Genomic DNA, 71606 nt, shown 5'->3' on the forward strand with positions numbered 1-71606 from the left:
CCCATAGCCCCCCCATAGCCCCCCCATATCTCCCCCATATCTCCCCCATATATCCCCCATATCTCCCCCATATCCCCCCCCATAGCCCCCCCATAGCCCCCATATGCCCCCCAGTCCCCCCCATATCCCCATATCCCCCCCCATAGTCCCCCCATCCGCCCCATATCCCCCCCCATAGTCCCCATATCTCCCCCCAACCCCATATCCCCCCCCATACCCCCCATATCCCCTCCCATAGCCCCCATATCCCCCCCATATCCCCTCCCTATTGCCCTTATCCACCCCATATCCCCTCCCCATTGCCCTGAACCACCCCATAGCCCCCGTATCCCCCCCATAGCCCCCATATCCCCATATCCCCTCCCCATATCCCCCCCATCTCCCCCATATCCCCATATCCCCCCCATATCCCCATATCCCCCCCCATAGCCCTCTTATCCCCCCCATAGTCCCCATATCCCCCCCATATCCCCATATCCCCCCCCATCCCCCCCATATCCCCCCCATAGCCCCCATATCCCCCCCATTGCCCCCATATCCCCCCAATAGCCCCCATATCCCCCTCATATCCACCCATTGCCCCCATATGCCCCCCCAACCCCCAATCCCCCCATATCCCCCCACATCCCCCCAGTTCCCCCCATTTCCCCCCATATTCTCCCAATATCCCCCCCAATAGCCCCCATATGCCCCCTCAATCCCCCCCATAGCCCCCATATCCCCCCCATATCCCCATATCCCCCCCCATCCCCCCCATATCCCCCCCATAGCCCCCATATCCCCCCCATTGCCCCCATATCCCCCCCATTGCCCCCATATCCCCCTCATATCCACCCATTGCCCCCATATGCCCCCCCAATCCCCCCCATATCCCCCCCATATCCTCCCAATATCCCCCCCAATAGCCCCCATATGCCCCCCCAATCCCCCCCATAGCCCCCATATCCCCCCCATTGCCCCCATATCCCCCCCATTGCCCCATATCCCCCCCATAGCCCCCATATCCCCCCCATTGCCCCCATATCCCCCCAATAGCCCCCATATCCCCCTCATATCCACCCATTGCCCCCATATGCCCCCCCCAATCCCCCCCATATCCCCCCACATCCCCCCCAGTTCCCCCCATATCCCCCCCATATCCTCCCAATATCCCCCCCAATAGCCCCCATATGCCCCCCCAATCCCCCCCATAGCCCCCATATCCCCCCCATTGCCCCCATATACCCCCCATACCCCCCATATTCCCTCCCCATTGCCTCCATATCCCCCCATATCCCCCCCCATAGCCCCCATATCCCCCCCATAACCCCCCCATCCCCCCAATATCCCCTCCCATAGCCCCCATATCCCCCCCATCCCCCCCATATCCCCATATCCCCTTCCCATTGCCCCCATATCCCCCCCATATCCCCCAATCCCCCCATATCCCCCCCATATTCCCCATTACCCCCCCATAGCCCCCCCATAGCCCCCATATGCCCCCCCAGTCCCCCCCATATCCCCCCCATATCCCCATATCCCCCCCCATAGTCCCCCCATCCGCCCCATATCCCCCCCCATAGTCCCCATATCTCCCCCCAACCCCATATCCCCCCCCATACCCCCCATATCCCCTCCCTTAGCCCCCATGTCCCCCCCATATCCCCTCCCTATTGCCCTTATCCACCCCATATCCCCTCCCCATTGCCCTGAACCACCCCATAGCCCCCATATCCCCCCATATCCCCCAATCCCCCCCATATCCCCCCCATATCCCCTCCCATTGCCCCCATATCCCCCCCATATCCCCCAATCCCCCCCCATATCCCCATATCCCCTCCCATTGCCCTTAACCACCCCATATCTCCCCCATTGCCCCCCCATTGCCCCCCCATAGCCCTCAATTCTCCCCTATCCCCCCCATATCCCCTCTCCATTGCCCCCATATCCCCCCATAGCCCCCCCATAGCCCTCAATTCCCCCCCATAGCCCTCAATTCCCCCCCATAGCCCTCAATTCCCCCCCATATCCCCCCCATATCCCCATATCCCCCCCATAGCCCCCATATCCCCCCCCTAGCCCCTCCCATAGCCCCCATATCCCCCCCATATTTTCCAGTCCCTCCTGACCCTATATCCCCCCCCATAGCCCTCAATTTACCCCCCCCTGACCCCATATTTCCCCCCCATATCCCCCAATCCCCCCCATATCCCCCCATATCCCCCCTTAACCCCGTTTATCCCCGCAGGTTGGACTCATTGCCTGCAGTTCCAGCTGCCGGCAACACCCCAGAATCATCAATGGCGGCATCAGCATCAATGGCGGCTTCATCCTCAATGGCGGCTTCATCAATGGCGGCATCATCAATGGCGGCATCATCAATGGCGGCTTCATCAATGGCGGCTTCCTCCTCCTCCATGGCGGCCATGACACCATCAGGCTCGGAGCGCGAAGGCCGCCCCACCCGCCGCAAGAAACGCACGCGCAGCTCTTCCTCCTCCTCCTCCTCCTCCTCGTCCTCCTCCTCCTCATCCTCGTCTTCATCCTCATCCTCCTCCTCATCCTCCTCTTCCTCCTCCAGCTCCTCGTCCTCCTCGTCCTCCTCCTCCTCTTCCTCTTCCTCTTCCTCCTCGTCCCCCAACATGGCCGCCGCCGCCGCGCCCGCTTCCTCCTCAAGCCCCGCCCCTTCCTCCTCCCAAGCCCCGCCCACTTCCTCCTCCCCTCCCCCCACTTCCTCCTCAAGCCCTGCCCCTTCCTCTCTGCAAGCCCCGCCCACTTCCTGTTCAGACCCCATCCCCACTTCCTGTCCAGACCCCGCCCCTTCCGCTCCCACTTCCTGTCCAGACCCCGCCTCTTCCGCTCCCACTTCCTCCTCAAGCCCCGCCCCTTCCGTCCCCACTTCCTGCCCAAGCCCCGCCCCTTCCTCCACCTCAGCCCCGCCCACCACCACCACCGCGGCCACGCCCACCGTAAGCCCCGCCCCCCGCGCCCCCGGCTCTTTGCTCTCATTGGCTCCCACCCGCCCCTCCCCGGCCACGCCCCGCGCTCCCGGCTCCCTATTGGCTCTCACCCCGACCCGCCCCCTTCGCGGCCCCACCCGCTCTCCCGGCTCCCTATTGGCTCTCACCCCGACCCGAGGGGGCGTGGCCTCGTTAAGCTCCTCCCCCCGCGGCCCATTCCCTCTATTAAGGGGCGGAGCCTCGTTCCCGCGTGGCCCCGCCTCCCCCTTCTTGGCCACGCCCCGAGGGGGCGGAGCCTGTTTGTCACGTGGCCCCGCCTCCCCCTTTTTAGCCACTCCCTGCAGGGCGGGGGGCGGGGCTTGTTTCACCCAGCGAATGGCGTTAGGGGGCGGGGCTTGCGCTCACCGCATCCAATCGGCAGCCGGCTCCCCGCGCTTAAGCTCCACCTCCTGCCTCCACCGCATCCAATCGGGCGCTGCGTGTAACCGCTTAAGCTCCGCCTCCTGCTTGCACCGATTGGGCTGCGGCGCCGTCAGTAACACGAGATTAACCAATCCCTGCTGCCACCGCATGGTGGGCGGGGCTTCCCCGGCCACGCCCCCTCGTTCTCCATCCCCATTCGCCGCCACCCCGGTGGGCGTGGCCTCGTCCCGCCTCTACCAATACACCCAATATGGCCACCAATACTCGGCCTCCTCCGGCTCCCAGTATTACCAGTACGCCCAGTACTCCCAATTCGCCTCCCAATACTCAGCATCCTCCTCATCCTCATCATCCTCATCCTCATCTTCATCCCAATACCAATATGGCGCCAACCATTACAGCGCCATGGCTGCCGCCGCCGCTCAATACGCCGCCGCCGTCCAACAACAGCAGGCGGCCATTGCTGGATCCGTATCCGCTTCCGGTTCCACTTCCGGTTCCGGGTCAGACAGCAGCCAATATGGCGCCGCGCACTACGCCACCGATGGGACTCAATATGGCGGCACCGACGGCTCGACCCAATACGCGACGTGGAGCACGGATGGGAGCAGCACCAACAGCGCTAATACGGCCGGCACGGCAGCAGCGGCTACGTGGGCACAGGCCGGGACCGGGAACACCACGTGGGGGGCTTGGATGGCGCCTGCCCCATAACTGAAGTGAGAAGGGTTCCTGCCCCATAAGTGACATGGGTTCGCGTCCTGCCCCATAAGTGAGATGGGTTCGGCCCCATAAGTGACGTGGGTTCGGTCCCCATCCCTCTTCCAGCCCCATAAGTGAGGTCCTGTTAGTCCCAGCCCCATAAGTGAGATCCTGTTAGTCCCAGCCCCATAAGTGACCTGGGTTCGGCCCCATAAGTTGATATGGATTCGGTCCCCAGCCCCATAAGTGACCTGGGTTTGGTCCCCATTCCTCTCCCAGCCCCATAAGTGAGATCCTGTCAGTCCCCATCCCTCTTCCAGCCCCATAAGTGAGATCCTGTCAGTCCCCATCCCTCTCCCAGCCCCATAAGTGAGATCCTGTCAGTCCCCATCCCTCTTCCAGCCCCATAAGTGACCTGGGTTTGGTCCCCATCCCTCTTCCAGCCCCATAAGTGAGAAGGGTTCGGTCCCCATCCCTCTCCCAGCCCCATAAGTGAGATAGATCCTGTCATTCGCAGCCCCATAAGTTGATATAGGGTCAGTCCCCAGCCCCATAAGTGAGATGGGCACAGGCCGGAACCGGGAACACCGCCGCGTGGGGGGCCTGGATGGCGCCTGCCCCATAAGTGACGGCTCCTGCCCCATAAGTGATGGCGTCCAGACCCAGAAGTGAGAAGGGTTCGCGTCCTGCCCCATAAGTGACATGGGTTCGGCCCCATAAGTGATCCGGGTTCAGTCCCCATCCCTCTCCCAGCCCCATAAGTGACCTGGGTTCGGCCCCATAAGTTGATATGGGTTCGGTCCCCGTCCCTCTCCCAGCCCCATAAGTGAGGTCCTGTTAGTCCCAGCCCCATAAGTGACCTGGGTTCGGCCCCATAAGTTGATATGGATTCGGTCCCCAGCCCCATAAGTGATCCGGGTTCAGTCCCCATCCCTCTCCCAGCCCCATAAGTGAGATGCTGTCAGTCCCCAGCCCTATAAGTGACGTGGGTTTGATCCCTGCCCCATAAGTGATGTGGGTTCGGTCCCTGCCCCATAAGTGACCTGGGTTCGGTCCCCATCCCTCTCCCAGCCCCATAAGTGATGGCTCCCAGCCCCATAAGTGAGAAGGGTTCGGTCCCCATCCCTCTCCCAGCCCCATTAGTGAGATAGATGCTGTTAGTCCCAGCCCCATAAGTGACGTGGGTTCTTTCCCCAGCCCCATAAGTGAGATGGGCACAGGCCGGCACCGGGAACGCGGCGTGGGGGGCCTGGATGGCGCCTGCCCCATAACTGAAGTGAGGAGGGTTCCTGCCCCATAAGTGAGATGGGTTCGGCCCCATAAGTTGATATGGGTTCGGTCCCCATGGCCCCATCCCTCTCCCAGCCCAGTCCCCAGCCCCATAAGTGACCTGGGTTTGATCCTAGCCCCATAAGTGATGTGGGTTTGATCCCTGCCCCATAAGTGATGTGGGTTCGGTCCCCATGGCCCCATCCCTCTCCCAGCCCCATAAGTGAGATGCTGTCAGACCCCAGTCCCCAGCCCCATAAGTGATGTGAGTTCAGTCCCCATCCCTCTCCCAGCCCCATAAGTGATGGCTCCCAGCCCCATAAGTGAGAAGGGTTCGGTTCCTGCCCCATAAGTCACCTGTGTTAAGTCCCCAGCCCCATCCCTGCCCCATAAGTGACCTGGGTTTGGTCCCCATCCCTCTCCCAGCCCCATAAGTGAGAAGGGTTCGTGTCCTGCCCCATAAGTGAGATGTTGTTATTCCCAGCCCCATACGTGACCTGTATTCGGTCCCATAAGTGATGTGGGTTCGACCCCATAAGTGACCTGGGTTCAGCCCCACAAGTGACCTGGGTTTGGCCCCATAAGTGATCCAGGTTCAGTCCTCAATCCCAGTCCCCAGCCCCATAAGTTGATATAGGGTCAGTCCCCAGTCCCATAAGTGAGATCCTGTCATTCCCAGCCCCATAAGTGACCTGGGTTTGGTCCCCATTCCTCTCCCAGCCCCATAAGTGAGATAGATGCTGTTAGTCCCAGCCCCATAAGTGATCTGTGTTCAGTCCCAGCCCCATAAGTGACGTGGGTTCAGCCCCATAAGTGACATGAGTTCGGTCCCTGCCCCATAAGTTGATATGGGTTTGGTCCCCATGGCCCCATTCCTCTCCCAGCCCCATAAGTGACATGGGTTTGCTCCCCATCCCTCTCCCAGCCCCATAAGTGAGATAGATGCTGTTAGTCCCAGCCCCATAAGTGACATGGGTTTGTTCCCCAGCCCCATAAGTGAGATCCTGTCAGTCCCCATCCCTTTTCCAGCCCCATAAGTGACTTGGGTTCAGCCTCTCCCAGCCCCATAAGTGAGATGCTGTCATTCCCAGCCCCATAAGTTGATATAGGGTCAGTCCCCAGCCCCATATGTGAGATCCTGTCAGTCCCCAGCCCCATAAGTGAGATGCTGTTAGTCCCAGCCCCATAAGTGACGTAGGTTTGATCCCCATCCCTCTCCCAGCCCCATAAGTGACTTGGGTTCGGCCCTATAAGTGAGATTCTGTCTGTCCCCAGCCCCATAAGTGAGATGGGCACAGGCCGGCAACAGCGGGACCGCGTGGGGGGCCTGGATGGCGCCTGCCCCATAAGTGACGGCTCCTGCCCCATAAGTGACGGCTCCTGCCCCATAAGTGACGGCTCCTGCCCCATAAGTGACGGCTCCTGCCCCATAAGTGATGGCGTCCAGACCCAGAAGTGAGAAGGGTTCGGTTCCTGCCCCATAAGTGTGATAGATGCTGTCGGTCCTCGGTTCCTGCCCCATAAGTGATGCCTCCCAGCCCCATAAGTGAGAAGGGTTCGGTCCCAGCCCCATAAGTGAGATGTTGTCAGTCCCCATCCCTCTCCCAGCCCCATAAGTGACACGGGGTCAGTTCCCAGCCCCATAAGTGAGATGTGCTCAGTCCCCTCCCCCTCCCAGCCCCATAAGTGAGATGGTTTTAGTTCCCAGCCCCATAAGTTGATAGGGGGAGTCAGTTTCCAGCCCCATCCCTCTCCCAGCCCCATAAATGAGATAGCTTCAGTCCCCAGCCCCATAAGTGAGATGGCTCCAGCCCCATAAGTGAGATAGGTTCATCCCCCAGCCCCATAAGTGAGATGGGTTCAGCCCCATAAGTGAGATAGCTTCAGTCCCCAGCCCCATAAGTGAGATGGCTCCAGCCCCATAAGTAAGATAGGTTTTAGTCCCCAGCCCCATAAGTGAGACAGCTTCAGTCCCCAGCCCCATAAGTAACAAGGGCTCACCCCCCTTTCCCCCCCAGCCCCATAAGTGAGATGGCTCCAGCCCCACAAGTGATTTGTGCTCCTCCCCCTCCCAGCCCCATAAGTGAGATGGTTTTAGTTCCCAGCCCCATAAGTGAGATGTGCTCAGTCCCCTTCCCCTCACAGCCCCATAAGTGAGATGGCTCCAGCCCCATAAGTGAGATGGCTCCAGCCCCATAAGTGAGATGGCTCCAGCCCCATAAGTGAGATGGGTTCAGCCCCATAAGTGAGATGGCTCCAGCCCCATAAGTGAGATGGGTTCAGCCCCATAAGTGAGATAGGTTCATCCCCCAGCCCCATAAGTGAGATGGCTCCAGCCCCACAAGTGATTTGTGCTCCTCCCCCTCCCAGCCCCATAAGTGAGACAGCTTCAGCTCCCAGCCCCATAAGTAACATGGGCTCACCCCCTTCCCCCCCCAGCCCCATAAGTGAGATGGTTCCAGCCCCATAAGTGACATGGCTCCAGCCCCATAAGTGAGGTAGCTTCAGTCCCCAGCCCCATAAGTGAGATGGCTCCAGCCCCATAAGTGAGATAGGTTCATCCCCCAGCCCCACAAGTGAGATGGCTCCAGCCCCATAAGTGAGATAGCTTCAGTCCCCAGCCCCATAAGTGAGATGGCTCCAGCCCCACAAGTGATTTGTGCTCCTCCCCCTCCCAGCCCCATAAGTGAGACAGCTTCAGTCCCCAGCCCCATAAGTAACAAGGGCTCACCCCCTTCCCCCCCCAGCCCCATAAGTGAGATGGTTCCAGCCCCATAAGTGAGATGGCTCCAGCCCCATAAGTGAGATGGGTTCAGCCCCATAAGTGAGATGGGTTCAGCCCCATAAGTGAGATACATTCGTCCCCCAGCCCCATAAGTGACATGGCTCCAGCCCCATAAGTGAGATAGGTTCAGCCCCCAGCCCCATAAGTGAGATGGGTTCAGCCCCATAAGTGAGATAGGTTCATCCCCCAGCCCCATAAGTGAGATGGCTCCAGCCCCATAAGTGAGATGGCTCCAGCCCCATAAGTGAGATGGCTCCAGCCCCATAAGTGAGATGGGTTCAGCCCCATAAGTGAGATGGCTCCAGCCCCATAAGTGAGATGGGTTCAGCCCCATAAGTGAGATAGGTTCATCCCCCAGCCCCATAAGTGAGATGGCTCCAGCCCCACAAGTGATTTGTGCTCCTCCCCCTCCCAGCCCCATAAGTGAGACAGCTTCAGCTCCCAGCCCCATAAGTAACATGGGCTCACCCCCTTCCCCCCCCAGCCCCATAAGTGAGATGGTTCCAGCCCCATAAGTGACATGGCTCCAGCCCCATAAGTGAGGTAGCTTCAGTCCCCAGCCCCATAAGTGAGATGGCTCCAGCCCCATAAGTGAGATAGGTTCATCCCCCAGCCCCACAAGTGAGATGGCTCCAGCCCCATAAGTGAGATAGCTTCAGTCCCCAGCCCCATAAGTGAGATGGCTCCAGCCCCACAAGTGATTTGTGCTCCTCCCCCTCCCAGCCCCATAAGTGAGACAGCTTCAGTCCCCAGCCCCATAAGTAACAAGGGCTCACCCCCTTCCCCCCCCAGCCCCATAAGTGAGATGGTTCCAGCCCCATAAGTGAGATGGCTCCAGCCCCATAAGTGAGATGGGTTCAGCCCCATAAGTGAGATGGGTTCAGCCCCATAAGTGAGATACATTCGTCCCCCAGCCCCATAAGTGACATGGCTCCAGCCCCATAAGTGAGATAGGTTCAGCCCCCAGCCCCATAAGTGAGATGGGTTCAGCCCCATAAGTGAGATAGGTTCATCCCCCAGCCCCATAAGTGAGATGGCTCCAGCCCCATAAGTGAAATGTGCTCCTCCCCCTCCCAGCCCCATAACCAATCTACCTTCCTCCCCCTAACCCCAACCCCAACCCCAACCCTATAGGTAACCCTATATGTAATAACCCAACCCTATAGGTAACCCTATATGTAATAACCCAACCCTATAGGTAACCCTATATGTAATAACCCCAACCCTATAGGTAACCCTATATGTAATAACCCCAACCCTATAGGTAACCCTATATGTAATAACCCAACCCTATAGGTAACCCTATATGTAATAACCCCAACCCTATAGCTAACCCTATATGTAATAACCCAACCCTATAGGTAACCCTATATGTAGTAACCCAACCCTATAGGTAACCCTATATGTAATAACCCAACCCTATAGGTAACCCTATATGTAATAACCCTATAGGTAACCCCAACCCTATAGGTAACCCTATATGTAATAACCCAACCCTATAGGTAACCCTATATGTAATAACCCAACCCTATAGGTAACCCTATATGTAATAACCCAACCCTATAGGTAACCCTATATGTAATAACCCTATAGGTAACCCCAACCCTATAGGTAACCCTATATGTAATAACCCTATAGGTAACCCTATATGTAATAACCCAACCCTATATGTAATAACCCTATAGGTAACCCTATAACCTTAATACAGACCCTATTTCTTCCACGTTACGGGCTGGTTATTTCCCCCCGTTGGTTCCCCCCATTTCCTGCCCCACGGCGCAGCCCCACACACCGACGGTGCGGCCCCACGGCAACCGCCCCCCCCCATAACCCCCCACACAGGTGAGCTGCCATGGGGGGGCTGTGGGGTCTATAGGGTCTATGGGGTGACAATAGGGGTCTATGGGGTGTCAGTAGGGGTCTATGGGGTCTATAGGGTCTATGGGGTGACAATGGGGTGTCAATAGGGGTCTATGGGGTGTCAATAGGGGTCTATGGGGTGAGTGAGTGTCTGTTGGGGTCTATGGGGTCCATGGGGTGTCAATAGGGGTCTATGGGGTCTATGGGGTGTCAGTAGGGGTCTATGGGGTCTATGGGGTGTCTATGGGGTGAGTGAGTGTCTATTGGGGTCTATGGGGTCTATGGGGTGTCAATAGGGGTCTATGGGGTGTCTGTGGGGTGAGTGAGTGTCTATTGGGGTCTATGGGGTGTCAATAGGGGTCTGTGGGGGTCTATGGGGTGTCAGTAAGGGTCTATGGGGTGTCAATAGGGGTCTATGGGGTCTGTGGGGTGTCTATAGGGTCTATGGGGTGTCTATAGGGTCTATGGGGTGTCAGTAGGGGTCTATGGGGTCTATAGGGTCTATGGGGTGACAATAGCGGTCTGTGGGGTCTATAGGGTCTATGGGGTGACAATAGGGGTCTGTGGGGTCTATGGGGTCTATAGGGTCTATGGGGTGACAATAGGGGTCTATGGGGTCTATAGGGTCTATGGGGTGCCTATAGGGGTCTGTGGGGTCTATAGGGTCTATGGGGTGACAATAGGGGTCTGTGGGGTGAGTGAGTGTCTATTGGGGTCTATGGGGTGTCAGTAGGGGTCTATGGGGTCTATAGGGTCTATGGGGTGACAATAGGGGTCTGTGGGGTGAGTGAGTGTCTATTGGGGTCTATGGGGTGTCAGTAGGGGTCTATGGGGTCTATAGGGTCTATGGGGTGACAATAGGGGTCTATGGGGTCTATGGGGTCTATAGGGTCTATGGGGTGACAATAGGGGTCTATGGGGTTTATAGGGTCTATGGGGTGACAATAGGGGTCTGTGGGGTGTCAGTAGGGGTCTATGGGGTGAGTGGATGTGTATAGGGGTCTATGGGGTGAGTGTCTATTGGGGTCTGTGGGGTGTCTAATGGGGTCTATAGGGTCTATGGGGTGTCTATGGGGTGTCTGGGGTGAGTGAGTGTCTATTGGGGTCTGTGGGGTGTCTAATGGGGTCTATAGGGTCTATGGGGTGTCTGGGGTGAGTGAGTGTCTATTGGGGTCTGTGGGGTCTATGGGGTATCAATAGGGGTCTATGGGGTGAGTGAGTGTCTATTGGGGTCTATGGGGTCTATGGGGTGACAATAGGGGTCTATGGGGTGAGTAAGTGTCTATTGGGGTCTATGGGGTGTCAGTAGGGGTCTATGGGGTGCCTATAGGGGTCTGTGGGGTCTATGGGGTCTATGGGGTGACAATAGGGGTCTGTGGGGTCTATAGGGTCTATGGGGTGACAATAGGGGTCTGTGGGGTGAGTGAGTGTCTATTGGGGTCTATGGGGTATCAATAGGGGTCTATGGGGTGTCAGTAGGGGTCTATGGGGTGAGTGGGGGTCTATGGGGTGACAATAGGGGTCTATGGGGTGCCTATAGGGTCTATGGGGTGACAATAGGTGTCTGTGGGGTCTATGGGTTCTGTGGGGGTCTATGGGGTGTCAGTAGGGGTCTATAGGGTCTATGGGGTGACAATAGGGGTCTGTGGGGTGAGTGAGTGTCTGTTGGGGTCTATGGGGTGTCAATAGGGGTCTATGGGGTGTCTATAGGGTCTATGGGGTGTCAGTAGGGGTCTATGGGGTCTATGGGGTGTCAGTAGGGGTCTATGGGGTCTATGGGGTGTCAATAGGGGTCTATGGGGTCTATGGGGTGTCAGTAGGGGTCTATGGGGTCTATGGGGTGTCAATAGGGGTCTATGGGGTCTATGGGGTGTCAATAGGGGTCTATGGGGTGTCAATAGGGGTCTGTGGGGTCTATGGGGTCTATAGGGTCTATGGGGTGACAATAGGGGTCTATGGGGTGTCAATAGGGGTCTATGGGGTGTCAATAGGGGTCTGTGGTGTCTATGGGGTCTATAGGGTCTATGGGGTGACAATAGGGGTCTATGGGGTGTCAATAGGTGTCTATGGGGTGACAATAGGGGTCTATGGGGTGTCAATAGGGGTCTATGGGGTGACAATAGGGGTCTATGGGGTGTCAATAGGGGTCTATGGGGTGACAATAGGGGTCTATGGGGTGACAATAGGGGTCTGTGGGGTCTATGGGGTGACAATAGGGGTCTGTGGGGTCTATGGGGTCTATAGGGTCTATGGGGTGACAATAGGGGTCTGTGGGGTCTATAGGGTCTATGGGGTGACAATAGGGGTCTATGGGGTGTCAATAGGGGTCTATGGGGTGTCTATAGGGTCTATGGGTTCTGTGGGGGTCTATGGGGTGTCAATAGGGGTCTATGGGGTGAGTGAGTGTCTATTGGGGTCTATGGGGTCTATGGGGTGTCAATAGGGGTCTGTGGGGTGAGTGGATGTGTATAGGGGTCTATGGGGTGAGTGTTTATTGGGGTCTGTGGGGTGTCTAATGGGGTCTATAGGGTCTATGGGGTGTCTGTGGGGTGAGTGAGTGTCTATTGGGGTCTATGGGGTCTATGGGGTGTCAATAGGGTCTATGGGGTGAGTGAGTGTCTATTGGGGTCTGTGGGGTCTATGGGGTGTCTATAGGGTCTGTGGGGTGTCAATAGGGGTCTGTGGGGTGAGTGGATGTGTATAGGGGTCTATGGGGTGTCTATGGGGTGAGTGAGGGTCTGTGGGGTCTATGGGGTCTATAGGGTCTATGGGGTGTCAATAGGGGTCTATGGGGTGACAATAGGGGTCTGTGGGGTCTATGGGGTCTATAGGGTCTATGGGGTGACAATAGGGGTCTATGGGGTGTCTGTGGGGGTCTATGGGGTGTCAGTAGGGGTCTATGGGGTGAGTGGATGTGTATAGGGGTCTATGGGGTGTCTATGGGGTGTCAGTAGGGGTCTATGGGGTGTCTATAGGGTCTATGGGTTCTGTGGGGGTCTATGGGGTGTCGATAGGGGTCTATGGGGTGAGTGAGTGTCTATTGGGGTCTGTGGGGTCCATGGGGTGTCAATAGGGGTCTATGGGGTGTCTATAGGGGTCTATGGGGTGAGTGAGTGTCTATTGGGGTCTATGGGGTCCATGGGGTGTCTATAGGGTCTATGGGTTCTGTGGGGGTCTATGGGGTGTCAGTAGGGGTCTATGGGGTGTCTATTGGGGTCTGTGGGGTGTCTAATTGGGGTCTATGGGGTGTCAATAGGGGTCTATGGGGTCTGGGGGGTGTCTATTGGGGTCTATGGGGTGAGTGAGTGTCTGTTGGGGTCTATGGGGTCCATGGGGTGTCAGTAGGGGTCTATGGGGTGTCTATAGGGTCTATGGGTTCTGTGGGGGTCTATGAGGTGTCAGTAGGGGTCTGTGGGGTGTCAGTAAGGGTCTATGGGGTGTCAATAGGGGTCTATGGGGTCTATGGGGTGTCTGTTGGGGTCTATGGGGTGAGTGACTGGTCTATGGGGTGTCAATAGGGGTGTCTATTGGGGACTATGGGGTGTCTATGGGGTGAGTGGATGTGTATAGGGGTCTATGGGGTGTCTATTGGGGTCTGTGGGGTGAGTGAGTGTCAGTAGGGGTCTATGGGGTCTGTGGGGTCTGGGGAGGGGGTCTATGGGGTGAATGAGTGTTCATTGGGGTCTATGGGGTGATAGTAGGGGTCTATGGGGTGTCTATTGGGGTCTACGGGGTGAGTGGATGTGTATAGGGGTCTATGGAGCATCAGTAGGGGTCTATGGGGCATCAATAGGGGTTTATGGGGTGAGTGGATGTGTATAAGGGTCTATGGGGTGTCTATGGGGTGAGTGGATGTGTATGGGGGTCTATGGGGGTGTCTATTGGGGTCTATGGGGTGAGTGAGTGTCAGTAGGGGTCTATGGGGTGAGTGTCTATTGGGGTCTGTGGGGTTTGGGGGGGGTTATTGGGGGCTATGGGGTGAGTGAGTGTCAATAGGGGTCTATGGGGTGTCAATAGGGGTCTATGGGGTGTCTATGGGGTGAGTGAGTGTCTATTGGGGTCAATGGGGTCTATGGGGTGTCTGTGGGGTGAGTGGATGTGTATAAGGGTCTATGGGGTGTCTATTGGGGTCTATGGGGTGAGTGAGTGTCAATAGGGGTCTATGGGGTCTGTGGGGTGTCTATTGGGGTCTATGGGGTTTCAATAGGGGTCTATGAGGTGTCAATAAGGGTCTATGGGGTGTCAATAGGGGTCTGGGGGGTTTCAGTAGGGGTCTATGGGGTTTGGGGGGTATCTGTTGGGGTCTATGGGGTGTCAGTAGGGGTCTATGGGGTGTCAATAGGGGTCATTGGGGTTTGGGGGGTATCTATTGGGGTCTATGGGGTGTCAGTAGGGGTCTATGGGGTGTTTGTATTGGGGTCGGGGGGTGAGTGAGTGGTCATTGGGGTCTATGGGGTTTGTGGGGAGGGGCCTGGGGGGTATCAATAGGGGCTTATGGGGTGTGTGGGGCTCATCTTTATTGGGGTCTATGGGGTCTGTAGGGTGAATATTTTTAGGGCTTCGTGGCGTCTGATCTGTGGGGTGAGTATCTATATGGGTCTGGGGGGGGGGTGAGTGTCTATGGGGCCCATAGGGTTGGATCTATGGGGCCCATAGGGTTGGATCTATGGGGTTGGATCTATGGGGCCCATAGGGTTGGATCTATGGGGTTGGATCTATGGGGCCCATAGGGTTGGATCTATGGGGTTGGATCTATGGGGCCCATTTGGGGTTGGATCTATGGGGCTCATTGAGGTTGGATCTATGGGGTCCATGGGGTTGGATCTATGGGGCCCATGGGGTTGGATCTATGGGGCCCATTTGGGGTTGGATCTATGGGGCCCATTAGATTGGATCTATGGGTCCCATGGGGTTGGATCTATGGGGCCCATTTGGGATTGGATCTATGGGGCCCATGGGGTTAGATCTATGGGGCCCATTAGATTAAATCTATGGGGTCCATTTGGGGTTGGATCTATGGGGCCCATGGGGTTGGATCTATGGGGCCCATAGGGTTGGATCTATGGGGCCCATTAGATTAAATCTATGGGGCCCATTTGGGGTTGGATCTATGGGGCCCATTAGATTAAATCTATGGGGCCCATTGGGGTTGGATCTATGGGACCTATTGGGGTTTGATCTATGGGGCCCATTAGATTAAATCTATGGGGCCCATTTGGGTTTGGATCTATGGGGTCCATTTGGGGTTGAATCTATGGGGCCCATTAGATTAAATCTATGGGTCCCATGGGGTTGGATCTATGGGGCCCAGTAGTTGTTCGTCTATGGGGTCTGTTAGGATGTGTGGGGCCCATTGATATCTATGGGGTTGGATCTGTGGGGCTCATTGATGTCTATGGGGTCAGACCTATGGGGTGGGATCTGTAGGATTCATTGATATCTATGGGGTCGGATCTGTGGGGTTCATTGATATCTATGGGGTGGGATCTGTGGGGCTCATTGATGTCTATGGGGTTGGATCTATGGGGTTGGATCTGTGGGGCTTATTGAGATCTATGGGGTTCAATTTATGGGGCTCATTGATATCTATGGGGTTGGATCTATGGGGTTGGATCTGTGGGGCTCATTGATGTCTATGGGGTCGGATCTATGGGGCGGGATCTGTGGGGCTCATTCATATCTGTGGGGTCGGATCTGTGGGGTGGGATCTGTAGGGCTCATTGATGTCTATGGGGTCGGATCTATGGGGTGGGATCTGTGGGGCTCATTGATGTCTATGGGGTTGGATCTATGGGGTTGGATCTGTGGGGCTTATTGATATCTATGGGGTTGGATCTGTGGGGCTCATTGATGTCTATGGGGTCGGATCTATGGGGCTTATTGAGATCTATGGGGCTGGGAGGGGATTTATGGGGCTGGCAGTGGGTTATAGTGTTGGTAGGGGATCTATGGGGCTGGCTGTGTGTTATGGGGTTGGTAGGGGATCTATGGGGCTGGCTATGGGGCTAGCTGTGTGTTATGGGGCTGATAGGGGATCTATGGGGCTGATAGAGAATCTATGGGGCTGATAGAGAATCTATGGGGCTGGTAGGGAATCTATGGGGCCTGTAGGGGATCTGTGGGGCTGGTAAGGGATCTGAGGGTGAGATCTATGGGGCTGGCTGTGGGTTATGGGGCTGATAGGGGATCTATGGGGCTGATAGAGAATCTATGGGGCTGATAGAGAATCTATGGGGCTGGTAGGGAATCTATGGGGCTGGTAGGGAATCTATGGGGCCTGTAGGGGATCTGTGGGGCTGTTAAGGAATCTGAGGGTGGGATCTATGGGGCTGGCTTTGGGTTATGGGGCTGGTAGGGAATATGTGGGGCCTGTAGGGGATAGGGGATGTATGGGGCTGGTGAGGGATCTGAGGAGGGATCTATGGGGCAGTATGTGGGTCAGATCTATGGGTCCAGGTGGATCTATGGGTCAATGTATGGGTCGGATCTATGGGGCAATATACGGGTTGTATCTGTGGGTCAGTATATGGGTCAGATGTATGGGTCCAGGTGTGGGTTGAATCTATGGGTTGTATCTATGGGTCCATATGTGGGTCGGACCTATGGGTCCAGGTGGATCTATGGGTCAATGTGTGGGTCCAGGTGTGGGTTGGATCTATGGGTCAGTTTATGGGTCATATCTTTGGGTCCAGGTGGATCTATGGGTCAATATGTGGGTCCAGGTGTGGGTCAGTATATGGGTCGGGTCTATGGGTCCAGGTGGATCTATGGGGCAATGTGTGGGTCCAGGTGGGTCTATGGTTCAATGTGTGGGTCAGTATATTGTTCAGATCTATGGGGCAATATATGGGTTGTATCTATGGGTCAGATCTATGGGTCCAGGTGTATCTATGGGGCAATATGTGGGTCAGTATATGGGTCAGGTCTATGGGTCCAGGTGTGGGTCGGATCTATGGGTCCAGGTGGATCTATGGGTCGGGTCTATGGGTCCAGGTGGATCTATGGGTCAGTATATGGGTTCAGGTGGATCTATGGGGTGATGTATGGGTTGGATCTATGGGTCAGTATATGGGTCAGATCTGTGGGTTGTATCTATGGGTCCATATGTGGGTCAGATCTATGGGTCCAGGTGTCTGTGTGGGTCAATCTATGGGTCCGGGTGTATCTATGGGTCAGATCTATGGGTCCAGGTGGGTCTATGGGTCAATCTATGGGTCCAGGTGGGTCTATGGGTCAGATCTATGGGTCCAGGTGGATCTATGGGTCCAGGTGTGGGTCAGATGTATGGGTTGTATCTATGGGGTGATGTATGGGTCAGATCTATGGGTCAGTGTGTGGGTCCAGGTATATCTATGGGGCAATCTATGGGTCTGGGTATATCTATGGGTCCAGGTGGATCTATGGGGTGATGTATGGGTCATATCTATGGGTCAGTCTATGGGTCCAGGTGTATCTATGGGGCAATCTATGGGTCTGGGTATATCTATGGGTCCAGGTGGATCTATGGGGTGATGTATGGGTCAGATCTATGGGTCAGTCTATGGGTCCAGGTGGATCTGTGGGTCCAGGTGTGGGTCAGATCTATGGGTTGTATCTATGGGGTGATGTATGGGTCAGATCTATGGGTCAGTCTATGGGTCCAGGTGTATCTATGGGTCCCTATGAGAGTCTCGCCGTGGGGCAGGCTGACCCTATAACCCGCAGCGCCGCTGTGCCCCATAACAAGCCCAAGAGCGCGTGGAGGAGCCGCATCCATCCCTCCATCCATCCCTCCATCCATTTAGATGGGGCCGGTAGGTTGTGGGGCAGCGCCGTGGGGCAGGAGCCGCTGGAGGCCGACATGTGGGGCACTGAGACCCATTGGCCCCATTATCCCACCCCCCTTATCCCCCCCCTCACCCCACATCTCTTCTCTTACAGCTGCAATGTGGACAACGGCCCCGCCCCCTTCTTAAGCCACGCCCCCTTTCCCCGTAGGCCCCGCCCCTTTGCCTTTAAGCCCCGCCCCCTTCATTAACCCCTTCTTTATTAAACCCCTATCCTTTAAGCCACGCCCCCTTTGCCTTTAAGCCCCGCCCCCTTCATTAACCCCTTCTTTATTAAACCCCCTATCCTTTAAGCCCCGCCCCCTTTGCCTTTAAGCCCCGCCCCTTTCTTCCTTTAAGCCCCACCCCCTTCATTAAGCCTCGCCTCCTTTTCCCTTTAAGCCACGCCCCTTTCTTCCTTTAAACCCCGCCCCCTTCTTAAGCCCCACCCTCCTTCCTTCTAAGCCACGCCCCTTTCCTTTAAGCCACGCCCCCTTTCCCCTTAGGCTCCGCCCCTTCACCAGCACCTTCTCTAATAAGCCCCGCCCCCTTCATGAACACCTCCATTAACCCCCCTTCATTTAAGCCCCGCCCCCTTTTCCTTTAAGCTCCGCCCCCTTCATTAACCCCCATTTACTTTAAGCCCCTCCCCCTTTTCCTTTAAGCCCCGCCCCCTTACGCTCCGCCCCTTTCATCTTTAAGCCCCGCCCCCTTCATTAACCCCTTCTTTATTAAGCCACGCCCCCTCTTCCTTTAAGCCCCGCCCCTCTTAACCATTTCCTTCTTTAAGCCCCGCCCCCTTATCTTTAAGCCCCTCCCATTTTCCTTTAAGCCCCGCCCCCTTACGCTCCGCCCCTTCATTAACCCCTTCTTTATTAAGCCACGCCCCCTCTTCCTTTAAGCCCCGCCCCTCTCAACCACTTCCTTCTTTAAGCCCCGCCCCCTTTATCTTTAAGCCCCGCCCATTTCTTCCTTTAATCCAGCCCCCCATTCCTTTAAGCCACGCCCCCTTCGTTAACACCTTTTAAGCCACGCCCCCTTCATTGACCCCTTCTTTATTAAGCTCCGCCCACTTTTCCTTAAGCCACGCCCCTTTCATCGACATCTTCATTAAGCTCCGCCCCCTTCATTGACATTTTCTTTATTAAGCTCCCCTTTAAGCCCCGCCCCCTTCATTAACATCTTTATACGCCCCGCCCCCTTTAAGCCCCGCCCCCTTCATTAACATCTTTATACGCCCCGCCCCCTTTAAGCCCCGCCCCCTTCATTAACATCTTTATACGCCCCGCCCCCTTTAAGCCCCGCCCCCTTCATTAACATCTTTATACGCCCCGCCCCCTTTAAGCCCCGCCCCCTTCATTGACCCCCCTCTTTTAAGCCCCACCCCCTTCTTAAGCCACGCCCCTTCATCAACCCATTCTTTATTAAGCTCCGCCCTCTTTTCCTTTAAGCCCCGCCCCCTCCATTAACCACCTTTATAAGCCCCTCCCCCTTTTCTTTTAAGCCACGCCCCCTTCATTAACACCCCCCCCGTTTCCTTTAAGCCACGCCCCCTTTCCTTTAGGCTCCGCCCATTTCTTCCCTAAGCCCCGCCCCCTTCCATAACACTCGATCTTCCTTTAACCCCGCCCCCTTTCCCCTAAACCCCGCCCCCTCCATTCTAAGCCCCGCCCCTTTTCCCATTAAACCCCGCCCCCTTTCCCATCCACCAATCTGCACCCCCTTCTCTCGCCTTAAACCCCGCCCCGTTTTCCTCCAGCCAATCAACTGCCCCCAATCTCCTTAAACCCCGCCCCCTTTTCCTGAGACCACGCCCCCTTTCGCAGCCCCGCCCATTTTCTTCTTGGCCCCGCCCCCTTTTCCTCCAGCCAATCAACGTCCCCCATCTCGCCTTAAGCCCCGCCCCCCCTTTGTAGCCCCGCCCCCTTTCCCCGCGTGTTTTACATATAAAGAAATGAGGCTCAACCAGGTGGGCGTGGTCTATGGGGGGCGGGGCTTGATTTGATTGGTGGGGCTTAAGGGGGCGGGGCTTATATTGTGGGTGGGGCTTAAAGGGGGCGGGGCTTAAATGGGAGGGGCTTGTTTTGATTGGTGGGGCTTAAAGAGGGCGGGGCTTAGGTGGGCAGGGCTTGATTTGATTGGTGGGGCTTAAAGGGGGGCTTATAGGGTGGGTGGGGCTTAAAGGGCGTGGCTTAAACGGGAGGGGCTTGATTGGTGGGGCTTAAAGGGGGCGGGGCTTATATGGTGGGCGGGGCTTAAGGGTGGGGGCGGGGCTTGAATGGGAGGGGCTTGATTGGTGGGGCTTAAAGGGAGGGGGCGGGGCTGAAATTGGAGGGTCTTGATTTGATTGGTGGGGCTTAAAGGGGGCGGGGCTTAAGTGGGTGGGGGAGGGGAGTGGGACATCCCCCCCCAATTGGGATCTATGGGGACATTCTGCCCCATAAGTGCCATTACTGCCCCATATCTGCCCTATATCCACCCCGTAACTGCCCCTGTTGCCCCATAAGTGCCATTGTTGCCCCATAAGTGCCCTCTATTCACCCCATATTTACCCCATAAATGCCCCTGTTCACCATAACTGGCCTTACTGCCCCATATCTGCCCCATAAGTGCCCCTGTTCCCCATAAGTGCCCCATATCCACCCCATATCTGCCCCTATTACCCCACAACTGCCCCTATTGCCCCATAATTGCCCCTGTTGCCCCATAAGTGACACTGCTGCCCCATAAGTGCCCCGTATCTGCCCCATAACTGCCCCTATTGCCCCACAACTGCCCCACATCTGCCCCATAACTGCCCCTATTGCCCCATAAGTGCCACTATTGCCCCATAAGTGCCCCATATCCACCCCATAACTGCCCCTACTGCCCCATAACTGCCCCCGTTACCCCATAAGTGCCACTATTGCCCCATATCCACTCCATAACTGCCCCTATTGCCCCATATCTGCCCCTATTGCCCTATAACTGCCCCTATTGCCCCACAGCTGCCCCTACTGCCCCATAAGTGCCCCATATCCGCCCCATAACTGCCCCTGTTGCCCCACAAGTGGCCCTACTGCCCCATATCTGCCCCATAAGTGCCCCTGGTGCCCCATAAGTGCCATTGTTGCTCCATAAGTGTCACATCTGCCCCATATCTACCCCATAACTGCCCCATATTCACCACATAACTGCCCCTATTGCCCCATAACTGCCCCTGTTGCCCCATAAGTGCCACTACTGCCCCATAACTGCCCAATATCCACCCCATAACTGCCCCTATTGCCCCACAACTGGCCCTACTGCCCCGTATCCACCCCATAAGTGCCACTGTTGCCCCATAAGTAACACTACTGCCCCGTAACTGTCCCTATTGCCTCATAACTGCCCCATATCTGCCCCATAACTGCACCTATTGCCCCATAACTGCCCCATATCCACCCCATAACTGCCCCTGTTGCCCCATATCTGCCCCTATTGCCCCATAACTGCCCCTGTTGCCCCACAACTGGCCCTACTGCCCCATATCTGCCCCATAACTTCCCCTATTGCCCCATAACTGGCCGTATTGCCCCATAACTACCCCATATCCACCCCATAACTGCCCCTGTTGCCCCACAACTGCCCCACATCTGCCCCATAACTGCCCCTACTGCCCCATATCTGCCCCATAACTGCCCCTACTGCCCCATATCCACCCCATAACTGCCCCTGTTGCCCCATAAGTGCCACTATTGCCCCATATCTGCCCCATAAGTGCCTTATATCTACCCCATAACTGCCCCTATTGCCCCACAACTGCCCCACATCTGCCCCATATCTGCCCCATAACTGCCCCTATTGCCCCATAACTGCCCCTATTGCCCCATAACTGCCCCTACTGCCCCATATCCACCCCATAACCGCCCCTATTGCCCCATAACTGCCCCTATTGCCCCATAAGTGCCACTATTGCCCCATATCTGCCCCGTAAGTGCCTTATATCTACCCCATAAGTGCCCCATATCCACCCCATAACTGCTCCTATTGCCCCACAACTGCCCTTTCTGCCCCACATGTGCCCCATAACTTCCACTATTGCCCCATAACTGGCCCTATTGCCCCACATCTGCCCCTATTGCCCCATATCTGCCCCTATTGCCCCACAACTGCCCTTTCTGCCCCACATGTGCCCCATAACTTCCCCTATTGCCCCATAACTGGCCCTATTGCCCCACATCTGCTCCTATTGCCCCATATCTGCCCCTATTGCCCCACAACTGCCTTTTCTGCCCCACATGTGCCCCCCAACTGCCCCTATTGCCCCACATCAGCTCGGATCGCCGCCTGGACCCCCCCCCAAATGGATCCACAGCGCAGGAGGAGCCACCCCGGTACCCCACAAACACCCCACAACCACCACACAACCACCCCACAACCACCCCACAACTACCCCACTGCCCCACAGCCACACATGGGACCCCACTATGGGACCCACATCGGCCCATGGGACCCCCAAGTTCCCTTGGGACCCCCATATAGGACCCACATCTCCCCATGGGACCCCCAAGTTCCCTTGGGACCCCCATATAGGACCCACATCTCCCCATGGGACCCCCTATGGGACCCACATCTCCCCACAGGACCCCCAAATCCTACTGGGACCCACATTGCCCCATGGGACCCCCAAGTCCCCTTGGGACCCCTTTATAGTACCCACATCTCCCCATGGGACCCCCAAGTCCCCTCTATGGGACCCACATCACCCCATGGAACCCCCAAGTCCCTTATGACCCCCCTATGGGGCCCACATACACCCATGGGACCCCCAAGTCCCTTATGACCCCCCTATGGGACCCACATCTCCCCATGGGACCCCCAAGTCCCCCCTAATGGGACCCACATCTCCCCACAGAACCCCCAAATCCTATTGGGACCCACATCTCCCCATGGGACCCCCAAATCCTATTGGGACCCACATCTCCCCATGGGACCCCCTAATCCTATTGGGACCCTTTATAGGACCCAAGTCGCCCCATGGGACCCACATCTCCCCATAGGACCCACCTATGGGACCGACATTACCCCATGGGACCCCCGAATCTCCTTGGACCCCATTATGGGACCCCCAAGTCCCTTATGACCCCCCTATGGGACCCACATCACCCCATGGGACCCCCAAGTTCCCTTGGGACCCCCATATAGGACCCACATCTCCCCATGGGACCCCCTTATGGGACCCACATCTCCCCATGGGACCCCCAAGTCCCCACAATTGGGACCCCTTTATAGGACCCAAGTCGCCCCATGGGACCCACATCTCCCCATAGGACCCACCTATGGGACCCACATCTCCCCATGGGACCCCCAATTCCCCCCTTATGGGACCCACATCTCCCCACGGGACCCCCAAGTTCCCTTGGGACCCCTTTATAGGACCCACATCTCCCCATGGGACCCCCAAATCCTATTGGGACCCCCAAGTCCCCTCTATGGGACCCCCAAGTCCCCTTGGGACCCCTTTATGGGACCCACATCTCCCCATGGGACCCCCAAGTCCTATTGGGACCCCCTTATGGGACCCACATCACCCCATGGGACCCCCTTATGGGACCCACATCTCCCCATGGGACCCCCAAATCCTATTGGGACCCCCCATATTAAACCCCCTGGTCCTATTGGGACCCCAAACCCTATTGGGACCCCCATATTAAACCCCAAGACCCTATTAAGACCCCAGACCCTATTGAGACCCTAAACCCTATTGAGACCCTAAACCCTATTGAGACCCTAAACCCTATTGGGACCCCCATGGGACCCCCAGACCCTAATAAGACCCCAACCCTATTGAGACCCCAAATCCTATTAAGACCCCAGACCCTATTGGGACCCCAAATCCTATTAAGACCCCAGACCCTATTGGGACCCCCATATTAAGACCCCCCTCCCAGACCCTATTAAAGATCCCAAACCCTATTAAAGACCCCAGACCCTATTGGGACCCTCCCAAACCTTATTGGGATCCCCATATTAAGACCCCCCCAGACCCTATTAAAGACCCCAGACACTATTAAGACCCCAAACCCTATTGGGACCCCAATGGGACCCCCTGACCCTATTCAGACCCCAACCCTATTGGGACCCCAAACCCTATTAAAGACCCCAAACCCTATTAAGAGCCCCCAAACCTTATTGGGACCCCAAACCCTATTGGGACCCCCATATTAAGACCCCCCCAGACCCTATTAAAGACCCCAAACCCTATTGGGACCCCAGACCCCATTAATGAGATTTCAGGGGTAGACCAACGTGTAGAGCTTTATTTTATAGGGTCGGGGGGGGGAGATGAGATCCCTATAGGGTTATGGGATGGGATATGGGGTTATGGGGTGGGATTTGGGGTTATGGGGTTTAATGGGGTTATGGGGTTGTGGGGGGGGATTTGGGGTTATGGGGTTTAATGGGGCTATGGGGTTTTATGGGGGGGTATTTGGGGCTATGGGGTTTTATGGGGGGGTATTTGGGGCTATGGGGTTTTATGGGGGGGTATTTGGGGCTATGGGGTTTTATGGGGGGGTATTTGGGGCTATGGGGTTTAATGGGGGGGTATTTGGGTTTATGGGGGGGTGTTGGGGGCTATGGGGTGTTATGGGGTTGTGGTTATGGGGTATTTGGGGTTATGGGGGGTATTTGTGGCTATGGGGTTTTATGGGGTTATGGGGGGATATTTTGGGTTCTGGGGGGTATTTGGGTTTCTATGGGGTATTTGGGGTTCTATGGGGTTTTATGGGGGGGTATGGGGGTATTTGGGGCTGTAATGGGGTATTTGGGTTTATAATGGGGGTATTTGGGGCTATGGGGTTTTATGGGGGGGTATTGGGGGTATTTGGGGTTTATGGGGTTTTATGGGGTTCTGGGGGGGTATATGGGGTTCTGGGGGGGTATTTAGGGTTATAATGGGGGTATTTGGGGTTATATAGGGGGTATTTGTGGCTATGGGGTTTTATGGGGGGGTATTTGGGGTTATGGGGGGGTATTTGGGTTTATGGGGGGGTATTTGGGTTTATAATGGGGGTATTTGGGTTTATAATGGCGGTATTTGGGTTTATGGGGGGTATTTGGGTTTATAATGGGGGTATTTGGGTTTATGGGGGGGTATTTGGGTTTCTATGGGGTATTTGGGTTTCTATGGGGTATTTGGGTTTGTATGGGGTCCTTATGGGGTCACTGCACTGGGGTCTCGTTGATATTAGGGTTATGGGGGGGTACTTTGGGTTTATGGGGTGGTATTTGGGGCTGTAATGGGGTCTTTATGGGGTCACTGGACAGGGGTCTCGTTGGCCCCCCTGGGACTATGGGGGGGTATTTAGGGCTATAATGGGGTATTTGGGGTTATGGGGTTTTATGGGGTTATGGGGGGGTATTTAGGGTTATAATGGGGGTATTTGGGTTCTGGGGGGGTATTTGGGGTTATATACGGGGTATTGGGGGCTCTATGGGGTTTTATGGGGGGGTATTGGGGTATTTGGGGCTGTAATGGGGTATTTGGGTTTATAATGGGGGTATTTGGGTTTATAATGGGGGTATTTGTGTTTATGGGGTGGTATTTGGGTTTCTATGGGGTATTTGGGTTTATAATGGCGGTATTTGGGGTTATGGGGGGGTACTTAAGGCTATGGGGTTTTATGGGGGGGTATTGAAGGCTATGGGGTTCTGGGAGGGAATTTGGGTTTATGGGGGGGGTATTTGGGTTTATAATGGGGGTATTTGGGTTTATAATGGGGGTATTTGGGTTTATAATGGCGGTATTTGGGGTTATGGGGGGGTATTTGTGGCTATGGGGTTTTATGGGGTTCGGAGGGGGTATTTTGGGTTTATGGGGGGGTATTTAGGTTTATGGGGGGGGAATTGGGTTTATGGGGGGGTATTTGGGGTTCTATGGGGGTTTATGGGGGGGTATTGGGGTATTTGGGTTTCTATGGGGTTTTATGGGGGGGTATTGGGGTATTTGGGGTTCTAATGGGGTCCTTATGGGGTCACTGCACTGGGGTCTCGTTGGCCCCCCTGGGACTATGGGGGGGTATTTAGGGTTATAATGGGGGTATTTGGGTTCTGGGGGGGTATTTGGGGTTATAATGGGGGTTTATGGGGGGGTATTGGGGTATTTGGGGTTCTATGGGGTTTTATGGGGTTATGGGGGGGTATTTAGGGTTATAATGGGGGTATTTGGGTTCTGGGGGGGTATATGGGGTTATAATGGGGTTTTATGGGGGGGTATTGGGGTATTTGGGGTTCTAATGGGGTCCTTATAGGGTCACTGCACTGGGGTCTCGTTGGTATTAAGGTTATGGGGTGGTATTTGGGGTTATAAAGGGGGTATTTGGGGTTATAAAGGGGGTATTTGGGTTTCTATGGGGTATTTGGGTTTATAATGGGGGTATTTGGGTTTGTATGGGGTATTTGGGTTTCTATGGGGTATTTGGGTTTATAATGGGGGTATTTGGGGTTATAAAGGGGGTATTTGGGTTTCTATGGGGTATTAGGGTTTATGGGGTGGTATTTGGGGTTATAATGGGGGTATTTGGGTTTATGGGGGGGTATTTGGGGTTCTATGGGGGTTTATGGGGGGGTATTGGGGTATTTGGGGTTATAATGGGGGTTTATGGGGGGTATTGGGGTATTTGGGGTTATAATGGGGTCCCTATGGGGTCACTGCACTGGGGTCTCGTTGGTATTAAGGTTATGGGGGGGTATTTGGGGTTATAAAGGGGGTATTTGGGGTTATAAAGGGGGTATTTGGGTTTCTATGGGGTATTTGGGTTTATAATGGGGGTATTTGGGTTTGTATGGGGTATTTGGGTTTCTATGGGGTATTTGGGTTTATAATGGGGGTATTTGGGGTTATAAAGGGGGTATTTGGGTTTCTATGGGGTATTAGGGTTTATGGGGTGGTATTTGGGGTTATAATGGGGGTATTTGGGTTTATGGGGGGGTATTTGGGGTTCTATGGGGGTTTATGGGGGGGTATTGGGGTATTTGGGGTTATAATGGGGGTTTATGGGGGGTATTGGGGTATTTGGGGTTATAATGGGGTCCCTATGGGGTCACTGCACTGGGGTCTCGTTGGTATTAAGGTTATGGGGGGGTATTTGGGGTTATAAAGGGGGTATTTGGGTTTCTATGGGGTATTTGGGGTTCTAATGGGGTCCTTATGGGGTCACTGCACTGGGGTCTCGTTGGCGCCCCCGGCCGAGTCCTGGGGTTTCATCACATCGGGGAGTTCGGGGGGGCTGGAAAAGGAGTCGATGCGAAGAGCTTCAAAACACTCGTCTGCATGGAGAAATGGACCAAAATCAACACAAATCAACCCAAAATCAGCACAAAATCAACAGAAATGGGAACAAATGGGTCCAAAATGGCCCTAAAAGGACCCAAAATGGGTCCAAAATGGCCCTAAAAGGACCCAAAATGGGTCCAAAATGGCCCTAAAAGGACCCCAAAAGGACCTAAAATGGGTCCAAATGGGACCAAAATGGCCCTAAAAGGACCCCAAATGGCCCCAAATGGGAGCAAAATGGGTCCAAATGGGACTAAAATGGGTCCAAAATGGTCCTAAAAGGATCCAAAATGGCCCCAAATTGGATTAAAATGGGTCCAAAATGGCCCTAAAAGGACCCAAAATGGGGCCCAAATGAGCCCAAAATGACCCAAAATGGGACTAAAATGGGTCCAAAAGGGACTAAAATGAGCTTCAAAACACTCGTCTGCAACCAGAAATGGACCAAAATCACCAGAAATCAACCCAAAATCAACACAAATGGGAACAAAATGGCCCTAAAAGGACCTAAAATGGGACCAAAATGGGTCCAAAAGGGACTAAAATGGGTCCAAAATGGGACTAAAATGGCCCTAAAAGGACCCGAAATGGGTCCAAAAGGGACTAAAATGGGTCCAAATGGGACCAAAATGAGCTTCAAAACACTCGTCTGCAACCACAAATGGACCAAAATCAACACAAATCAACCCAAAATCAACTGAAATGGGAACAAATGAGTCCAAAATGGCCCCAAATGAGCCCAAAATGGGTCCAAAAGGGACTAAAATGGGTCCAAAAGGGACTAAAATGGGACTAAAATGGGTCTAAAAGGGACTAAAATGAGCCCAAAATGACCCCAAAAGGACCTAAAATGGGACCAAAATGGGTCCAAAAGGGACTAAAATGGGTCCAAAATTGCCCTAAAAGGACCCAAAATGGGACCAAAATGGACCCAAATGGGACCAAAATGGCCCTAAAAGGACCCAAAATGGGTCCAAAAGGGATTAAAATGGGTCCAAATGGGCCCAAAATGAGCTTCAAAACACTCGTCTGCAACCACAAATGGACCAAAATCACCAGAAATCAACCCAAAATCAACACAAAATCGATCCAAAATCAACAGAAATGGGAACAAATGGGTCCAAAATGGCCCTAAATGGCCCTAAAAGGACCCAAAATGGCCCCAAAAGGGACTAAAATGGGTCCAAAAGGGACTAAAATGGGTCCAAAAGGGACTAAAATGGGTCCAAATGGGACTAAAATGAGCTTCAAAACACTCGTCTGCAACCACAAATGGACCAAAATCAGCTGAAATCAACCCAAAATCAACACAAATGGGAACAAAATGGCCCCAAAAGGACCTAAAATGGGACCAAAATGGGTCCAAAAGGGACTAAAATGGGTCCAAACGGGACTAAAATGGGTCCAAAATGGCCCTAAAAGGACCCAAAATGGCCCCAAATGGGACCAAAATGGGTCCAAAAGGGACTAAAATGGGTCCAAAATGGGACTAAAATGGCCCTAAAAGGACCCGAAATGGGTCCAAAAGGGACTAAAATGGGTCCAAATGGGTCCAAAATGGCCCCAAATGAGCCCAAAATGGCCCTAAAAGAACCCCAAATGGCCCCAAAAGGGAATAAAATGGGTCCAAATGGGACCAAAATTGCCCTAAAAGGACCCAAAATGGGACCAAAATGGCCCCAAATGGGACCAAAATGGCCCCAAATGGGACCAAAATGGGTCCAAAAGGGACTAAAATGGGTCCAAATGGGACCAAAATGGCCCTAAAAGGACCCAAAATGGGGCTCAAATGGGTCCAAAATGGCCCCAAAAGGACCTAAAATGGGACCAAAATGGGTCCAAAAGGGACTAAAATGGGTCTAAAAGGGACTAAAATGAGCCTCAAAACACTCGTCTGCAACCACAAATGGACCAAAATCACCACAAATCAACCCAAAATCAACACAAATGGGAACAAATGGCTCCAAAATGGCCCTAAAAGGACCTAAAATGGGTCCAAAATGGCCCCAAAATGGACCCTGCCCCATAAGTGACCCCCAAATCCCCCTATAACCCCCATAACTGCCCCCAAAGCCACCTCCCTGCCCCATAAGTGACCCCCCCTGCCCCATAAGTGCCCCCATTCCCCCTCCCTGCCCCATAAGTGACCCCAAATCCCCCCTAAATGCCCCCAAATACCCCCCAAAACCCCCCTCCCTGCCCCCCATTCCCCCTCCCTGCCCCATAAGTGACCCCTCCTACCCCATAGAGCCCCATAAGTTGTGGGTCAGACCTGCATTGCGCAGCGCCAGCCCCACGGTGGCGGGTGCCTGAGGTCTGACTGCCCCACAACCCCCCTCCCTGCCCCATAAGTGACCCCATTCCCCCTCCCAGACCCCCATTCCCCCCCTCCCTGCCCCATAAGTGACTACCCCTGCCCCAAAAGTGCCCCCCCTGCCCCATAAGTGTCCCATTCTCCCCCTCTCTGCCCCATAAGTGACCCCAAATCCCCCATAATTGATCCCAAATCCCCCCTAAATGCCCCCAAATCCCCCATAAGTGACCCCAAATCCCCCCTAAATGCCCTTCCCTGCCCCATAAGTGACCCCCCTGCCCCATAAGTGCCCCCATTCCCCCTCCCTGCCCCATAAGTGACCCCCAAACCCCCCTCTCAACCCCCCTTACCGCCTCCCTGCCCCATAAGTGACCCCAAATCCCCCCCAAAACCCCCCTCCCTGCCCCATAAGTGCCCCCATTCCCCCTCCCTGCCCCATAAGTGACCCCTCCTGCCCCATAAGTGCCCCATAGAGCCCCATAAGTTGTGGGTCAGACCTGCATTGCGCAGCGCCAGCCCCACGGTGGCGGGTGCCTGAGGTCTAACTGCCCCCCAAACCCCCTCCCTGCCCCATAAGTGACCCCCATTCCTTCTCCCTGCCCCATAAGTGACCCCAAACCCCCCTAAATGCCCCCTCCCTGCCCCGTAAGTGCCCCCATTCCTTCTCCCAGCCCCATAAGTGACCCCAAATCCCCCCTAAATGCCCATGAATCCCCCCCAAAACCCCCCTCCCTGCCCCATAAGTGACCCCTCCTGCCCCATAGAGCCCCATAAGTTGTGGGTCAGACCTGCATTGCGCAGCGCCAGCCCCACGGTGGCGGGTGCCTGTGGTCTAACTGCCCCTATTCCCCCTCTCTGCCCCATAAGTGACCCCAAATCCCCCCTAAATGCCCATGAATCCCCCATAAGTGACCCCAAATCAACCCTAAATGCCCTTCCCTGCCCCATAAGTGCCCCCATTCCCCCTCCCTGCCCCATAAGTGACCCCCAAACCCCCCTCTCAGCCCCCCTTACCGCCTCCCTGCCCCATAAGTGACCCCAAATCCCCCCCAAAACCCCCCTCCCTGCCCCATAAGTGCCCCATAGAGCCCCATAAGTTGTGGGTCAGACCTGCATTGCGCAGCGCCAGCCCCACGGTGGCGGGTGCCTGTGGTCTAACTGCCCCCCAACCCCCCTCCCTGCCCCATAAGTGACCCCAAATCCCCCCTAAATGCCCCCATTCCCCCCCTCCCTGCCCCATAAGTGACTACCCCTGCCCCATAAGTGCCTCCCCTGCCCCATAAGTGTCCCATTCTCCCCCTCTCTGCCCCATAAGTGACCCCAAACCCCCCCTAAATGCCCATGAATCCCCCATAAGTGACCCCAAATCAACCCTAAATGCCCTTCCCTGCCCCATAAGTGACCCCATTCCCCCTCCCTGCCCCATAAGTGACCCCCAAACCCCCCTCTCAGCCCCCCTTACCACCTCCCTGCCCCATAAGTGACCCCAAATCTCCCCCATTCCCCCCTCCTGCCCCATAAGTGCCCCTTCCTGCCCCATAAGTGACCCCCAATCCCCCATAAGTGACCCCAAATCCCCCCTAAATGCCCCCAAATCCCCCATAAGTGACCCCAAATCCCCCCTAAATGCCCTTCCCTGCCCCATAAGTGCCCCCATTCCCCCTCCCTGCCCCATAAGTGCCCCCATTCCCCCTCCCTGCCCCATAAGTGACCCCCCTGCCACATAAGTGCCCCCATTCCTCCTCCATGCCCCATAAGTGACCCCAAACCCCCCCTAAATGCCCCCAAATCCCCCATAAGTGACCCCAAATCCCTCCTAAATGCCCTTCCCTGCCCCATAAGTGACCCCCCTGCCCCATAAGTGCCCCCATTCCCCCTCCCAGACCCCCATAACCCCTTCCCTGCCCCATAAGTGCCCCATAGAGCCCCATAAGTTGTGGGTCAGACCTGCGTTGCGCAGCGCCAGCCCCACGGTGGCGGGTGCCTGAGGTCTAACTGCCCCCCAACCCCCCTCCCTGCCCCATAAGTGACTACCCCTGCCCCATAAGTGCCCCCATTCCTCCTCCCTGCCCCATAAGTGACCCCAAATCCCCCCTAAATGCCCACAAATCCCCCATAAGTGCCCCCAAATCCCCCCATAACCCCCTTCCCTGCCCCATAAGTGACCCCATTCCTCCTCCCTGCCCCATAAGTGCCCCCATTCCCACTCCCTGCCCCATAAGTGACCCCCAAACCCCCCTCTCAGCCCCCCTTACCGCCTCCCTGCCCCATAAGTGACCCCAAATCCCCCCCAAAACCCACCTCCCTGCCCCATAAGTGACCCCCCTGCCCCATAAGTGGCCCCATAAGTGCCTCCCCTGCCCCATAAGTGCCCCATAGAGCCCCATAAGTTGTGGGTCAGACCTGCGTTGCGCAGCGCCAGCCCCACGGTGGCGGGTGCCTGAGGTCTGGCTGTTTGGCTGGTGAACCCACAGTCCCCCAACGTCTTCGAGTCGTCCAACAGCTGCTCGTCCTGTGGGGCACAGCCACATATAGGGACAGTGAGACCCCATAGGGACCCCATAGACCCCATAGGGACCCCATAGAGCCCATAGAAACCCCATAGACCCCATAGAGGCCCTATAGACCCAACAGAGACCCCATAGAGACCCCATAGACCCCATAGGGACCCCATAGAGCCCCATAGAGACCCCATAAAAACCCCATAGACACATAGGGACATATAGGGACAGTGAGACCCCATAGGGACCCCATAGACCCCATAGACACATAGGGACATATAGGGACAGTGAGACCCCATAGAGACCCCATAGAGACCCCATAGACACATAGGGACATATAGGGACAGTGGGACCCCATAGGGACCCCATAGACCCCATAGAGACCCCATAGATCCCCATAGAGACCCCATAGACCCCATAGAGACCCTATAGACCACATAGAACCCCATAGAGCCCCATAGACCCCATAGAGCTCCATAGACCCCATAGAGCCCCATAGAGACCCCATAGACCCCACAGAGCCCCATAGAGCCCCACAGACCCCATAGAGAGCCTATAGACCCCATAGAGCCCCATAGAGACCCCATAGGACCCCATAAAGCCCCATAGAGACCCCATAGAGACCCCATAGAGACCCCATAGACCACATAGAGCCCCATAGAGCCCCTATAGACCCCATAGAGACCCCATAGAGACCCATAGGACCCCATAAAGCCCCACAGACCCCATAGCAACCCCATAGATCTCCATAGTCCCCCACAGGACCCCATAAAGACCCATAGAGACCCCATAGAGCCCCATAGACCCCATAGAAACCCCATAGAGAACCACAGAGCCTCATAAAGCCCCATAGACCTCATAGAGCCCCATAAAGGCCCATAGAGCCCCATAGACCCCATAGGACCCCATAGAAACCCCATAGAGCCCCATAGGACCCCATAGAGCCCCACAGAGACCCTACAGAGTCCCATAGAGACCCTATAGAGCCCCATAGAGACCCCACAGAGCCCCATAGAGACCCCACAGGACCCCATAGAGACCCCATAGACCCCATAGAGAACCTATAGACCCCATAGACCCTATAGAAACCCCATAGAGACCCTACAGACCCCATAGAAACCCCATAGAGCCCCATAGAGACCCCATAGAGACCCCATAGAGCCCCATAGGACCCTATAGAGACCCCATAGACCCCATAGACCTCATAGAGACCCCATAGACCCCATAGAGACCCCATAGAACCCCATAGGACCCCATAGACCCCATAGAGAACCTATAGAATCTCATAGACCCCATAGAGACCCCATAGGGACCCCATGGAGAACCTATAGAACCCCATAGACCCTATAGGACCACATAAAGCCCCATAGAGACCCCATAGAGACCCCATAGAGACCCATAAAGCCCCATAGGACCCCACAGAGACCTCATAGAGCCCCAAAGAGCCCCATAGAGACCCTATAGAGCCCCATAGACCCCAATAGGACCCTATAGACCCCATAGACCCTATAGAAACCCCATAGAGACCCACAGAGCCCCATAGGGACCCCATAGAGAACCTATAGAACCCCATAGACCCTATAGACCCCATAGAGACCCCATAGAGCCCCATAGGACCCCACAGAGACCCCACAGAGTCCCATAGGACCCTATAGACCCCATAGACCCCATAGAGCCTCATAGAGACCCATAGAGACCCCACAGAGCCCCATAGAGACCCCATAGACCTCATAGAAAACCTATAGAACCCCATAGACCCTATAGAAACCCCATAGAGACCCACAGAACCCCATAGGACCCAATAGAGACCCCATAGAACCCCATAGGACCCCATAGAGACCCCATAGGACCCTATAGAGACCCCATAGACCCCAATAGGACCCTATAGACCCCATAGACCCTATAGAAACCCCATAGAGACCCACAGAGCCCCATAGAGACCCCATAGAGAACCTATAGAACCCCATAGACCCTATAGACCCTATAGAGACCCCATAGAGACCCACAGAGCCCCATAAAGCCCCATAGAGCCCCATAGAGCCCCAAAGAGCCCCATAGAGACCCTATAGACCCCATAGAGCCCCATAGAGACCCCATAGAGACCCCATAGAGAACCATAGGACCCCATAAAGGCCCATAGAGCCCCATAGAAACCCTATAGACCCCATAGAAACCCTATAGACCCCATAGAGACCCCATAAACCCCACAGACCCTATAGAGCCCCATAGACCCCATAGAAACCCCATAAACGCCCATAGAGCCCCATAGGACCCCATAGAGCCCCATAGACCCCATAGAGACCCTATAGACCCCATAGAGCCCCATAGAGACCCTATAGAGACCCCATAGAGCCCCATAAAGCCCCATAGGACCCCATAGAAACCCCATAAAGACCCATAGAGCCCCATAGAGCCCATAGAGACCCCATAGAGCCCCATAGGACCCCATAGACCCCATAAAGCCCTATAGAGACCCCATAGAAACCCCATAAAGCCCCATAGGACCCCATAGAAACCCCATAAAGACCCATAGAGCCCCATAGAGCCCATAGAGACCCCATAGAGCCCCATAGACACCCTATAGAGCCCCATAGAGACCCCATAGAGCCCCATAGACACCCCATAGAGCCCATAGAGACCCCATAGAGCCCCATAGAGACCCCATAGAGCCCCATAGACCCCATAGGACCCCATAGAGATCCCATAGACCCTACAGACCCCATAGACCCCATAACTCCCACATTATAGAGCCCATAGACCCCAATAGGACCCTATAGAGACCCCATAGACCCTATAGAGACCCCATAGGACCCTATAGAGACCCCATAGACCCCAATAGGACCCTATAGAGCCCCATAGAGACCCCATAGGACCCTATAGAGACCCCATAGGACCCATAGACCTCATAGAGAACCTACAGAGACCCCATAGGACCCATAGACCTCATAGAGAACCTATAGAACCCCATAGACCCCATAGAGCCCCACAGAGGCCCTATAGACCCCATAGAGCCCCATAGAGACCCCATAGAGCCCCATAGAGACCCCATAGAGCCCCATAGGACCCCATAGACCCCATAAAGCCCCATAGAGACCCCATAGAGACCCCATAGAGCCCCATAGAGACCCCATAGACCTCATAGAGAACCTATAGAACCCCATAGACCCTATAGGACCACATAAAGCCCCATAGAGACCCCATAGAGCCCCATAGGACCCCATAGAGACCCCATAGACCCCATAAAGCCCCATAGAGACCCCATAGACCCCATAGGCCCCATAGATCCCACCTTATAGAGCCTCTGTTCCTCCGGGGGCCGTTTTAGGATCCCTTCCACGATCCTTTTGAGCTCCAACACGGTGCTGGACTCCTTGGCATCAGTAAATATGGTCGTCTTATGGCGGCGGATCATCAGGAACACGTCCTGTATGGGATATATGGGGTTATATGGGGTTATATGGGGTTATATGGGGTTATATGGGGGGATATGGGGTTATATGGGGATATATGGGGTTATATGGGGTTATATGGGATATATGGGATATATGGGGTTATATGGGGGGATATGGGGTTATATGGGGTTATATGGGGGGATATGGGGTTATATGGGGTTATATGGGGCCTTATAGGGTTATATGGGGTTATATGGGGTTATATGGGGTTATATGGGATCATATAGGGTTATATGGGGCTATATGGGGTTATATGGGGTTATATGGGGTTATATGGGGTTATATGGGGTTATATGGGGGGATATGGGGGTATATGGGGGGATATGGGGTTATATGGAGGGTTATATGGGGTTATATGGGGTTATATGGGGTGATATGGGGTTATATGGGGTTATATGGGGTTGTATGGGGTTGTATAGGGTTATATGGGGGGATATGGGGTTATATGGGGTTATATGGGGTTATATGGGGGGATATGGGGTTATATGGGGGGATATGGGGGGATATGGGGTTATATGGGGTTATATGGGGTTATATGGGGTTATATGGGGGGATATGGGGTTATATGGGGGGATATGGGGGGATATGGGGTTATATGGGGTTATATGGGGTTATATGGGGTTATATGGGGGGATATGGGGGGATATGGGGTTATATGGGGTTATATGGGGTTATATGGGGTTATATGGGGTTATATGGGGTTATATGGGATATATGGGGTTATATGGGGTTATATGGGGTTATATGGGGTTATATGGGGGTATATGGGGTTATATGGGGTTATATGGGGGGATATGGGGTTATATGGGGGGATATGGGGGGATATGGGGTTATATGGGGTTATATGGGGTTATATGGGGTTATATGGGGGGATATGGGGTTATATGGGGGGATATGGGGGGATATGGGGTTATATGGGGTTATATGGGGTTATATGGGGTTATATGGGGGGATATGGGGGGATATGGGGTTATATGGGGTTATATGGGGTTATATGGGGTTATATGGGGTTATATGGGGTTATATGGGATATATGGGGTTATATGGGGTTATATGGGGTTATATGGGGTTATATGGGGGTATATGGGGTTATATGGGGTTATATGGGGGGATATGGGGTTATATGGGGGGATATGGGGGGATATGGGGTTATATGGGGTTATATGGGGTTATATGGGGTTATATGGGGGGATATGGGGTTATATGGGGGGATATGGGGGGATATGGGGTTATATGGGGTTATATGGGGTTATATGGGGTTATATGGGGGGATATGGGGGGATATGGGGTTATATGGGGTTATATGGGGTTATATGGGGTTATATGGCGTTCTATGGGGTGCTATGGGGTTCCCTTGGCATCCGTAAATATGGTCGTCTTATGGCGGCGGATCATCAGGAACACGTCCTATATGGGGTTATATGGGATCATATAGGGTATATGGGATTATATAGGGTTATATGGGATATATGGGGTTATATGGGGTTATATGGGGGGATATGGGGTTATATGGGATATATGGGGTTATATGGGATATATGGGGTTATATGGGGTTATATGGGATATATGGGGTTATATGGGGTTATATGGGTTTCTATGGGGGTATATGGGGTTATATGGGGTTATATGGGGTGCTATGGGGTTCCCTTGGCATCAGTAAATATGGTCGTCTTATGGCGGCGGATCATCAGGAACACGTCCTGTATAGGGTTATATAGGATCATATAGGGTTATATGGGGGGATATGGGGTTATATGGGGTTATATAGGGTTATATGGGGTTATATGGGGGGATATGGGGGGATATGGGGTTATATGGGGGTATATGGGGGGATATGGGGTTATATGGGGGGATATGGGGTTATATGGGGTAATATGGGGTTATATGGGGTTATATGGGGGGATATGGGGTTATATGGGGTTATATGGGGTTATATGGGGTTATATGGGGGGGATATGGGATATATGGGGTTATATGGGGTGATATGGGGTGATATGGGGTTATATGGGGTTATGTGGGGTTATATGGGGTTATGTGGGGTATATGGGGAACACGTCCTATACAGACCCCATAAAGCCCCATAGATCCATAAGGACCCCATAGGGACCCCACAGACCCCATAGGGCCTCATAGACCCATAAGGAACCCATAGGGACCCCACAGACCCCATAGGGCCCTATAGACCCATAGGGACCCCATAGGGATCCCACAGTGCCCCATAGATCCCTTTATGGCCCCATAGGGACCCCATAGACCCATAAGGACCCCAAAAGGACCCCATAGGGACCCCACAGGGAACCCATAGGCACCCCATAGAGCCCCAGGGACCCTATAGGGTCCCATAAAACCATAAGGACCCCATATGGCCCCATAGACCCAATATGGACCCATAGACCCCATAGGGGCCCATAGGGACCCCATATGACCCCACAGACCCCATAGGGACCCCATAGAGCCCCATAGAGTCCCATAGACTCCATAGGTTCCCTTTATGGCCCCATAGAGACCCCATAGGGACCCCATTGAGCCCCATAGACTCATAAGGACCCCATAGAGACCCCATAGAGACCCCATAGAGACCCCATAGAGACCCCACAGAGCCCCACAGAACCCCACAGAACCCCATAGGACCCCATAGAACTCCATGGAGTCCCATAGAGACCCCATAGAACCCCATAGAGTCCCATAGAGACCCTATAGGACCCCATTGAGCCCCATAGAGACCCCAAAGACACCCCATAGTGCCCCATAGAGACCGCATAGAGCCCCATAGAGCCCCATAGACCCCATAGGACCCCATAAGGACCCCATAGGAACCCCATAGGACCCCATAGAGCCCCATAGAGACCCTATAGACCCCATAGAGACCCCATAGACCCCATAGAGACCCATAGACCCCATAGAGACCCCATAGAGACCCCATAGGACCCCATTGAGCCCCATAGACTCATAAGGACCCCATAGAGACCCCATAGAGACCCCATAGAGACCCCACAGAGCCCCATAGAGACCCATAGAGACCCCATAGGACCCCATAGAGACCCCATAGAGCCCCATAGGACCCCATAGAGCTCATAGAGACCCCATAGACCCTATAGAGCCCCATAGAGACCCCATAGAGCCCCATACTGCCCCATAGGACCCCATAGATCCCATAGAGACCCCATAGAGCCCCATAGGACCCCATAGAGACCCATAGAGACCATAGAGCCCCATAGAGCCCCATAGGGACCCCATAGAGACCCCATTAAATCCCCCCCCCCCCCCCGTTACCATCTCGCTCCGTTCCTATCCCAGCAGTCCCCGCGGACAGGAAATGCTCCCTACTTCCGCTTCCGGTTGCATTACATCGACCCGCCCCCTTCCATTTCTTCCGCTTCCGGTTTCTCCGCCTACATCCGGTGTGGGCGCCGCCATCTTGGGTTGGGGGAGGGGAGAGTGGGAGGTTCTATAGGGGATCTATGGGGTCTGTGGGGACATGTGGGGTGTTATGGGGTTCTATGGGGCGTTATGGGATTATATGGGGTTATATGGGGTTATATGGGGTATTATATGGGGTTCTATGGGGTTCTATGGGGTTATATGGGTTATATGGGGTGTTATGGGGCGTTATGGGGTTCTATGGGGTTCTATGGGGTTATATGGGGTTATATGGGGTTATATGGGGTGTTATGGGGTTATATGGGGTTATATGGGGTTATATGGGGGGATATGGGGTTATATGGGGTTATATGGGGTTATATGGGGTTATATGGGGTTATATGGGGGGATATGGGGGGATATGGGGTTATATGGGGGGATATGGGGTTATATGGGGTTATATGGGGTTATATGGGGTGTTCTATGGGGTGTTATGGGGTTATATGGGTTATATGGGGTTATATGGGGGGATATGGGGTTATATGGGGTTATATGGGGTTATATGGGGTGTTCTATGGGGTGTTATGGGGTCATATGGGGTCCCTATGGGGTATTATATGGGGTTTATGGGGTGTTATGGGGTCATATGGTGTCCCTATGGGGTGTTATATGGGGTTCTATGGGGTGTTATGGGGTCATATGGGGTTCTATGGGGTGTTATGGGGTTCTATAGGGCCATATGGGGTCCCTGTCGGGTCCTTATGGGTCTATGGGGCCCTATGGGGTCTATTGGGTCTCTATGGGGTCCTTATGAATCTATGGGGCCCTATGTAGTCTGTGGGGCCATATGGGGTCCCTATAGGGTCCTTATGGGGTCCCTATGGGGTCCTTATGGGTCTATGGGGCCTTATGGGGTCTGTGGGGCCATATGGGGTCCCTATGGGTCCTTATGGGGTCCCTATGGGGTCTTTATGGGGTTCTTATGGGTCTATGGGGCTCTATGGGGTCCTTATGGGGTCCCTATGGGGTCCTATAGGGTCTATGGGGTCTCTATGGGATCTGTGGGGCCATATGGGTCTTTGGTGTCCCTATGGGGCACTGTGGGGTCCTTATGGGGCCCTATGGGGTCCTTATGGGTCTATGTGGCCATATGTGGTCCCTAAGGGGTCTTTATGGGGTTCTATGGGGTCCTTATGGGGTCCCTATGGGGTCTTTATGGGGTTCTTATGGGTCTATGGGGCTCTATGGGGTCCTTATGGGATTCCTATGGGGTCCTATAGGGTCTATGGGGTCTCTATGGGATCTGTGGGGCCATATGGGGTCTTTGGTTTCCCTATGGGGCACTGTGGGGTCCTTATGGGGCCCTATGGGGTCTTTATGGGTCTATGGGGCCATATGGGGTCCCTAAGGGGTCTTTATGGGGTTCTATGGGGTCCTTATGGGGTCCAATGGGGACTATGGGACCCAATGGGGTCTGTGGGGCCATATGGGGTCTTTGGTGTCCCTATGGGGCACTGTGGGGTCCTTATGGGGTCCCTATGGGGCTCAATGGGGTCTGTGGGGCCATATGGGGTCCCTATGGGTCCTTATGGGGTCCCTATGGGGTCTTTAAGGGGTTCTTATGGGTCTATGGGGCTCTATGGGGTCCTATAGGGTCTATGGGGTCCCTATGGGGTGTTATATGGGCTTTTATGGGGTCATATGGGGTCTATGGGGCCTTATGGGGTCTATGGGATTTCTATGGGGTCCCTATGGGGTCCTTATGGGTCTATGGGGCCCTATGGGGTCTGTGGGGCCATATGGGGTCCCTATGGGTCCTTATGGGGTCCCTATGGGGTCTTTATGGGGTTCTTATGGGTCTATGGGGCTCTATGGGGTCCTATGGGGCCTTATGGGGTCTGTGGGGCCATATGGGGTCCCTATGGGTCCTTATGGGGCACTGTGGGGTCCTTATGGGGTCCCTATGGGGTCCTTATGGGTCTATGGGGCCATATGGGGTCCCTAAGGGGTCCTTATGGGGTCTTTATGGGGTCTTTATGGGGTTCTTATGGGTCTATGGGGCTCTATGGGGTCCTTATGGGGTCCCTATGGGGCCCAATGAGGTCTGTGGGGCCATATGGGGTTTCTATGGGTCCTTATGGGGTCTTTATGGGGTTCTTACTGGTCTATGGGGCTCTATGGGGTCCTTATGGGGTCCCTATGGGGTCCTATAGGGTCTATGGGGTCTCTATGGGGTCTGTGGGGCCATATGGGGTCTTTGGTGTCCCTATGGGGCACTGTGGGGTCCTTATGGGGTCCTTATGGGTCTATGGGGCCATATGGGGTCCCTAAGGGGTCTTTATGGGTCTCTATGGGGTCCTTATGGGGTCCAATGGGGACTATGGGACCCAATGGGGTCTGTGGGGTCATATGGGGTCTTTGGTGTCCCTATGGGGCACTGTGGGGTCCTTATGGGGCCCTATGGGGTCCTTATGGGTCTATGGGGCCATATGGGGTTCCTAAGGGGTCTTTATGGGGTTCTATGGGGTCCTTATGGGGTCCAATGGGGTCTGTGGGGCCATATGGGGTCTTTGGTGTCCCTATGGGGCACTGTGGGGTCCTTATGGGGTCCCTATGGGGCCCAATGGGGTCTGTGGGGCCATATGGGGTTTCTATGGGTCCTTATGGGGTCCCTATGGGGTCTTTATGGGGTTCTTATGGGTCTATGGGGCTCTATGGGGTCCTTATGGGGTCCCTATGGGGCCCAATGAGGTCTGTGGGGCCATATGGGGTTTCTATGGGTCCTTATGGGGTCCCTATGGGGTCTTTATGGGGTTCTTATGGGTCTATGGGGCTCTATGGGGTCCTTATGGGGTCCCTATGGGGCTCAATGGGGTCTGTGGGGCCATATGGGGTCCCTATGGGTCCTTATGGGGTCTTTATGGGGTCTTTATGGGGTTCTTATGGGTCTATGGGGCTCTATGGGGTCCTTATGGGGTCCCTATGGGGCCTTATGGGGTCTGTGGGGCCATATGGGGTTTCTATGGGTCCTTATGGGGTCCCTATGGGGTCTTTATGGGGTTCTTATGGGTCTATGGGGCTCTATGGGGTCCTTATGGGGTCCCTATGGGGCCCAATGGGGTCTGTGGGGCCATATGGGGTTTCTATGGGTCCTTATGGGGTCCCTATGGGGTCTTTATGGGGTTCTTATGGGTCTATGGGGCTCTATGGGGTCCTTATGGGGTCCCTATGGGGTCCTATAGGGTCTATGGGGTCTCTATGGGGTCTGTGGGGCCATATGGGTCTTTGGTGTCCCTATGGGGCACTGTGGGGTCCTTATGGGGCCCTATGGGGTCCTTATGGGTCTATGTGGCCATATGGGGTCCCTAAGGGGTCTTTATGGGTCTCTATGGGGTCCTTATGGGGTCCAATGGGGACTATGGGACCCAATGGGGTCTGTGGGGCCATATGGGGTCTTTGGTGTCCCTATGGGGCACTGTGGGGTCCTTATGGGGTCCCTATGGGGCTCAATGGGGTCTGTGGGGCCATATGGGGTCCCTATGGGTCCTTATGGGGTCCCTATGGGGTCTTTATGGGGTTCTTATGGGTCTATGGGGCTCTATGGGGTCCTTATGGGGTCCCTATGGGGTCCTATAGGGTCTATGGGGTCTCTATGGGATCTGTGGGGCCATATGGGGTCTTTGGTGTCCCTATGGGGCACTGTGGGGTCCTTATGGGGTCCCTATGGGGCTCAATGGGGTCTGTGGGGCCATATGCGGTCCCTATGGGTCCTTATGGGGTCCCTATGGGGCCCAATGGGGTCTGTGGGGCCATATGGGGTTTCTATGGGTCCTTATGGGGTCCCTATGGGGTCTTTATGGGGTTCTTATGGGTCTATGGGGCTCTATGGGGTCCTTATGGGGTCCCTATGGGGCTCAATGGGGTCTGTGGGGCCATATGCGGTCCCTATGGGTCCTTATGGGGTCCCTATGGGGCCCAATGGGGTCTGTGGGGCCATATGGGGTTTCTATGGGTCCTTATGGGGTCCCTATGGGGTCTTTATGGGGTTCTTATGGGTCTATGGGGCTCTATGGGGTCCTTATGGGGTCCCTATGGGGCTCAATGGGGTCTGTGGGGCCATATGGGGTCCCTATGGGTCCTTATGGGGTCTTTATGGGGTCTTTATGGGGTTCTTATGGGTCTATGGGGCTCTATGGGGTCCTTATGGGGTCCCTATGGGGCCTTATGGGGTCTGTGGGGCCATATGGGGTCCCTATGGGTCCTTATGGGGTCTTTATGGGGTCTTTATGGGGTTCTTATGGGTCTATGGGGCTCTATGGGGTCCTTATGGGGTCCCTATGGGGCCTTATGGGGTCTGTGGGGCCATATGGGGTTTCTATGGGTCCTTATGGGGTCCCTATGGGGTCTTTATGGGGTTCTTATGGGTCTATGGGGCTCTATGGGGTCCTTATGGGGCTCTATGGGGTCCTTATGGGGCTCTATGGGGTCCTCATGGGGTCCCTATGGGGTCCTATAGGGTCTATGGGGTCTCTATGGGGTCTGTGGGGCCATATGGGTCTTTGGTGTCCCTATGGGGCACTGTGGGGTCCTTATGGGGTCCCTATGGGGTCCTTATGGGTCTATGGGGCCTTATGGGGTCGGTGGGGCCATATGGGGTCCCTATGGGTCCTTACGGGGTCTTTATGGGGTCTTTATGGGGTTCTTATGGGTCTATGGGGCTCTATGGGGTCCTTATGGGGTCCCTATGGGGCCTTATGGGGTCTGTGGGGCCATATGGGGTTTCTATGGGTTCTTATGGGGGTCCCTATGGGGTCTTTATGGGGTTCTTATAGGTCTATGGGGCTCTATGGGGTCCTTATGGGGTCCCTATGGGGTCCTATAGGGTCTATGGGGTCTCTATGGGATCTGTGGGGCCATATGGGTTCTTTGGTGTCCCTATGGGGCACTGTGGGGTCCTTATGGGGCCCTATGGGGTCCTTATGGGTCTATGGGGCCATATGGGGTCCCTAAGGGGTCTTTATGGGGCTCTATGGGGTCCTTATGGGGTCCAATGGGGTCTGTGGGGCCCAATGGGGTCTGTGGGGCCATATGGGGTCTTTGGTGTCCCTATGGGGCACTGTGGGGTCCTTATGGGGTCCCTATGGGGCTCAATGGGGTCTGTGGGGCCATATGGGGTCCCTATGGGTCCTTATGGGGTCTTTATGGGGTCTTTATGGGGTTCTTATGGGTCTATGGGGCTCTATGGGGTCCTTATGGGGTCCCTATGGGGCCCTATAGGGTCTATGGGGTCTCTATGGGGTCTGTGGGGCCATATGGGGTCTTTGGTGTCCCTATGGGGCACTGTGGGGTCCTTATGGGGTCCCTATGGGGTCCTTATGGGTCTATGGGGTCCCTAAGGGGTCTTTATGGGGCTCTATGGGGTCCTATGGGGTCTATGGGGTCCAATGGGGTCTGTGGGGCCATATGGGGTCTATGGGATCCTTATGGGTCTTTGGTGTCCCTATGGGGCACTGTGGGGTCCTTATGGGGTCCCTATGGGGCTCAATGGGGTCTGTGGGGCCATATGGGGTCCCTATGGGTCCTTATGGGGTCCCTATGGGGTCTTTATGGGGTTCTTATGGGTCTATGGGGCTCTATGGGGTCCTTATGGGGTCCCTATGGGGTCCTATAGGGTCTATGGGGTCTCTATGGGATCTGTGGGGCCATATGGGTTCTTTGGTGTCCCTATGGGGCACTGTGGGGTCCTTATGGGGCCCTATGGGGTCCTTATGGGTCTATGGGGCCATATGGGGTCCCTAAGGGGTCTTTATGGGGTTCTATGGGGTCCTTATGGGGTCCAATGGGGTCTGTGGGGCCATATGGGGTCTTTGGTGTCCCTATGGGGCACTGTGGGGTCCTTATGGGGTCCCTATGGGGTCTTTATGGGGTTCTTATGGGTCTATGGGGCTCTATGGGGTCCTTATGGGTCTATGGGGCCTTATGGGGTCTGTGGGGCCATATGGGGTCCCTATGGGTCCTTATGGGGTCCCTATGGGGTCTTTATGGGGTTCTTATAGGTCTATGGGGCTCTATGGGGTCCTTATGGGGTCCCTATGGGGTCCTATAGGGTCTATGGGGTCTCTATGGGGTCTGTGGGGCCATATGGGTCTTTGGTGTCCCTATGGGGCACTGTGGGGTCCTTATGGGGCCCTATGGGGTCCTTATGGGTCTATGGGGCCATATGGGGTCCCTAAGGGGTCTTTATGGGGTTCTATGGGGTCCTTATGGGGTCCAATGGGGACTATGGGACCCAATGGGGTCTGTGGGGCCATATGGGGTCTTTGGTGTCCCTATGGGGCACTGTGGGGTCCTTATGGGGTCCCTATGGGGCTCAATGGGGTCTGTGGGGCCATATGGGGTCCCTATGGGTCCTTACGGGGTCTTTATGGGGTCTTTATGGGGTTCTTATGGGTCTATGGGGCTCTATGGGGTCCTTATGGGGTCCCTATGGGGCCCTATGGGGTCTGTGGGGCCATATGGGGTTTCTATGGGTCCTTATGGGGTCCCTATGGGGTCTTTATGGGGTTCTTATGGGTCTATGGGGCTCTATGGGGTCCTTATGGGGTCCCTATGGGGCCCAATGGGGTCTGTGGGGCCATATGGGGTTTCTATGGGTCCTTATGGGGTCCCTATGGGGTCTTTATGGGGTTCTTATGGGTCTATGGGGCTCTATGGGGTCCTTATGGGGTCCCTATGGGGTCCTATAGGGTCTATGGGGTCTCTATGGGGTCTGTGGGGCCATATGGGTCTTTGGTGTCCCTATGGGGCACTGTGGGGTCTCTATGGGGCCATATGTGGGTCCCACCCCACACTTATGGGTCCCGCCCCACAAGTTCGTGTCTGGACCCGCCGTCCCATAATTGTGGGTCGCGTTGGGGCGTCAACCCCATAAATTCGGGTTCCCCCCACCTTCCCCTGCAGCCATAGGGCGGCCCTATAGGGCACAGCTATGGGGCGGAGCTATAGGGCGGCCCTATAGGGCACAGCTATGGGGCGGAGCTATGGGGCGGCCCTATAGGGCACAGCTATGGGGCGGAGCTATAGGGCGGCCCTATAGGGCACAGCTATGGGGCGGAGCTATGGGGCGGCCCTATAGGGCACAGCTATGGGGCGGAGCTATAGGGCGGCCCTATAGGGCACAGCTATGGGGCGGAGCTATGGGGCGGCCCTATAGGGCACAGCTATGGGGCGGAGCTATGGGGCGGCCCTATAGGGCACAGCTATGGGGCGGAGCTATGGGGCACAGCTATGGGGCGGAGCTATAGGGCGGAGCTATAGGGCACAGCTATGGGGCGGAGCTATGGGGCGGCCCTATAGGGCACAGCTATGGGGCGGAGTTATGGGGCGGCCCTATAGGGCACAGCTATGGGGCGGAGCTATGGGGCGGCCCTATGGGGCGGCCGTGTCCCTATGGGGCGGCTCTATGGGGCGGAGTTATGTGGCAGCCCTATAGGGCGGCGCTATGGGGCGGACCTGTCCCTATGGGGCGGAGTTATGGGGCATCCCTATGGGGCTGCTCTATGGGGCGGAGTTATGGGGCTGTCATATGGGGCTGCTCTATGGGGCTGCTCTATGGGGCGGTTCTATGGGGTTGCCCTATGGGGTGACCCTATGGGGCTGCTCTATGGGGCGGAGATATGGGGCAGCCCTATAGGGCGGCGCTATGGGGCGGCCCTGTCCCTATGGGGCGGTTCTATGGGGCAGAGCTATGGGGCGGCTCTATAGGGCGTCGCTATGGGGCGGCCGTGTCCCTATGGGGCAACCCTATGGGGCAGCCCTATGGGGCGGCCCTGTCCCTATGGGGCGGTTCTATGGGGCAGAGCTATGGGGCGGCTCTATAGGGCGTCGCTATGGGGCGGCCCTGTCCCTATGGGGCAACCCTATGGGGCAGCCCTATAGGGCGGCCTTGTCCCTATGGGGCGGTTCTATGGGGCGGCTCTATAGGGCGGCGCTATGGGGCTGCCGTATGGGGTAACCCTATGGGGCGGCTCTATAGGGCGTCGCTATGGGGCGGCCCTGTCCCTATGGGGCAACCCTATGGGGCGGCGCTATGGGGCGGACCTGTCCCTATGGGGCGGAGTTATGGGGCAGCCCTATAGGGCTGTCATATGGGGCTGCTCTATGGGGCGGCCCTATAGGGCGGCGCTATGGGGCGGCCGTGTCCCTATGGGGCAACCCTATGGGGCGGCCCTGTCCCTATGGGGCGGTTCTATGGGGCAGCCCTATGGGGCGGCCCTGTCCCTATGGGGCGGTTCTATGGGGCGGCTCTATAGGGCGGCGCTATGGGGCTGCCGTATGGGGTAACCCTATGGGGCGGCTCTATAGGGCGTCGCTATGGGGCGGCCCTGTCCCTATGGGGCAACCCTATGGGGCGGCGCTATGGGGCGGCTCTATAGGGCGTCGCTATGGGGCGGCCCTGTCCCTATGGGGCAACCCTATGGGGCGGCGCTATGGGGCGGCTCTATAGGGCGGCGCTATGGGGCGGCCCTGTCCCTATGGGGCGGTTCTATGGGGCAGAGCTATGGGGCGGCTCTATAGGGCGTCGCTATGGGGCGGCCGTGTCCCTATGGGGCAACCCTATGGGGCAGCCCTATGGGGCGGCCCTGTCCCTATGGGGCGGTTCTATGGGGCGGCTCTATAGGGCGGCGCTATGGGGCTGCCGTATGGGGTAACCCTATGGGGCGGCTCTATAGGGCGTCGCTATGGGGCGGACTTGTCCCTATGGGGCGGCTCTATAGGGCGTCGCTATGGGGCGGCGCTATGGGGCTGCCGTATGGGGTAACCCTATGGGGCGGCTCTATAGGGCGTCGCTATGGGGCGGCCCTGTCCCTATGGGGCAACCCTATGGGGCGGCGCTATGGGGCGGCTCTATAGGGCGTCGCTATGGGGCGGCCGTGTCCCTATGGGGCAACCCTATGGGGCAGCCCTATGGGGCGGCCCTGTCCCTATGGGGCGGTTCTATGGGGCGGCTCTATAGGGCGGCGCTATGGGGCTGCCGTATGGGGTAACCCTATGGGGCGGCTCTATAGGGCGTCGCTATGGGGCGGCCCTGTCCCTGTGGGGCAACCCTATGGGGCGGCGCTATGGGGCGGACCTGTCCCTATGGGGCGGAGTTATGGGGCAGCCCTATGGGGCTGTCATATGGGGCTGCTCTATGGGGCGGCCCTATAGGGCGGCGCTATGGGGCGGCGCTATGGGGCAACCCTATGGGGCGGCCCTGTCCCTATGGGGCAACCCTATGGGGCAGCCCTATGGGGCGGCCCTGTCCCTATGGGGCGGTTCTATGGGGCGGCTCTATAGGGCGTCGCTATGGGGCGGCCCTGTCCCTATGGGGCAACCCTATGGGGCGGCGCTATGGGGCGGCTCTATAGGGCGTCGCTATGGGGCGGCCGTGTCCTTATAGCGCCCCATAATGCGGGGGCGGTGGGGGAACCCGTTGGGTGAGTGTTGCCTCCGCCCCACACATCCCGCCCCATAGAATCCTATGGAGCCCATGGCCGCCCCACACATCGCCTTCAGCCTCCTCTTCCTCTGCCCCATAGCGGCCGCTCTGCCCCACTGCGACGGGGACGGATGGGAGAACGGAGCACGGACAGGTGGGGGATAACGGTGGGGCTGCCCCATAAGTGTGGGGCTGAGTTAAGGTGTTGGGCTGCCCCATAAGTAAGTGTGGGGCTGAGCTGAGATGTGGGGCATAGCTGAAGTGTGGGGCTGCCCCATAAGTGTGGGGCTGAGGACTGGGGGGAACCCATAAGTGTGGGGCTGAGGACTGGGGGGGACCCATAAGTGTGGGGCTGCCCCATAAGTGTGGGGCTGAGCTGAGATGTGGGGCATTGCTGAGGTGTGGGGCTGCCCCATAAGTGTGGGGCAGAGCTGAGGTTGGGGGGGGGTATAAGTGTAGGTCTGCCCCATAAGTGTGGGGCTGAGTTAAGGTGTGGGGCTGCCCCATAAGTGTGGGGCTGAGGACTGGGGGGGGACCCATAAGTGTGGGGCTGCCCCATAAGTGTGGGGCAGAGCTTAGATGTGGGGCAGAGCTGAGGTTGGGGGGGGTATAAGTGTGGGGCTGCCCCATAAGTGTGGGGCTGAGCTGAGGTTGGGGGGGGGTATAAGTGTAGGTCTGCCCCATAAGTGTGGGGCTGAGTTAAGGTGTGGGGCTGCCCCATAAGTGTGGGGCTGAGGACTGGGGGGGGACCCATAAGTGTGGGGCTGCCCCATAAGTGTGGGGCAGAGCTTAGATGTGGGGCAGAGCTGAGGTTGGGGGGGGTATAAGTGTGGGGCTGCCCCATAAGTGTGGGGCTGAGTTAAGGTGTGGGGCTGCCCCAAAAGTGTGGGGCAGAGGACTGGGGGGGACCCATAAGTGTGGGGCAGAGCTGAGGTTGGGGGGGATCTATGGGGTCTATGGGGTCTGTGGGGGATATGGGGGATCTATGGGGTCTATGAGGATCTATGGGGATCTATGGGGTCTATGAGGATCTATGGGGATCTATGGGGGATCTATGGAGTCTATGGGGGTCTATGGGATCTATGGGGTCTATGGGGGATCTATGGGGTCTATGGGGTTCTATGGGGTCTATGGGGGATCTATGAGGATCTATGGGGTCTATGGGGGTCTATGGGGATCTATGGGGTCTATGGGGGTCTATGGGATCTATGGGGTCTATGGGGATCTATGGGGGATCTACGGGGTCTATGGGGGATCTATGGGGTCTATGGGGGTCTATGGGATCTATGGGGTCTATGGGAGATCTATGTGATCTATGGGGATCTATGGGGGATCTATGGGGTCTATGGGGATCTATGGGGGATCTACGGGGTCTATGGGGTTCTATGGGCTCTATGGGGGATCTATGGGGGATCTATGGGGTCTATGGGATCTATGGGGTCTATGGGGGATCTATGGGGGTCTATGGGATCTATGGGGTCTATGGGGTATCTATGGGATCTATGGGGTCTATGGGGGATCTATGGGATCTATGGGGTCTATGGGGGATCTATGGGATCTATGGGGTCTATGGGGGATCTATGGGGTCTATGGAGAATCTATGGGGTCTATGGGGATCTATGGGGTCTATGGGGGATCTATGGGGGTCTATGGGATCTATGGGGTCTATGGGGTATCTATGGGATCTATGGGGTCTATGGGGGATCTATGGGATCTATGGGGTCTATGGGGGATCTATGGGGTCTATGGGGGTCTATGGGATCTATGGGGATCTATGGGGTGTCTATGGGGTCTATGGGGGATCTATGGGGTCTATGGGGTTGTGGGTCCCGCTCTGACCCCACACTTTTCCTTCCCCCAACAGTGAAGGCGTCGGAGCTGACCAGGGCACAACTGGGTGAGACCCATAGAGACCCATAGAGCCCCATAGAGCCCCATAGAGCCCCATAGAACCCCATAGGAACCCCATAGAGACCCCATAGAGACCCATATAACCCCATAGAGACCCATAGAGACCCATAGAGACTCATAGAGACCCATAGAACCCCATAGAGCCCCATAGAGACCCATAGAGACCCCATAGAACCTCATAGAGCCCCATAGAGACCCATAGAGACCCATAGAGCCCCATAGACACCCATAGTGACCCCATAGAGCCCCATAGAACCCCATAGAACCCCATAGAGACGCCATAGAGACCCATAGAGACCCATAGAACCCCATAGAGCCCCATAGAGACCCATAGAGACCCCATAGAACCTCATAGAGCCCCATAGAGACCCATAGAGACCCATAGAGCCCCATAGACACCCATAGTGACCCCATAGAGCCCCATAGAACCCCATAGAACCCCATAGAGACGCCATAGAGACCCATAGAGACCCATAGAACCCCATAGAGCCCCATAGACACCCATAGTGACCCCATAGAGCCCCATAGAACCCCATAGACACCCATAGTGACCCCATAGAGCCCCATAGAACCCCATAGACACCCATAGTGACCCCATAGAGCCCCATAGAACCCCATAGACACCCATAGTGACCCCATAGAACCCCATAGAACCCCATAGAGACCCATAGAGCACCATAGAGACGCCATAGAGACCCATAGAGACCCATAGAGACCCATAGAACCCCATAGAGCCCCATAGACACCCATAGTGACCCCATAGAGCCCCATAGAGACCCATAGAGACCCATAGAACCCCATAGAGACCCATAGAGACCCCGTAGAAACCCCATAGAGACCCACAGAACCCCATAGAGACCCATAGAGACCCCATAGAGATCCATAGAACCCCATAGAGCCCCATAGAGCCCCATAGAGACCCCATAGAGCCCCATAGAACCCCATAGAGCCCCATAGAGCCCCATAGAACCCCATAGAGACCCATAGAACCCCATAGAGACCCATAGAGACCCATAGAACCCCATAGAGACCCATAGAACCCCATAGAGACCCATAGAGACTCATAGAGCCCTATAGAACCCCATAGAGACCCCATAGAGCCCCATAGAACCCCATAGAGCCCCATAGACACCCATAGTGACCCCATAGAGCCCCATAGAACCCCATAGAGACGCCATAGACACCCATAGATACCCCATAGAGCCTCACAGAACCCCATTGAGCCCCATAGACACCCATAGTGACCCCATAGAGCCCCATAGAACCCCATAGACACTCATAGTGACCCCATAGAGCCCCATAGAGACCCATAGAGACCCATAGAGACCCATAGAACCCCATAGAGACCCATAGAGACCCCGTAGAAACCCCATAGAGACCATAAACCACCCCATAGAGACCCCATAGAGCCCCATAGAACCCCATAAGGATGCCATAGAGCCCCATAGTGCCCCATAAAGAACCCATAGAGCCCCATAGAATCCCATAGAGACCCCACAGTGCCCCATAGAACCCCATAGAGACCCCATAGAGCCCCCATAGAACTCCATAGAGACCCCATTCAGCCCCATTCAGCCCCATAGAGACCCCATTGATCCCATAAAGACCCCATAGAACCCCATAGCACTCCATAGAGCCCCCATAGAGACCCCATAGAACCCAATAGAGACCCCATAGAGATCCCATAGAACCCTATAACGCCCCATGGAGCCCCATACATACCCCATAGAGCCCCATAGAGACCCCATAGAGCCACACAGAACCCCATAGAGCCCCATAGAGCCCCATAGAGACCCATAGAACCCCATAGAGCCCCATAAAGACCCCATAGAGCCCCATAGAGCCCCCATTGATCCCATAGAGACCCCATAGAGCCCCATAGTGACCCCATGGAGCCCCATAGTGACCCTAAAGAGCCCCATAGAGACCCATAGAGACCCCATAGAACCCCATAGAACCCCATAGAGCCCCATAGACACCCATAGAACCCCATAGAGACCCCATAGGGCCCCATAGACCCCATATCCCCCCTAACCCCACTGTTTGTCCCCCCCAGTGTGCGGCCGCCCCATGGCTGTGGGGCTGACCCGTAACATGGGGGGTGAGGACGCCATGGCTGGTCAATGGCCATAGAACCCCATAGAGCCCCATAGAGACCCATAGAGACCCATAGAACCCCATAGAGACCCCATAGGGCCTCATAGATCCCATAGAACCCCATAGAGACCCCATAGAGACCCACAGAGACCCCATAGAGACCCCATAGAGCCCCCAATGATCCCATAGAGACCCATAGAGCCCCATAGAGTCCCATAGAGCCCCATAGTACCCCATAGAGTCCCATAGAGTCCCATAGAGCCCCATAGTACCCCATAGAGTCCCATAGAGCCCCATAGAGTCCCATAGAGGCCATAGAGTCCCATAGAGCCCCATTGTACCCCATAGAGTCCCATAGAGCCCCATAGAGTCCCATAGAGTCCCATAGAGCCCCATAGAGCCCCATAGAGTCCCATAGAGCCCCCATTGATCCCATAGAGACCCATAGAGACCCATAGAGACCCATAGAGCCCCATAGAGCCCCCATAGATCCCATACTACCCCATAGAGCCCCATAGAGACCCCATAGGGCCCCATAGATCCCATAGAACCCCATAGAGACCCCATAGAACCCTATAGGGCCCCATAGACCCCATATCCCCCCCTAACCCCACTGTTTGTCCCCCCCAGTGTGCGGCCGCCCCATGGCTGTGGGGCTGACCTGTAACGTGGGGGGTGAGGACGCCATGGCTGGTCAATGGCCATAGAACCCCATAGAGCCCCATAGAGACCCCATAGAAACCCATAGAACCCCATAGAGACCCCATAGGGCCTCATAGATCCCATAGAACCCCACAGAGACCCCATAGAGACCCACAGAGACCCCATAGAGACCCCATAGAGCCCCCAATGATCCCATAGAGACCCCATAGAGCCCCGTAGAGCCCCATACAGCCCCATACAGCCCCATAGAGATCCATAGGGCCCCATAGAGCCCCATAGAGCCCCATAGAGCCCTATAGAGTCCCATAGAGCCCCATAGTACCCCATAGAGCCCCATAGAGTCCCATAGAGCCCCATAGACACCCATAGAGCCCCATAGAGTCCCATAGAGCCCCATAGTACCCCATAGAGCCCCATAGAGTCCCATAGGGCCCCATAGACACCCATAGAGACCCCATAGAGCCCCCATTGATCCCATAGAGACCCATAGAGACCCATAGAGACCCATAGAGCCCCATAGAGCCCCCATAGATTCCATACTACCCCATAGAGCCCCATAGAGACCCCATAGGGCCCCATAGATCCCATAGAACCCCATAGGGCCCCATAGAACCCTATAGAACCCCATAGGGCCCCCATAGAACCCATATCCCCCCCTAACCCCACTGTTTGTCCCCCCCAGTGTGCGGCCGCCCCATGGCTGTGGGGCTGACCCGTAACGTGGGGGGTGAGGACGCCATGGCTGGTCAATGGCCATAGAACCCCATAGAGCCCCATAGAGACCCCATAGAGACCCCATAGAGACCCATAGAACCCCATAGAGACCCCATAGGGCCTCATAGATCCCATAGAACCCATAGAGACCCCATAGAGACCCACAGAGACCCCATAGAGACCCCATAGAGCCCCCATAGAGCCCCCAATGATCCCATAGAGACCCCATAGAGACCCCATTGATCCCATAGAGCCCCATACAGCCCCATACAGCCCCATAGAGATCCATAGGGCCCCATAGAGCCCCATAGAGTCCCATAGAGCCCCATAGTACCCCACAGAGTCCCATAGAGTCCCATAGAGATCCATAGAGCCCCATAGTACCCCATAGAGTCCCATAGAGTCCCATAGACACCCATAGAGCCCCATAGTACCCCATAGAGACCCCATAGGGCCCCATAGACCCCATATCCCCCCCTAACCCCACTGTTTGTCCCCCCCAGTGTGCGGCCGCCCCATGGCTGTGGGGCTGACCCGTAACGTGGGGGGTGAGGACGCCATGGCTGGTCAATGGCCATAGAACCCCATAGAACCCCATAGAGACCCCATAGAGACCCCATAGAGACCCATAGAACCCCATAGAGACCCCATAGGGCCTCATAGATCCCATAGAACCCCATAGAGACCCCATAGATCCCATAGAACCCCATAGAGACCCATAGAGACCCCATAGAATCCCATAGAGACCCCATAGAGTCCCATAGAACCCCATAGAGCCCCATAGACACCCATAGAGCCCCATAGAACCCCATAGAGCCCCATAGACACCCATAGAGCCCCATAGAACCCCATAGAGACCCATAGAGACCCATAGAGACCCCATAGAGCCCCACAGTACCCCATAGAGACCCATAGAGACCCATAGACACCCATAGAGACCCATAGGGCCCCATAGAGCCCCATAGATCCCCATAGAGCCCCATAGACACCCATAGACGCCCATAGTACCCCATAGAGCGCCATAGAGACCCCATAGGGCCCCATAGATCCCATAGAACCCCATAGAGACCCCATAGAACCCCATAGAACCCCATAGAGACCCCATATCCCCCCCTAACCCCACTGTTTGTCCCCCCCAGTGTGCGGCCGCCCCATGGCTGTGGGGCTGACCCGTAACGTGGGGGGTGAGGACGCCATGGCTGGTCAATGGCCATAGAACCCCATAGAGCCCCATAGAACCCCATAGAGACCCATAGAGACCCATAGAACCCCATAGAGACCCCATAGGGCCTCATAGATCCCATAGAACCCCATAGAGACCCCATAGAGACCCACAGAGACCCCATAGAGACCCCATAGAGCCCCCAATGATCCCATAGAGACCCCATAGAGCCCCGTAGAGCCCCATACAGCCCCATAGAGCCCCATAGAGATCCATAGGGCCCCATAGAGCCCCATAGAGCCCCATAGAGCCCTATAGAGTCCCATAGAGCCCCATAGTACCCCATAGAGCCCCATAGAGTCCCATAGGGCCCCATAGACACCCATAGGGCCCCATAGAGACCCCATTGATCCCATAGAACCCCATTGATCCCCATAGAGACCCCATAGAGCCCCCATTGATCCCATAGAGACCCATAGAGCCCCATAGAGTCCCATAGAGCCCCATAGTACCCCATAGAGTCCCATAGAGTCCCATAGAGTCCCATAGAGCCCCATAGTACCCCATAGAGTCCCATAGAGCCCCACAGAACCCCATAGAACCCCATAGAGACCCCATATCCCCCCCTAACCCCACTGTTTGTCCCCCCCAGTGTGCGGCTGCCCCATGGCTGTGGGGCTGACCCGTAACGTGGGGGGTGAGGACGCCATGGCTGGTCAATGGCCATAGAACCCCATAGAGCCCCATAGAGACCCATAGAGACCCATAGAACCCCATAGAGACCCCATAGGGCCTCATAGATCCCATAGAACCCCACAGAGACCCCATAGAGACCCACAGAGACCCCATAGAGACCCCATAGAGCCCCCAATGATCCCATAGAGACCCCATAGAGCCCCGTAGAGCCCCATAGAGACCCCATAGAGACCCCATAGAGATCCATAGGGCCCCATAGAGCCCCATAGAGACGCATAGAACCCCATAGAGCCCCATAGAGACCCCATAGAGCCCCATAGAACCCCATAGAACCCCATAGAGACCCCATAGAGACCCATAGAACCCCATAAGGATGCCATAGAGCCCCATAGTGCCCCATAAAGAACCCATAGAGCCCCATAGAACTCCATAGAGCCCCATAGAGACCCATAGAACCCCATAGAGACCCCACAGCGCCCCATAGAAACCCATAGAGACCCCATAGAACCCCATAGAGACCCCATAGAGTCCCATAGAGCCCCATAGAGACCCCATAGAGATACATAGAACCCCATAAAGCCCCATAGAGACCCATAGACACCCATAGTACCCCATAGAGCTCCATAGAGACCACATAGGGCCCCATAGATCCCATAGAACCCCATAGAACCCCATAGAGACCCCATATCCCCCCCTAACCCCACTCTTAGGGCCCCATAGACCCCATATCCCCCCCTAACCCCACTGTTTGTCCCCCCCAGTGTGCGGCCGCCCCATGGCTGTGGGGCTGACCCGTAACGTGGGGGGTGAGGACGCCATGGCAGGTCAATGGCCGTGGCAGGGCAGCCTGCTTAGGGACGGGACCCACATCTGTGGGGTTTCTCTGGTGGCCCCACAGTGGGTGCTGACAGCCGCCCATTGCTTCCAAGGGTGAGTGAATGGGATTCTATGGGTCTCTATGGGGTTCAGTGGGGCTTTATGGGGGTCTATGGGGTCTCTATGGGGTTCTATGGGGCTCTATGGGGCCGCTATGGGGTTTTGTGGGGCCATTTTGAGGGTTTATGGGGGTCTATGGGGTTCTGTGGGGCTCTGGGTTCATATGGGGTTCTACATGTCTCTATGGGGTCTCTATGGGGTCTCTATGGGGTTCTATAGGGTCACTATGGGGCTCTATGGGGTTCTGTGGGGTCACTATGGGGCTCTATGGGGTCTCTATGGGTTGAGATGAGGTCTCTATGGAGCTCTATGGGGTTCTATGGGGTTCTATATGGGGTGGTTTAAGGTCTCTATGGGGTTCTATGGGGCTCTATGGGGTTCTATGGGTCTCTATGGGGCTCTATGGGGTTCTATGGGGCTCTATGGGGTCTCTATGGGGCTGCTATGGGGTTCTGTGGGGTCAGTATGGGGCTCTATGGGGGTCTCTATGGGGGTCTATGGGGTCTATGGGGCTCTATGGGGTTCTATGGGGCTCTATGAGATTCTATGGGGGTCTATGGGGTCACTATGGGGTTCTATGGGGTCTCTATGGGGGTCTATGGGGTTTATGGGGCTCTATGGGGGTCTATGGGGTCTGTGGGGTTCTATGGGGCTGAGGGGCTTCTATGGGGTCTCTATGGGGTTCTATGGGGTTCTGAGGTGTCACTATGGGGCTCTATGGGGTCTATGGGGATCTATGGGGCTCTATGGGGCTTCTATGGGGTCTATGGGGTCTCTATAGGTTGGGATGAGGTCTCTATGGGGCTCTATGGGGTCACTAAGGGGTTCTATGGGACTCTATGGGGGTCTATGCGGTGCCTATGGGGTTCTATGGGGTCTCTATGGGTCTCTATGGGGATCTATGGGGCTCTATGGGTCACTATGGGGTTCTATGTGGCTCTATGGGGTTCTATGGGGCTCTATGGGGTTCTATGAGGTCTCTATGAGGTTCTATGAGGTCTGTGGGGGTCTATGGGGTGCCTATGGGGTTCTACGGGGTGTCTATGGGGCTCTATGGGGATCTATGGAGCTCTTTGGGGTTCTATGGGGTTCTATGGGGCTCTATGGGGTTCTATGGGGCTTTATGGGGTCTCTATGGGGTCTCAGTGGGGATCAGTGGGTCACTATGGGGTTCTATGGGGTCTATGGGGCTCTATGGGGTCTCTATGGGGTTCTATGGGGCTTTATGGGTCTCTTTGGGGTTCTGTGGGGTCTCTATGGGGTTCTATGGGGTTCTATGGGGCTCTATGGGGTTCTATGAGGTCTCTATGAGGTTCTATGAGGTCTGTGGGGGTCTATGGGGTGCCTATGGGGTTCTATGGGGTGTCTATGGGGCTCTATGGGGATCTATGGGGCTCTTTGGGGTTCTATGGGGTTCTATGGGGCTCTATGGGGTTCAGTGGGGCTTTATGGGGTCTCTATGGGGTCTCAGTGGGGATCAGTGGGTCACTGTGGGGTTCTATGGGGTCTATGGGGCTCTATGGGGTCTCTATGGGGTTCTATGGGGCTTTATGGGTCTCTTTGGGGTTCTGTGGGGTCACTATGGGGGTCTATGGGGTTCTATGGGGTTCTATGGGGCTCTATGGTGTTCTATGGGGCTCTATGGGGCTCTATGGGGTTCTATGGGGCTCCATTGGGTCTCTGTGGGGCTGCTATGGGGTTCTGTGGCATCACTATGGGGGTCTATGGGGTCTGTGGGGGTCTATGGGGTCTTTATGGGTCTCTATGGGGTTCTATGGGGTCTCTATGGGGGTCTATGGGGTCTATGGGGGTCTATGGGGTGTCTATGGGTCTCTATGGGGTCTCTATGGGGGTCTATGGGGTTTATGGGGCTCTATGGGGTTCTATGGGGTCTCTATGGGGTTCTATGGGGTCTGTGGGGTTCTATGGGGCTGAGAGGCTTCTAGGGGGTCTCTATGGGGTTCTATGGGGTTCTGTGAGGTCTCTATGGGGTTCTATGGGGTCTATGGGGCTCTATGGGGTCTCTATGGGGTCTCTATGGGTTGTTTGATGTCTCTATGGGGTCTTTATGGGACTCTATGGGGTTCTGTGGGGACACTATGGGGCTCTATGGGGGTCTCTATGGGGGTCTATGGGGTCTGTGGGGCTCTATGGGGTTCCTATGGGGTTCTATGGGGCTCTATGGTGGTCTATGGGGCTCTATGGGGTCTCTGTGGTGTCATATGGGGCTCTATGGGGACTCTATGGAACTCTATGGGGTTCTATGGGGCTCTTTGGGGTTCTATGGGGTTCTATGGGGCTCTATGGGATTCAGTGGGGCTTTATGGGGTCTCTATGGGGTCTCAGTGGGGACCAGTGGGTCACTATGGGGTTCTATGGGGTCTATGGGGCTCTATGGGGTCTCTATGGGGTTCTATGGGGCTTTATGGGTCTCTTTGGGGTTCTGTGGGGTCTCTATGGGGTTCTATGGGGTTCTATGGGGCTCTATGGGGTTCTATGAGGTCTCTATGAGGTTCTATGAGGTCTGTGGGGGTCTATGGGGTGCCTATGGGGTTCTATGGGGTGTCTATGGGGCTCTATGGGGATCTATGGGGCTCTTTGGGGTTCTATGGGGTTCTATGGGGCTCTATGGGGTTCAGTGGGGCTTTATGGGGTCTCTATGGGGTCTCAGTGGGGATCAGTGGGTCACTATGGGGTTCTATGGGGTCTATGGGGCTCTATGGGGGTCTATGGGGCTCTATGGGGTCTCTATGGGGTTCTATGGGGCTTTATGGGTCTCTTTGGGGTTCTGTGGGGTCATTTTGGGGGTTTATGGGGGTCTATGGGGGTCTATGGAATTCTGTTGGGCTCTGGGTTCATATGGGGTTCTATGGGGTTTCTATGGGGTATCTATGGGGCTCTATGGGGTCTCTATGGGGTTCTGTGGGGCTCTGGGTTCATATGGGGTTCTACATGTCTCTATGGGATCTCTATGGGGTCTCTATGGGGTCTCTATGGGGTTCTATGGGGTTCTATGGGGTCACTATGGGGCTCTATGGGGTTCTGTGGGGTCACTATGGGGCTCTATGGGGTCTCTATGGGTTGAGATGAGGTCTCTATGGGGCTCTATGGGGTTCTATGGGGTCACTATGGGGGTCTATGGGGTCTGTGGGGGTCTATGGGGTCTTTATGGGTCTCTATGGGGTCTCTATGGGGTCTCTATGGGGGTCTATGGGGGTCTATGGGGCTCTATGAGGTTCTATGGGGGTCTATGGGGTCACTATGGGGTTCTATGGGGTCTCTATGGGGGTCTGTGGGGCTTCTATGGGGTCTCTATGGGGCTCTATGGGGCTTCTATGGGGTCTATGGGGTCTCTATAGGTTGGGATGAGGTCTCTATGGGGCTCTATGGGGTCACTAAGGGGTTCTATGGGACTCTATGGGGGTCTATGCGGTGCCTATGGGGTTCTATGGGGTCTCTATGGGTCTCTATGGGGATCTATGGGGCTCTATGGGTCACTATGGGGTTCTATGGGGTCTCTATGGGTCTCTATGGGGTTCTATGGGGCTCTATGGGCCACTTTGGGGTTCTATGGGGTCTCTATGTGGGTCTATGGGGGTCTATGAGGGTCTATGGGGTGCCTATGGGGTCTCTATGGGGTTCTATGGGGTCTCTATGGGGGTCTATGGGGGTCTATGGGGGTCTATGGGGTTCTATGGGGCTCTATGAGGTTCTATGGGGGTCTATGGGGTCACTATGGGGTTCTATGGGGTCTCTATGGGGGTCTGTGGGGTTGTATGGGGCTGAGGGGCTTCTATGGGGTCTCTGTGAGGTTCTATGGGGTTTTGTGGTGTCACTATGGGGGTCTATGGGGGTCTATGGGGTGCCTATGTGGTTCTATGGGGCTTTATGGGTCACTATGGGGTTCTATGGGGCTCTATGGGGTCTCTATGGGGTCTCTATGGGTTGTTTGATGTCTCTATGGGGTCTTTATGGGACTCTATGGGGTTCTGTGGGGTCACTATGGGGCTCTATGGGGTTCTCTATGGGGGTCTATGGGGTCTGTGGGGCTCTATGGGGTTCCTATGGGTTTCTATGGGGCTCTATGGGGGTCTATGGGGTCTATGGGGTCTGTGGGGTTCTATGGGGCTGAGGGGCTTCTATGGGGTCTCTATGGGGTTCTATGGGGTTCTGTGGGGTCACTATGGGGGTCTATAGGGTTCTATGGGGTCTCTATGGGGATCTATGGGGCTCTTTGGGTCACTATGGGGTTCTATGGGGTTTCTATGTGGGTCTATGGGGTCTATGGGGCTCTATGGGGTCTCTATGGGATTCTATGGGGCTTTATGGGTCACTATGGGGTTCTATGGGGGCTCTATGGGGTTCTATAGGGTCTCTACGGGGCTCTGGGTTCATATGGGTTTCTATGGGGCTCTATGGGTCTCTATGTGGTTCAATGGGGATCTCTATAGGGTTCTAAGGGTCTCTATGGGGTCTGTATGGGGCTCTAGGTCCATATGGGGTTCTATAGAGTTCTATGGGGTTCTGTGGGTCTCTATGGGGTCTCTATGGGTCTCTATGGGTTTCTAGGGGTTCTGTGGGGTTCTGTAGGGCTCCATGGGTCTCTATGGGTCTCTGACCCCTTACCTGTCCCCCTTTAACCCTATAGGGGCCTGGACCCCCGTTCCTACTCGGTCCTATTGGGGGTCCAGGAGCTCTATGGGGTTCTATGGGTCTCTATGGGTCTCTATGGGGTTCTATGGGTCTCTATGGGTCTCTATGGGTCTCTAGGTCCATATGGGGTCTCTATAGGGTTCTGTGGGGTTCTATGGGTCTCTATGGGGTTCTGTGGGGTTCTATGGTGCCCCATTGTTCCCCCTTTAACCCTATAGGGGCCTGGACCCCCATTCCTACTCGGTCCTGTTGGGGGTCCAGGAGCTCTATGGGGTCTCTATGGGGTTCTATGGGTCTCTATGGGGTTCTATGGGTCTCTATGGGTCTCTATGGGTCTCTAGGTCCATATGGGGTTCTATGGGGTGTCTATGGGGCTCTATGGGTCTCTAGGTCCATATGGGGTTCTATAGGGTTCTATGTGGCTCTATAGGGCTCTATGGGGTCTGTATGGGGTTCTTTGGGGCTCCAGTTCCATATGGGGTTCTATGGGTCTCTATGGGGTCTCTAAGGGGTTCTATTGGGCTTTATAGAGTTCAATGGGTCTCTATGGGGCTCTATGGGGTTCTATAGGGCTCCATGGGTCTCTATGGGTCTCTGACCCCTTACCTCTCCCCCTTTAACCCTATAGGGGCCTGGACCCCCGTTCCTACTCGGTCCTGTTGGGGGTCCAGGAGCTCTATGGGGTTCTATGGGGCTCTATGGGGTGTTTATGAGGCTCTAGGTCCATTATAGGGTTCTATGGGGTCTCTATGGGGTCTTTATGGGTCTTCAGGTCCATTATGGGGTTCTATGGGGTCTCTATGGGGTCTTTATGGGTCTTTAGGTCCATTATGGGGTTCTATGGGGATCTATGGAGTCTCTATGGGGTTCTATGGGTCTCTATGGGTCTCTATGGGTCTCTGACCCCTTACCTGTCCCCCTTTAACCCTATAGGGGCCTGGACCCCCGTTCCTACTCGGTCCTGTTGGGGGTCCAGGAGCTCTATGGGGTTCTATGGGGCTCTATGGGGTGTTTATGAGGCTCTAGGTCCATTATAGGGTTCTATGGGGTCTCTATGGGGTCTTTATGGGTCTTCAGGTCCATTATGGGGTTCTATGGGGTCTCTATGGGGTCTTTATGGGTCTTTAGGTCCATTATGGGGTTCTATGGGGATCTATGGAGTCTCTATGGGGTTCTATGGGTCTCTATGGGTCTCTATGGGTCTCTGACCCCTTACCTGTCCCCCTTTAACCCTATAGGGGCCTGGACCCCCGTTCCTACTCGGTCCTGTTGGGGGTCCAGGAGCTCTATGGGGTTCTATGGGGCTCTATGGGGTGTTTATGAGGCTCTAGGTCCATTATAGGGTTCTATGGGGTCTCTATGGGGTCTTTATGGGTCTTCAGGTCCATTATGGGGTTCTATGGGGTCTCTATGGGGTCTTTATGGGTCTTTAGGTCCATTATGGGGTTCTATGGGGATCTATGGAGTCTCTATGGGGTTCTATGGGTCTCTATGGGTCTCTATGGGTCTCTGACCCCTTACCTGTCCCCCTTTAACCCTATAGGGGCCTGGACCCCCGTTCCTACTCGGTCCTGTTGGGGGTCCAGGAACTCTATGGGTCTCTATGGGTCTCTATGGGTCTCTATGGGTCTCTATGGGTCTCTATGGGTCGCTAGGTCCATATGGGGTCTCTATAGGGTTCTATGGGTCTCTATAGGTCTCTATGGGGTTCTATGGTGCCCCATTGTTCCCCCTTTAACCCTATAGGGGCCTGGACCCCCGTTCCTACTCGGTCCTGTTGGGGGTCCAGGAGCTCTATGGGGTTCTATGGGGATCTATGGGGTTCTATGGGGCTCTATGGGGTTCTATGGGGCTCTATGGGGTTCTATGGGGATCTATGGGGTTCTATGGGTCTCTATGGGGCTCTATGGGGTTCTATGGGTCTCTATGGGGCTCTATGGGGTTCTATGGGTCTCTATGGGTCTCTACGGGGCTCTATGTGGTTCTTTGGGGTTCTATGGGGTCTCTATGGTGTTCTATGGGGCTCTATGGGGTTTTATGTGGTCTCTATGTGGTTTTATGGGTCTCTATGGGGTTCTATGGGTCTCTATGGAGTTCTATGGGTCTCTATGGGTCTCTATGGGGTTCTATAGGGTTCTATGTGGCTCTATAGAGTTCTATGGGGTCTCTATGGGTCTCTGACCCCTTACCTCTCCCCCTTTAACCCTATAGGGGCCTGGACCCCCGTTCCTACTCGGTCCTGTTGGGGGTCCAGGAGCTCTATGGGGTCTCTATGTTGTTCTATGGGGCTCTATGGGGTTCTGTGGGTCTCTATGGGTCTCTATGGGTCTCTATGGGTCTCTATGGGTCTCTAGGTCCATATGGGGTCTCTATAGGGTTCTGTGGGGTTCTATGGGGCTCTGTGGGGTCTCTATGGGGTTCTATAGAGTTCTATGGGGTTCTGTGGGTCTCTATGGGGTCTCTATGGGGTCTCTATGGGTCTCTATGGGTCTCTATGGGGTTCTATAGGGCTCCATGGGTCACTATGGGTCTCTGACCCCTTACCTCTCCCCCTTTAACCCTATAGGGGCCTGGACCCCCGTTCCTACTTGGTCCTGTTGGGGGTCCAGGAGCTCTATGGGGTTCTATGGGGCTCTATGGGTCTCTATGGGGTTCTATGGTGCCCCATTGTTCCCCCTTTAACCCTATAGGGGCCTGGACCACCGTTCCTACTCGGTCCTATTGGGGGTCCAGGAGCTCTATGGGGTTCTATGGGGCTCTATGGGGTTCTATAAGGTTCTATGGGTCTCTATGGGGGCTCTATGGGACTCTATGGGGTTCTATAGGGTTCTATGTGGCTCTATAGGGCTCTATGGGGTCTGTATGGGGTTCTATGGGTCTCTATGGGTCTCTATGGGTCTCTATGGGTCTCTATGGGGTTCTATGGGTCTCTATGGGTCTCTATGGGTCTCTATGGGGTTCTATGGGTCTCTATGGGGTTCTATGGGGTTCTATGGGTCTCTATGGGTCTCTATGGTTCTATGGGTCTCTATGGGTCTCTAGGTCCATATGGGGTCTCTATGGGTCTCTATGTTGTTCTATGGGGCTCTATAGAGTTCTATGGGGTCTCTATGGGTCTCTGACCCCTTACCTGTCCCCCTTTAACCCTATAGGGGCCTGGACCCCCGTTCCTACTCGGTGCTGTTGGGGGTCCAGGACCTTTCAGGTCCATGGGGTCAGAACCGCTCTGTCCCATTGGGTCGGTTGTTCCCCCATCCGTCGTACGCGGGTGAAGCCACCAGTGGGGACATCGCCCTGGCCCAGCTCATCCGACCCGTCACTTATGGGGTCAACGTGGGACCCGTCTGCTTACCCGGCCCCACGTTCCATTTCCCTGCCGGGACCCAATGCGTGGCTACGGGATGGGGGGACATCGGGGAAGGAGGTGAGAATGTGGGGCTCTATGGGGTCTAGGGGGCAGATATGGGGGCTATGGGGTCTAGGGGGTCCCTATGGGGTCAATATGGGGATCTATGGGGTCTAGGGGGTCAAAAGGGGCTCAATGGGGTCAAAATGGGGTTTTATGGGGTCTATGGGGCTCTATGGGGTCATAAAGGGATCTATGGGGCTCTATGGGGTCTCTATGGGGTTCTATGGGGTCCCTATGGGGTCATTATGGGGATCTATGGGGCTTTATGGGTCTCTATGGGGATCTATGGGGTATAGGGGGTCACTATGGGGTCTCTAAGGGGATCTATAGGGTCATTATGGGGCTCTATGGGGTTCTATGGGGTCACAATGGGGTTCTATAGGGATCAATGGGATCATTATGGGGTTCTATGGGTCTCTATGGGGTTCTATGGGATCTCTATGGGTCTCTATGGGGTCACTATGGGTCTCTATGGGGTTCTATGGGATCTCTATGGGTCTCTATGGGGTCACTATGGGTCTCTATGGGGTTCTATGGGATCTCTATGGTGCTCTAAGGGTCTCTATGGGGTTCTAAGGGTCTCTATGGGGTTCTATGGGTCCCTCTGGGTCTCTGTGGGTCTCTATGGGGTCAACGTGGGACCCGTCTGCTTACCCGGCCCCACGTTCCATTTCCCTGCCGGGACCCAATGCGTGGCTACGGGGTGGGGGGACATCAGGGAAGGAGGTGAGAATATAGGGTTATATGGGGTCAATATGGGATCTATGGGGCCAAAATGGGGGCTATGGGGTCTATGGGGTCTCTATGGGGTTCTATGGGGTCTAGGGGGCTCTATGGGGTAGATATGGGGCTCTATGGGGTCTAGGGGGCTCTATGGGGTAGATATGGGGCTCTATGGGGTCTAGGGGGCTCTATGGGGTAGATATGGGGATCTATGGGGTCTAGGGGGCTCTATGGGGTAGATATGGGGATCTATGGGGTCTAGGGGGCTCTATGGGGTAGATATGGGGCTCTATGGGGTCAATATGGGGCTCTATGGGGTCTAGGGGGCTCTATGGGGTAGATATGGGGCTCTATGGGGTCTAGGGGGCTCTATGGGGTAGATATGGGGATCTATGGGGTCTAGGGGGCTCTATGGGGTAGATATGGGGCTCTATGGGGTCTAGGGGGCTCTATGGGGTAGATATAGGGATCTATGGGGTCTAGGGGGCTCTATGGGGTAGATATGGGGCTCTATGGGGTCTAGGGGGCTCTATGGGGTAGATATGGGGATCTATGGGGTCTAGGGGGCTCTATGGGGTAGATATGGGGCTCTATGGGGTCTAGGGGGCTCTATGGGGTAGATATAGGGATCTATGGGGTCTAGGGGGCTCTATGGGGTAGATATGGGGCTCTATGGGGTCTAGGGGGCTCTATGGGGTAGATATGGGGATCTATGGGGTCTAGGGGGCTCTATGGGGTAGATATGGGGATCTATGGGGTCTAGGGGGCTCTATGGGGTAGATATGGGGTTCTATGGGGTCTAGGGGGCTCTATGGGGTAGATATGGGGATCTATGGGGTCTAGGGGGCTCTATGGGGTAGATATGGGGATCTATGGGGTCTATGGGGCTCTATGGGGTAGATATGGGGATCTATAAGGTCCAGGGGGCTCTATGGGGTAGATATGGGGATCTATGGGGTCTAGGGGGCTCTATGGGGTAGATATGGGGCTCTATGGGGTAGATATGGGGATCTATGGGGTCTAGGGGGCTCTATGGGGTAGATATGGGGCTCTATGGGGTCTAGGGGGCTCTATGGGGTAGATATGGGGATCTATGGGGTCTAGGGGGCTCTATGGGGTAGATATGGGGTTCTATGGGGTCTAGGGGGCTCTATGGGGTAGATATGGGGATCTATGGGGTCTAGGGGGCTCTATGGGGTAGATATGGGGATCTATGGGGTCTATGGGGCTCTATGGGGTAGATATGGGGATCTATAAGGTCCAGGGGGCTCTATGGGGTAGATATGGGGATCTATGGGGTCTAGGGGGCTCTATGGGGTAGATATGGGGCTCTATGGGGTAGATATGGGGATCTATGGGGTCTAGGGGGCTCTATGGGGTAGATATGGGGCTCTATGGGGTCTAGGGGGCTCTATGGGGTAGATATGGGGATCTATGGGGTCTAGGGGGCTCTATGGGGTAGATATGGGGATCTATGGGGTCAATATGGGGGCTATGGGGTCCCTATGGGGTCAAAAAGGGGTCTATGGGGTCTCTATGGGGTCTCTATGGGGCTCTATGGGGTCAAAAGGGGGTCTATGGGGTCAAAAGGGGGTCTTTGGGGTAGATATGGAGATCTATGGGGATCTATGGGGTCTATGGGGTCTCTATGGGGTTCTATGGGGTCCCTATGGGGTCAAAAGGGGGTCTATGGGGTCAAAAGTGGGTCTTTGGGGTAGATATGGAGATCTATGGGGATCTATGGGGTTCTATGGGGTCCCTATGGGGTCATTATGGGGATCTATGGGGCTCTATGGGTCTCTATGGGGATCTATGGGGAATAGGGGGTCACTATGGGGTCTCTAAGGGGATCTATAGGGTCATTATGGGGCTCTATGGGGTTCTATGGGGTCACAATGGGGTTCTATAGGGATCAATGGGATCATTATGGGGTTCTATGGGTCCCTATGGGGTTCTATGGGATCTCTATGGGTCTCTATGGGGTTCTATGGGTCTCTATGGGGTTCTATGGGATCTCTATGGGGTTCTATGGGTCTCTATGGGGTTCTATGGGTCCCTCTGGGTCTCTGTGGGTCTCTATGGGGTCAACGTGGGACCCGTCTGCTTACCCGGCCCCACGTTCCATTTCCCTGCCGGGACCCAATGCGTGGCTACGGGGTGGGGGGACATCGGGGAAGGAGGTGAGAGGGGGTCAATATAGGGATCTATGGGGTCTATATGGGATCTATGGGGCCAAAATGGGGGCTATGGGGTCTATGGGGTCAATATGGGGCTCTATGGGGTCTATGGGGTCTCTAAGGGGATCTATGGGGCTCTAAGGGTATCTATGGGGCTCTATAGGGTTCTATGGGGTCCCTATGGGGTCAAAAGGGGGTCTATGGGGGGTCTATGGGGCTCTATGGGTCAATGTGGGGGCTATGGGGTCTATGGGGTCTCTATGGGGTTCTATGGGGTCTCTATGGGGTTCTATGGGGTCCCTATGGGGTTGATATGGGATCTATGGGGCCTATTAGGTCTTTATGGGGTCTCTATGGGTCTCTATGGGGTCACTATGGGGTCAAAAGGGGGTCTATGGGGTGGCCATGGGATCTATGGGGTCTATTAGGTCTTTATGGGGTCTCTATGGGGTTCTATGGGGATCTATGGGGTCATTATGGGGTCAAAAGTGGGTCTATGGGGCTCTATGGGGTCACTATGGGTCTCTATGGGGTTCTATGGGATCTCTATGGGGCTCTAAGGGTCTCTATGGGGCTCTAAGGGTCTCTATGGGTCTCTATGGGTCCCTCTGGGTCTCTGTGGGTCTCTATGGGGCCAACGTGGGACCCGTCTGCTTACCCGGCCCCACATTCCATTTCCCTGCCGGGACCCAATGCGTGGCTACGGGGTGGGGGGACATCGGGGAAGGAGGTGAGAATATAGGGTTATATGGGGTCAATATGGGGCTCTATGGGGTCTAGGGGGCTCTATGGGGTAGATATGGGGATCTATGGGGTCTAGGGGGCTCTATGGGGTAGATATGGGGATCTATGGGGTCTAGGGGGCTCTATGGGGTAGATATGGGGATCTATAAGGTCCAGGGGGCTCTATGGGGTAGATATGGGGATCTATGGGGTCTAGGGGGCTCTATGGGGTAGATATGGGGATCTATGGGGTCTAGGGGGCTCTATGGGGTAGATATGGGGATCTATGGGGTCTAGGGGGCTCTATGGGGTAGATATGGGGATCTATAAGGTCCAGGGGGCTCTATGGGGTAGATATGGGGATCTATGGGGTCTAGGGGGCTCTATGGGGTAGATATGGGGATCTATGGGGTCTAGGGGGCTCTATGGGGTAGATATGGGGATCTATGGGGTCTAGGGGGCTCTATGGGGTAGATATGGGGATCTATGGGGTCTAGGGGGCTCTATGGGGTAGATATGGGGATCTATGGGGTCTAGGGGTTCTATGGGGTTGATATGGGGCTCTATGGGGTCTAGGGGGCTCTATGGGGTAGATATGGGGCTATGGGGTCTATGGGGTCTCTATGGGGTTCTATGGGGTCCCTATGGGGTCAATATGGGGCTCTATGGGGTCAATATGGGGCTCTATGGGGTCTAGGGGGCTCTATGGGGTAGATATGGGGATCTATGGGGTCTAGGGGGCTCTATGGGGTAGATATGGGGTCCTATGTGGTCCCTATGGGGTCTCTATGGGGTTCTATGGGGTCCCTATGGGGTCAAAAGGGGGTCTATGGGGTAGATATGTGGGCATCTATGGGGATCTATGGGGTCTCTATGGGATTCTATGGGGTCCCTATGGGTTCAAAAGGGGGTCTTTGGGGTAGATATGGGGATCTATGGGGATCTATGGGGTCTATGGGGTCTCTATGGGGTTCTATGGGGTATAGGGGGTCACTATGGGGTCTCTAAGGGGATCTATAGGGTCATTATGGGGCTCTATGGGGTTCTATGGGGTCACAATGGGGTTCTATAGGGATCAATGGGATCATTATGGGGTTCTATGGGTCTCTATGGGTCTCTATGGGATCTCTATGGGTCTCTATGGGGTCACTATGGGTCTCTATGGGGTTCTATGGGATCTCTATGGGGTTCTATGGGTCTCTATGGGGTTCTAAGGGTCTCTATGGGGCTCTAAGGGTCTCTATGGGGTTCTATGGGTCCCTCTGGGTCTCTGTGGGTCTCTATGGGGTCAACGTGGGACCCGTCTGCTTACCCGGCCCCACATTCCATTTCCCTGCCGGGACCCAATGCGTGGCTACGGGGTGGGGGGACATCGGGGAAGGAGGTGAGAGGGGGTCAATATGGGGATCTATGGGGCTGAAATGGGGGCTATGGGACCAAAATGGGGGCCTATGGGGTCTATGGGGCTCTATGGGGTAGATATGGGGTCTATGGGGCCAAAATGGGGGCTATGGGGTTCTATGGGACTCTATGGGGTCATAAAGGGATCTATGGGGGGTCTAAGGGGATCTATGGGTCAATATGGGGATCTATGGGCTCTATGGGGTCTCTATGGGGTTCTGTGGTGTCTATGGGGTCTCTATGGGGCTCTATGGGGTCCTATGGGGTTAAAAGGGGGTCTGTGGGCTGGCTATGGGGTCTATTAGGTCTTTATGGGGTCTCTATGGGGTCTATGGGGCTCTATGGGGTAGATATGGGGCTCTATGGGGTCTAGGGGGCTCTATGGGGTTGATATGGGGGCTATGGGGTCTATGGGGTCTCTATGGGGTTCTATGGGGTCCCTATGGGGTTCTAGGGGATCTATGGGGTCTATTAGGTCTTTATGGGGTCTCTATGGGGCACTATGGGGTCTCTATGGGGTTCTATGGGGATCTATGGGGTCCCTATGGGGTCAAAAGTGGGTCTATGGGGCTCTATGGGGTCAATATGGGGTTCTATGGGATCTCTATGGGTCTCTATGGGGTTACTATGGGTCTCTATGGGGTTCTATGGGATCTCTATGGGTCTCTATGGGTCTCTATGGGGCTCTATGGGATCTCTATGGGGCTCTAAGGGTCTCTATGGGGCTCTATGGGTCTCTATGGGGTTCTATGGGTCCCTCTGGGTCTCTGTGGGTCTCTATGGGGTCAACGTGGGACCCGTCTGCTTACCCGGCCCCACATTCCATTTCCCTGCCGGGACCCAATGCGTGGCTACGGGGTGGGGGGACATCGGGGAAGGAGGTGAGAATATAGGGTTATATGGGGTCAATATGGGATCTATGGGGCCAAAATGGGGGCTATGGGGTCTATGGGGTCTCTATGGGGTAGATATGGGGTCTATGGGGTCCCTATGGGGTCAAAAAGGGGTCTATGGGGTCTATGGGGTCTCTATGGGGTCCTATGGGGTCCCTATGGGGTCAAAAGGGGGTCTATGGGGGGTCTATGGGGCTCTATGGGTCAATGTGGGGGCTATGGGGTCTATGGGGTCTCTATGGGGTTCTATGGGGTCCCTATGGGGTCAAAAGGGGGTCTATGGGGTGGCTATGGGATCTATGGGGTCTATTAGGTCTTTATGGGGTCTCTATGGGGTTCTATGGGGATCTATGGGGTCTCTAAGGAGATATATGGGGCTCTATGGGGTCAATATGGGGCTCTATAGGGTTCTAGGGGATCCATGGGGTCTATTAGGTCTTTATGGGGTCATAAGGGGGTCTATGGGGCTCTATGGGGTCATTATGGGGTTCTATGGGGATCTATGGGGTCTCTATGGGTCTCTATGGGTCTCTATGGGTCTCTAAGGGGATCTATGGGATCTCTGTGGGTCTCTATGGGGTTCTATGGGTCCCTATGGGGCTCTAAGGGTCTCTAAGGGGATCTATGGGTCTCTATGGGGTTCTATGGGTCCCTCTGGGTCTCTGTGGGTCTCTATGGGGTCAACGTGGGACCCGTCTGCTTACCCGGCCCCACATTCCATTTCCCTGCCGGGACCCAATGCGTGGCTACGGGGTGGGGGGACATCGGGGAAGGAGGTGAGAGGGGGTCAATATGGGGATCTATGGGGTCTATATGGGATCTATGGGGTCAAAATGGGGTCTATGGGGTCCCTATGGGGTCAAAAAGGGGTCTATGGGGTCTATGGGGTCTCTATGGGGTCTCTATGGGGCTCTATGGGGTCAAAAGGGGATCTATGGGGGTCTATGGGGATCAATGGGGTCTCTATGGGGTTCTATGGGGATCTATGGGGTTGATATGGGGCTCTCTGGGGTTCTAGGGGCTCTATGGGATCAAAATGGGGTTCTATGGGGTCTCTATGGGGTTCTATGGGGCTCTATGGGGTCAATATGGGATCTATGGGGTGTATTAGGTCTTTATGGGGTCTATTAGGTCTTTATGGGGTCTCTATGGGGCTCTATGGGGTCAAAAGGGGAACTATGGGGTCTATTAGGTCTTTATGGGGTCAATATGGGGGTCTATGGGGATCTATGGGGTCTATGGGGTCAAAAGGGGATCTA

At 55.3% G+C, this 71606-nt stretch overlaps 2 protein-coding genes across 52 annotated transcripts; one reads left to right on the top strand and one right to left on the bottom strand.

The window, feature by feature from the left end:
* Positions 1-2198: 2198 nt before the first annotated feature.
* Positions 2199-19748, top strand: LOC107307219 (uncharacterized). Of its 50 annotated transcripts, none has more exons than XR_014935193.1 (6): positions 2199-4081; positions 5262-5340; positions 6609-9960; positions 14520-14559; positions 17622-17771; positions 17899-19748. XR_014935193.1 is itself a non-coding variant. In XM_085518194.1 (2 exons), exon 1 carries the CDS (start codon positions 2280-2282, stop codon positions 4074-4076), a length of 1797 nt encoding a protein of 598 aa, XP_085374320.1. In that variant the 5' UTR covers positions 2199-2279; the 3' UTR covers positions 4077-4081; positions 17899-19748. The 50 variants fall into 50 exon arrangements, 1 of the variants encoding a protein (XP_085374320.1); XR_014935207.1 differs by having other exon boundaries at positions 9804-9960; XR_014935208.1 differs by having other exon boundaries at positions 9827-9960.
* A 4296-nt stretch (positions 19749-24044) lies between these two features.
* Positions 24045-38725, bottom strand: ELOB (elongin B). Of its 2 annotated transcripts, none has more exons than XM_085518196.1 (4): positions 38622-38724; positions 35186-35320; positions 31799-31907; positions 24045-27074 (listed from the first exon to the last, which is right to left on the bottom strand). In XM_085518196.1, the coding sequence occupies exons 1-4, from the start codon at positions 38622-38624 to the stop codon at positions 26962-26964; spliced, it is 360 nt and encodes a 119-aa protein (XP_085374322.1). In that variant the 5' UTR covers positions 38625-38724; the 3' UTR covers positions 24045-26961. The 2 variants fall into 2 exon arrangements, with proteins under 2 accessions (XP_085374322.1, XP_085374321.1); XM_085518195.1 differs by lacking the exon at positions 24045-27074 and adding an exon at positions 28208-28341 and having other exon boundaries at positions 38622-38725.
* Positions 38726-71606: the final 32881 nt, after the last annotated feature.

This window comes from Coturnix japonica, chromosome 17, assembly GCF_054131305.1.
Source record: "Coturnix japonica strain WE chromosome 17, WE-NBRP24, whole genome shotgun sequence".
Taxonomy (NCBI): domain Eukaryota; kingdom Metazoa; phylum Chordata; class Aves; order Galliformes; family Phasianidae; genus Coturnix; species Coturnix japonica.

Coding starts and splice junctions, on each gene's coding strand:
- ELOB (XM_085518195.1), bottom strand. Junction 31,908..35,185: donor AGGAACAGAGGCTCTATAAG/GTGGGATCTATG, acceptor TGTGCCCCACAG/GACGAGCAGCTGTTGGACGA. Junction 28,342..31,798: donor GCTGGCGCTGCGCAACGCAG/GTCTGACCCACA, acceptor TTGTGGTTGCAG/ACGAGTGTTTTGAAGCTCAT.
- LOC107307219 (XM_085518194.1), top strand. CDS start 2,280: ATGGCGGCATCAGCATCAATGGCGGCTTCATCCTCAATGGCGGCTTCA.